The 69512-nt window shown below is 35.4% G+C and overlaps 7 protein-coding genes across 16 annotated transcripts in view; 3 read left to right on the forward strand and 4 right to left on the reverse strand.

Annotated features, from left to right (window-relative positions):
* Positions 1–4004: 4004 nt before the first annotated feature.
* LOC133305403 (DNA repair protein recA homolog 3, mitochondrial) lies at positions 4005–15797 on the reverse strand. Of its 3 annotated transcripts, XR_009750762.1 has the most exons (9): positions 15594–15797; positions 15171–15225; positions 13938–14155; positions 13444–13531; positions 12220–12392; positions 11343–11489; positions 9891–10025; positions 4236–4777; positions 4005–4142 (listed from the first exon to the last, which is right to left on the reverse strand). XR_009750762.1 is itself a non-coding variant. In XM_061505618.1 (8 exons), exons 1-8 carry the CDS (start codon positions 15651–15653, stop codon positions 4391–4393), a joined length of 1263 nt encoding a protein of 420 aa, XP_061361602.1. In that variant the 5' UTR covers positions 15654–15797; the 3' UTR covers positions 4005–4390. The 3 variants fall into 3 exon arrangements, 2 of the variants coding, with proteins under 2 accessions (XP_061361602.1, XP_061361603.1); XM_061505618.1 differs by having other exon boundaries at positions 4005–4777; XM_061505619.1 differs by lacking the exons at positions 4005–4142; positions 4236–4777 and adding an exon at positions 7696–8257.
* Positions 15798–17593: 1796 nt separating this feature from the next.
* LOC133305315 (nucleosome assembly protein 1;3) lies at positions 17594–20729 on the reverse strand. 3 transcript variants are annotated; one of them, XM_061505487.1, is made up of 12 exons: positions 20526–20726; positions 20403–20446; positions 20158–20253; positions 19774–19866; positions 19557–19635; positions 19414–19475; positions 19124–19308; positions 18828–19005; positions 18665–18708; positions 18280–18490; positions 18139–18153; positions 17599–17992 (listed from the first exon to the last, which is right to left on the reverse strand). In XM_061505487.1, the coding sequence occupies exons 1-12, from the start codon at positions 20569–20571 to the stop codon at positions 17924–17926; spliced, it is 1122 nt and encodes a 373-aa protein (XP_061361471.1). In that variant the 5' UTR covers positions 20572–20726; the 3' UTR covers positions 17599–17923. The 3 variants fall into 3 exon arrangements, with proteins under 3 accessions (XP_061361473.1, XP_061361472.1, XP_061361471.1); XM_061505489.1 differs by lacking the exon at positions 18139–18153 and having other exon boundaries at positions 17594–17989; positions 20526–20729; XM_061505488.1 differs by lacking the exon at positions 18139–18153 and having other exon boundaries at positions 17594–17992; positions 20526–20729.
* A 6161-nt stretch (positions 20730–26890) lies between these two features.
* LOC133305314 (heat shock factor protein HSF30-like) lies at positions 26891–28901 on the forward strand. The gene is made up of 3 exons (XM_061505486.1): positions 26891–27472; positions 27657–28491; positions 28586–28901. The coding sequence occupies exons 1-2, from the start codon at positions 26984–26986 to the stop codon at positions 28467–28469; spliced, it is 1302 nt and encodes a 433-aa protein (XP_061361470.1). The 5' UTR covers positions 26891–26983; the 3' UTR covers positions 28470–28491; positions 28586–28901.
* A 7009-nt stretch (positions 28902–35910) lies between these two features.
* LOC133305388 (IQ domain-containing protein IQM1-like) lies at positions 35911–39049 on the forward strand. Its single transcript, XM_061505599.1, has 9 exons — positions 35911–36091; positions 36291–36799; positions 36895–37009; positions 37146–37211; positions 37315–37403; positions 37511–37598; positions 37695–37925; positions 38060–38161; positions 38276–39049. The coding sequence occupies exons 2-9, from the start codon at positions 36330–36332 to the stop codon at positions 38717–38719; spliced, it is 1605 nt and encodes a 534-aa protein (XP_061361583.1). The 5' UTR covers positions 35911–36091; positions 36291–36329; the 3' UTR covers positions 38720–39049.
* A 1931-nt stretch (positions 39050–40980) lies between these two features.
* On the forward strand, positions 40981–48774 carry LOC133305389 (casein kinase 1-like protein 12). 2 transcript variants are annotated; one of them, XM_061505600.1, is made up of 14 exons: positions 40981–41478; positions 41555–41595; positions 42641–42710; positions 42834–42982; positions 43071–43166; positions 43250–43320; positions 46211–46272; positions 46380–46443; positions 46520–46604; positions 46691–46817; positions 46959–47041; positions 47132–47195; positions 47613–47689; positions 47928–48774. In XM_061505600.1, exons 1-14 carry the CDS (start codon positions 41403–41405, stop codon positions 48210–48212), a joined length of 1350 nt encoding a protein of 449 aa, XP_061361584.1. In that variant the 5' UTR covers positions 40981–41402; the 3' UTR covers positions 48213–48774. The 2 variants fall into 2 exon arrangements, with proteins under 2 accessions (XP_061361584.1, XP_061361585.1); XM_061505601.1 differs by having other exon boundaries at positions 47616–47689.
* Positions 48775–50795: 2021 nt separating this feature from the next.
* LOC133305472 (uncharacterized) lies at positions 50796–51649 on the reverse strand. Of its 2 annotated transcripts, XM_061505702.1 has the most exons (2): positions 51376–51649; positions 50796–51336 (listed from the first exon to the last, which is right to left on the reverse strand). In XM_061505702.1, exons 1-2 carry the CDS (start codon positions 51484–51486, stop codon positions 51130–51132), a joined length of 318 nt encoding a protein of 105 aa, XP_061361686.1. In that variant the 5' UTR covers positions 51487–51649; the 3' UTR covers positions 50796–51129. The 2 variants fall into 2 exon arrangements, with proteins under 2 accessions (XP_061361686.1, XP_061361685.1); XM_061505701.1 differs by having other exon boundaries at positions 50801–51649.
* Positions 51650–54122: 2473 nt separating this feature from the next.
* The window catches only part of LOC133305329 (diacylglycerol O-acyltransferase 1A), a 16318-nt gene continuing 928 nt past the window's right edge, over positions 54123–69512 (reverse strand). Inside the window, exons 2-16 of one of the 4 annotated variants that reach the window (XM_061505510.1) lie at positions 69399–69479; positions 69208–69281; positions 69021–69096; positions 68834–68901; positions 68207–68330; positions 67764–67862; positions 66260–66361; positions 65988–66124; positions 64561–64642; positions 64421–64441; positions 64021–64083; positions 63334–63381; positions 55012–55074; positions 54643–54696; positions 54123–54536 (exon numbers count right to left, since the gene is read on the reverse strand). In XM_061505510.1, the coding sequence (XP_061361494.1) occupies positions 54426–54536; positions 54643–54696; positions 55012–55074; positions 63334–63381; positions 64021–64083; positions 64421–64441; positions 64561–64642; positions 65988–66124; positions 66260–66361; positions 67764–67862; positions 68207–68330; positions 68834–68901; positions 69021–69096; positions 69208–69281; positions 69399–69479 (1203 nt within the window). In that variant the 3' untranslated portion in view covers positions 54123–54425. Of the gene's footprint in view, positions 54537–54617; positions 54697–55011; positions 55075–63333; positions 63382–63591; positions 63661–64020; positions 64084–64420; positions 64442–64560; positions 64643–65987; positions 66125–66259; positions 66362–67763; positions 67863–68206; positions 68331–68833; positions 68902–69020; positions 69097–69207; positions 69282–69398; positions 69486–69512 lie in introns of those variants that run through there. The other 3 variants (XM_061505509.1, XM_061505511.1, XM_061505512.1) reach the window with 3 other exon arrangements.

Raw genomic sequence — 69512 nt, forward strand, 5'->3', positions numbered from 1 at the left:
TTTTCCCTTTATATATGCAAGAAAAAATGAGGATCAGAACTATCCACTAGTTGCAAAGAAAAAAAAAAAGTAAAATGAGTTAAGATATATCTACTTTTAATTTAATTTAAAAATATCATAATATTAATTTAATAAAATTAAAGAATAAGTGCACTCTTACATAATTATTTTTAAAAGCATATCCATTTTAAAGATAAATACACTCTTCCTAAGACAAAAGTAAACGTTTAAAGATAAATGTGTAATATGAGGTGAAATGAATTTCAAAAATGTATTATAAATTAATGAACGGCAAATGATTTTTGCAGCGCAGAAATCATTTATGCTGCCTCAGACACAAAATATTTGTATCTTGAGGTAGACAAATGGTTTCTACCTCAACAGAAATCATTTGTCTATATGAATGAACTAGTCATGTAGACAATTTTTCACCTTGTATCATAACTTTTTGATATGTATTTTGAACTTTTAGTATGGTAGATTAGCTCTCTTTCCCTCAAGAAGTTTAATATGTCAATATAACAGTGAGATATGAATATAAGCTCAACGGACAAAGTAACAACAAAGAGAATGAGGATACAAAATATGCCTTTTTAATGGAGAAGATGAGACTTTATAGATAGATATGATTTCCAAATGATGAGAGATGGTCATAACCATGGTAGTTAAATTAAAATTTTACCTAAAATCGGAAGAAGGATAAAAAATCATAAAACGTAAAATCTTAACGTAAAAAAAATCGTAAAATCATAAAAACGTTTGGAATTTTGATAAAATCGTTTTGATTGAAAAAAAAAAATCATAAAATCATAAAATCGTAGATTTAAATCGAAATTTTAACTACCATGGTCATAACTATTTTTGCCCTTGTAAGCTTCATTAAGGGTGAAACAAATATATTCATCTGATTCATAAGGTGTGTGTAGAAAAGTGAAACTAGATATAATAAAATAATATTTGTTTCACTTTAGGAATATAATAACAATAAATAAACCTATGTGGCTGGTTTATATTATATTATATATATATATATATATATATATATATATATATATATATAGGAAAAACATTTTCTACTAGTGTAGAAAAAAAATGTTTCCCTTCCTGTTGATAGATCGAAACTTGTGTCATCTTATTTTATTTTATTTTTGAAAAAAATGGTGGGACTCGTTTATTTTTGTATCTGCAGGGACCATGACTTACTATCAGCAACATAAAAAAAATAATGACGATATATATTGAATTTGATTATTTTAATCTAGGAGATATTTTTTTAGTTTCCCAAAATATCCTCCACTTGATACACATTCTTAACAGATCTGAATCCCATATATTCAATTAACACACGTTAATTGCACCTTTCATTTTAGAGGAGTCAAATACATAACTTATTAAAAGTTATAATTCTTGTATTATTAAATTTATTCTAAAATTTGCATGGGATTATCCCACATAATTTCGCATAAAAGAATATTAGTATTGAAGAATAAGGTTTCTTAAAGGGGCCCGATATGCTAAGTTTCAATAAACAAATAAAAAACACAATGCAGTTCCCTTTGAACACCTCTCTAAATTTATACTATGTATCTTATACAAAAAAAATGCTGATACACACATATATACAAGGATTGTTCGTGACCAATTATATAGGAATTGAAGTGAAAAAAATCAGGTCCCAAAACGGAAAGGTGACAGGCGAGGGCAGGGCATTGTGTCTCAGCAAAATATTTTCAGTATTTTGGACATATTGACCATTCAGTAGATCCTTTATTAAATATAAAAAATAATAATATATTAATACTACTCTTACCTTTATAATTATTATTTTTTATATGCTTTGCTTTTTGGTAAGGAACTACTACTCCTGTTACATTCGCAACGTGGTAGTGTCTCGGGCTCCCAGCTTCATTTGTCATTGCATAATTTTTCAAAGTTTATCTTCGACAGGTAAGATCAGAAGGTGACGTGACCAAGACTTAAAACAACCCTCTTAGAGGCAATTATTTGGACATTACCTATAACGGATTAACTAAACTGACAAGCAAAATCTGATTTTGTCATTAATTCTATTCTTTAATTTTTTTTTTATTATTAATTTATATAACAATTTTTGTAAAGAAAAAAAAAATTTAATGTATATAAATTTATTCATCAAATAAAAAGCAGAGAGAGAGAAAGAAAGAAATGAACTTATTAGAGACTGGTTTTTATTATATTTATAAGGGAAAAGTGTTTGTCATTTTAAGTGACAGAAAGTTATGTCATTTTAAGAGAGATATAGACACAGAAAATTTAAATTTTAAATTAAAAAAAATCACCTACTTTCTCTCTCCCATGATTTTCATTTTTTCATGTTTATCTCTCTCTTAAAATGACAACTTATGTCATTTAAAATGACAAACACCACCAAATGGTGGTAGCTCAGTTGGCGCATAGGAGCTGAGCAGGTGGGGATGAGGGCATGTGTTCGAACCTCCCCAATACCACCTTTGGAAGGGATTTAAAGTCTTAATCCTAGACCCGCCCCGAATCGGACTAATCGCGAAGCGATGAACCGATGGAATATTTCCAAAAAAAATGACAAACACCAAACCCTATTTATAATTACCTAAATAAATTATTTTTTATATGTCATAAATTTTCTGATAAATTTTTGCGTAAGAAAAAACCATAAACTTTTTTATGTACTTGTAATTTTTAAATTTATAAAATAATTTTTTTTTTATATTCTTATTTAACGAGAATAGTCAAATTCTTTCTTATTATTTTATTTGAATCAGACTTTCAAAAGGTTCCGGTATCACGGTTGATAAAGTGCCAATATAACGAAGTCAGCACATGGCTTGCTATCAAGGAAAAACCTTCGTCTCTTCCCTGTAATTAAATGCACAAAGTCCATGCTATATATTAAAGTCGTGCTTCATAAATAACTTTCGTATGTGGGTTGAATATTAGAAACATTGGCTGGGTTTCGTAACGAAGAATATTCTTTTGAATAAAAATAAGAATACAATGTGATTGAAGCGTCAAGACATTTAGGGGGCGTTTGGTTGAAGATAAATTTTAAGAATACTAGAGAAATATAATTATTAGGTATCCATAAAAAAAGTTGAATAGATAGGGAAGTTAAAAAAAAGTAGTTTGGTTTGACAAAATTTTCCCAGGGAAATATATGACAAAAAATGTGTCAACAGTGCTTTACCCAGGTTTTCTCAAAAAACCACCCTCAAATCCGGTTTCTAAACAATGCAAATTCCTATCTTTCTCAAAAAGCTATGCATTTTACATGAATAAGTTTTGGTCAAAAGCTGTTGAAACAAACATTGGTTTTCTAAAAACCAAACTTCATTTGCCTAAAAAACTATTGAAAAGAATGGAACCAAACACCAAACTGTCGAAGTAATGAATAGATATTTGGCAAGAACCATCTTAGTAATAAATAAGCAAACTGAAGCAAATTAAGCCATAACGGGATAATGCCTATTCGTTCGATATGTGTAGCTATAAATCAAATCAACTCCTTTTGGCGATAGCAACAGGTACTATTTTTAAGAAGACTCTAGTATAGGTGAAGTTTCTGGTCTCTAAGAATGGAAGTTTCAAGTTTGACTATCTGACGCTCCGATTACAAGCTTCACTCACTCAAAATGCCAGAGCTGAAACCTTGATATTTAACGGTGAACACGAACCAAATATGCCATAACTAAGGGGAATTTTTTATATGCCAAAAGTTATTATGGAAATTTTATTTTTCTCAGATGTTTAAATAAAAAGAGTATAAAAGAAATATGAAAAAAATGTTTGACCTTTTAAATGATAAAATTTGTATCATTTCACTTTCACAAAAAGGTGAGACCCACGCATTTATTTTTTTTGTCCACTTTTTCTTTCCCATAATTTATCTCCTTCTCTGATTTAATATAACACAACTTTATATCCTTTTTAAAATGACACACACTTCTCCCAAAAAATATATATAGAAACAAAGATATCAAATGAGAAACATATGCACCATTATACAAATTGCATAGCAAAATCCTTACAAATAATTGGTGATGACTCAACTCTGGAGTAATGATGACCTTGATTCCTAACCAGTTAGTCCTGTCCTTTCTTACCTTACATGTCCCATATGACTCGGCCTGTATAAAATGACCAAAAAAAAAAAACTCAATTTACAGGTGGTAAAGTAACTTGAACATTTGACCGCAAGCAAGAATGATGAGATTCCAAACCAGAAGTATTCGAGGCATCTTTCGCTTTTTAGGACCTTCTTCATTTGAGTGGACCATTTTATGGCCAATTCATCAGGCCATAGGCCATAGCATACATAAATCACATGGGTCCATATTGAGCCAGGGAAAATAGAGTTAGCCATGCATTCACAAAATCATGCTTCTACAACAGCTGCGGCTTCTTCGTCAGTAGAATCAAGGGTGGCAATTTCTTCCGTAACATCTCCATTAATTACATCTGACTCTGGCACCTTTTCTGTCTCAGCATTGAGAAGCTTCTCCCTGAGCTTCATTTCTAGTTCTTCTAATGCACTAAAATTCTCAGCCAGGAAATTCTTAAGGGCATCCTTACCGCGGAAATTTTGTTCGTTATAGTAATACATTGCACCAGCCTTTGTGATCAGTTTGTGTTTTACGCTCAACTCTATAATCTCTGCTTCTCTACATATACCCTTTCCAAATTCAAGCTCGAATGTAGCAGTTCTAAATGGAGGGGCAAGCTTGTTCTTCACAACCTTGACAAGAACTTGGCTTCCTAAAATCTGTATAAATAAAAATCCATAAACGATAAATATTCATATCAGAAATTAGACCTAATGAATTCAATGAAATCTTAAGACCCCAAATATTGCACAAGGAGAGATCAAATATAAAAGATCAAGAGCAGGGGGAAAAGAGAGAGAGAGAGAGATCCAAGATGGAAAGGGAAAAGCTTAACCCCTAACAGATATCCATCACAATCCAAAGTAGGGACTGCATGGATAGTACTAAAAAGATGTTCAATGCATTTAGTATTTTACAGTTGACAACTTCTTCCACAATAGAAAGGGTATATGTCACCCAACTAGTTTAGCCAAAAGAATTGATGACAAAGAGTTGAAAAAAGAGATAGTCTTATTGATAAAATTGTTTGTTACATCTGTACAATTGCTCTCTATTTAAAGAGACTAAATAACCTAATGGGCTAAGCCCAAAGAAGATTCTAGAATGAAAATAAATAAACAAATACTATTATTTACAACACTCCCCCCTCAAGCTGAGGAATAGATATTTATCATTCCCAGCTTGCAAGTAAGCTCTTGAAACCTTTCTGAGGGAAGTCCTTTTGTTAGAATATCAGCTAATTGACGTCCAGAAGAGATGTATGGAGTGGTGATCAACTCACTATCAAGCTTCTCTTTGATAAAATGGCGGTCGACCTCAATGTGCTTAGTCCGATCATGTTGAACTGGATTATGAGCTATACAAATAGCGGACTTATTATCACAAAACAACTTCATAGGTCCTTCACATCTTATTTTAAGATCACAAAGTATAATTTTCATCCACAATAATTCACAAACGCCTTGAGCCATAGCTCGAAATTCAGCCTCAGCACTCGATCTAGCAACCACGTCCTGCTTCTTACTCCTCCATGTCACCAGGTTACCACAAAGAAACATACAATAACCAGTGGTAGATCGACGATCAGTTACGGATCCAACATAATCAGCATCGTGTTTATCAACTGCCTACATGTGTTTAAGATATTGAAGAATTCTCTCCACTGCCTGCATGTGTTTTTCTTTTGGATTATGCATAAACTGACTTACAATACTGACAACATAAGCAATATCTAGTCTAGTATGAGCCAAATATATCAGTCTCCCAACTAACCGTTGATATTGTCCTTTATCAACTGGAGAACTCTCCTCTTCATAACCTATCGTGATTCTGCTCAATAGGAGTACTAGCGAGTTTACACCCAAATTTTCCCGCTTCTTTAAGAAGATCAAGGACATATTTTCTCTGGCTGATAAAAATTCCTTCCTTTGAATGAGCTACCTCTATCCCTAGGAAATATTTCAATCTCCCAAGATCTTTAATTTCAAACTCAGAGGCTAGCCGTGCTTGTAGAAAATGTTTCTCCGCAATATCATCACCTGTTATAATAATATCATCAACATATACAAGGAGTACAGTTAGCTTCCCATTTTGGGAGTGCTTGAAGAATAATGTGTGATCTCCTTGACTCTGTTTATATCCTAAGGCCAGCATAACCTCAGTAAATCTCTCAAACCAGGCACGAGGAGACTGTTTCAATCCATACAAGGCCTTTTTTAACCTGCAAACTTTATTTCCTCCATCCATAGAGCCAAAGCCAGGTGGGATTTCCATGTAGACTTCTTCTTCTAACTCACCATTAAGGAAAGCATTCTTCACATCAAATTGATTCATATCCCAGTTGTAATGGGCAGCAAGGGACAACAAAGCTCTCACAGTATTCATCTTTGCAACTGGGGCAAAAGTTTCTTCATAATCAATGTCATAGGTCTGAGTGTAACCCTTGGCAACTAATTGAGCCTTATATCTCTCAAGAGTACAATCAGAATTCTATTTCAAGGCGTAAACCCATCTGCACCCTACTGTTTTCTTTCTATCAGGTCTATCAATAACCTCTCATGTTTTATTTTTCTCCAAAGCATTCATCTCATCTTGCATGGCTCGAGCCCAATTCTCATCTTTTAATGCTTCATGTACTGATTTTGGGATTGAGATAGAATCTAGTGCTGAAATAAAGCTTTTGTGCTGCACAGAAAGGTTAGTAGAAGAGACAAAATGAGAGATAGGGTGTTAGGTACAAAATCTTTTCCTTTTTCTTAGGGCAATAAGTAAGTCATCAGAGGTATTGGGTAAGCTATCAGAAGCAACAGGCAAATCATTAGATGAAACAATATTAGGTTCAGAAACAGGAGAAGTAATAATATTAGAATCAGAAACAAGAGATTCAAGACTTACCAGTGGTTCAGACGATTGAGATTGCTGGTGAAGTAGTGTGGGCTGCTTTCTCCTGTGATATACCAACTCAGGTGTCACAATCCTCCGTATTTTCGGTGTATCAGATGGGTCAGACACAAAAGAATCAGAAACAGGAGGAAGAGGTGTAGGAGAAGGCATGGAAAGTTCAGACTCAAAGATAGAAGGTGATGAATCTACTGAAGAACTGTTCTCACCCTGAAGATGAGGACTTGGGAAAAAAGACTCAGATTCATGAAATGTGACATCTATTGAGACAAAGAATTTTCGACTAGCAAGATGATAACACTTGTAGCCTTTCTTATCAGAGGCATAACCAAGGAAGATACATTTGAGAGCCCTAGGATCCAACTTACTGCGAAGATGTTTATGAACGTGGACAAAGACAACACACCCAAACACTCGTGGCTGAAGACTCTGCATAGAGGGAACAGAGGGAAAAAATGAAGTCATTGAGTGAATAGGATTTACATTGTCAAGGACCCGAGAGGGCAAGCGGTTGATTAAGAAAGCTGCAGTAAGAATGGCATCTCCCCAGTAGCATTTGGGTACATGATTCTAAAAAGTAAAGCACGAGCAACTTCAAGAAGATGACGATTCTTTCTCTCACCAACTCCATTTTGTTGAGGTGTCCACACAAGTAAGTTCATGAATCATCCCTGATCTTGGATGAATTTGGAAAGACACTGATTCACATATTCGGTACCATTGTCAGACCTTAGTCTTTTAATTCTTTTTCCAAATTGGGTCTCAATCATTTTATAAAATCGAAAGAATAACTGTGGTATCTCAGATTTTTCATGCATTAAATAAACCCAAGTTACACGAGTGCAATCATCAATGAAAGAAACAAACCATTTATTACCAGAAGCACGAGGAACTTTAGAAGGACCCCAAACATTAGAATGAACAAGATCAAAAGGCTCAACACTTTTAATGGTACAAGAAGGAAAAGAGACACGATGGTGTTTAACAAACTCACAAACATCACAATGAAAACACTCAATAGACTTAGACAAAAATAATGATGGAAATAAAGACTTAAGCAAACGAAATGGAGGATGCCCCAAGCGTTTATGATGGAGTCAAATCAAAGAGTCGGCAGTAGACTGAGACTGAGTCAACAAGGTGTGATCTTTAGCATACTTTGCAGAAGATTCTGGCACCAGATAGTACAGCCCACCTTGCTCTTTAGCACCCCCAATCGTCTTCCCCGTGACGAGATCCTGAAAAACGCAACGAGTAGGGAAGAAAGTTACAGTGCAATTCAAATCTTTGGTAATTTTATGGATAGAAAGAAGATTAGTGGAGAGTTTGGGAACATAAAGAACATTTTGGAGATGTAAGGAAGGCTGTAAATATATGTTACCGGAACCCGCAACTGATGTATGTGAGCCATCAGCTACAGCTATTGTATGAGTGCCAATAGTAGGGTTATAAGAATGAAAGGAGTCAGCACGACAAGCCATATGATCAGTAGCGCCAGAATCAATAATCCAAGAATGTTTAAAATCAGTACAAGAAGAAAGAAAAGAATGAACAGTGGAGCTCATACCAGTCATGGCCAAAGCCCTAGTATTAGATGGCTTACTCAGAAAATCAAGCATAGTACGAATCTGCTCCAACTCATCTCGGCGAATAGAAATAAATTCCGAAGATGCACCATTTGAACCAGCCATAATATTGAGGTGAAAATCACACAAACGCAAATCCAAATGATGTCTGACCGAAGAGAAAAACACAGATCTGGAAAGAGGAGACAAAACCAAGTAGGAAAAGTTTTTTTTTTTGCGTGAACAGTTACCGGTGAACAGTAGCGATGAACAGTGCGCGTGAACAATTTTTTTTTTTTGGAGCTGTTCCGGTCGTCTGATTAAAAAGAAACCTCCGTAGAATGATAGATCTAAGAAAACAGAGTAAAACAGGGGTCCTCACGGTCCAAAAGGTCCCCGGAAATTTTTTTCCAGTGGCGGCGAGAGGCAAATAGGGTTTGGTTTTTAAAGGCGGTGATTTGCAGAAGTAGAGCCCTCAGAATCGAGAGCTCTGATACCAAGTTGAAAAAAGAGATAGTCTTATTGATAAAATTGTTTGTTACATCTGTACAATTGCTCTCTATTTAAAGAGACTAAATAACCTACTGGGCTAAGCCCAAAGAAGATTCTAGAATGAAAATAAATAAACAAATACTATTATTTACAACACAAAGGCCTTCCCCAAAAATTTACAACATTGATCTCAAATGAATAATTTTGGTATCTTTTCTCTTTTTATAGTCTATATACTCCATACTAAACACCAAAAGCTATTTTACTGCAGGACATGGAATACATTGATTATGAAAGATTATAGATATATTCTTTTTATACAATGATAACACTGGAGTTTGAACCTATAACCTCATGCAAATAATCCAAACCTCTCACCACTAGCTTACTCCTAGTGGCTTAAAAATTAGAGAGATTTTAAACAAGGAGCAAGCAAGCAAATTCAATTAATTTATGCTCTCCTGTTTCATAATGCATGGATCAGAACAGTTAGTAAATTATTAGGATTGCAGTAAGTTCATTTGTGGTTATATTCTTACTTATTCATGCAAATTTTTTGAGAAGTCTAGGTACCATAAGAGGATATCACTGAGTTCAAAAGGTTGACATCCAAACCACTCATTTGTCCAAAACATATCAACCAGATGAAGCAACTTGGAGTATAGATTAAAATAGAAAGCCTAGTTCAGAACAGAACATTGCTGATTCCAGCAGACTGAGTTCACATATTATGCTTTTTTTAAACAATAACATTTGAACAGGCTTGCCAATACAGGCAGGAAGCATGGCAGCAGAAGAATTAATAAATGATTACCTCTTCACCCTTCTTGACAAACCCTATTCTCTTGATATTTAGCCGCACAGAAGCATAGAATTTCAATGCATTACCACCACAAGTGACTTCAGTGGGCCCACCGAAACCCCCAAAAGTAGTAAGCTTTGATCTCACCTGAAGAAACATACAAAAGAACTCTCATTAAAAGACAAGCACATCCCTCTGGTAAATTGAATAAAAGTACTCATACCCAAACAAGAATATATATAGGGGATATAGTTTCTCATGTTGCATGCGACAATTTGTCCCATGCAACACACAAAAAAGTGGGTGGAACCCACCTAGGAGAAGAGAGAGAAAGAAAATAAGTGGGTGTCATCTACTTTTTAGTGTGTTGTATAAGATAAATTGTCTCATACAACATGAGAAACTATATTCCCACATATATATCCCCATGAAATCCCAACTTTATATGCAGCCTTACTCTGCATTTTTTGCAAAGAGGTTGCTTCCTATATTCAAGCTAGTGACGTTGGAGCAACTTTACCACTGCTCCAGGCTTGCCTTCTTGGCAAGTCATTAAATATAAAAAAAACAGTAAAAGATAATATCATCCAACTCATTAACATTCCTTAGGATCAAACAACTAGTTCAAAAGCACATACAATCAAATCTAGGCCTGGCAGGGCAAGCACAACTTGCCATAAGTTTACAAAATAGGTTCACTGGTACATGGCAGACTAATGCATGGGCATGGCCAATAGATAATTACAATATCTAATCAAATTAGATAATCTGAAAAGCAAAAGTACATCAACACATATTCTGATATTTACACCAACAATGAACCCCAACTATTTTGTTCCTTAATATTCATAAAACATTTTTTTTTAATTTAAAAGAAGAAATAGAATGAAGAAGTTCCTGCAATCTATAACTTTTGGTATCAAAGGTTTACACAAAAGTCATGCCCTAAATTTTGCATGCATGCAGCTTACCTGCATAAAAAAGAAAGATGATTAATTGTAGCTTGTTGAAACTTAAGGGTTTAGACAAGGAAAGTGAAAAAAGATAGAAACACGGCTAACAATGTATTATAAGATTGATATTTAATAATAAGTTACTCAAATACAATAACAATCATGTATATATACTACTAATTAGATCACATGAGAATACTACTAGTACAAGCCCAAGCAAAAGCCTAATAGGCTAATACTAATAAGACTAACAACCTCAAACAATTATGATAATGGAACCGGTCTAAATGAATATAATATTGGCTCAACCAATGACTGGAAAGTGAAACAGCCTTGCTCAGCATAAGTCAATAAAACATAGTCATAGACCTAGACGAAAATGGTAGAGGGCAGACTAAGGTAAACAAAAATATCCTACACATGCTAAATTGCTCGAGTTAAAATTAAATAATATTCACAATCTGACCAAAGGAAAATTAACAACAGTGCAATGAACAACTTTTACTGATACCTGGTTTATAAAAATCAATATACTTTGAGAAAGTGACAAGGAGTGGCTCAATTTTCGAAGAGCCTGGCTCATCAACCTAGCCTGCATTGCCATGTGAGCATCACCCATCTCCCCATCAAGCTCACCTTTAGGAACAAGAGCTGCCACCTATCAATGAAAAGACAGCAAAAAGTTAGTAGACATATACCCAAACTTCTGAGATATTCAAATCAATGCAACAAGATTTAAATGACATAATATAAACATATAGAAGTAAATATTTAATAAAAGGGAGAAGTACAGGAAAAGGTCAAAGAGGAAGTCTAAAAATTATGCTCATTTTTTCCACTGTTAAATCAAACTCACAAGTCTACAAAAGAGGGTTTAAGATGAAAAAATGCAAAACATTAAAAATAATAACAATTTTATTTAAGAAATTTTAAAATTAGACCCTATGTCTAGGTTAAAAAAATATATCCCCTTTAGAACAATTTTCTAGTTTCCACATCACATATCTCATCCTCCCTTATAATCAAACAGGAACAATATAGGAAGCCAGAAATATCTCCAGCTGATAAGCATCAATAAAAACAGAATTTGATATAGGGATCCACCAACACGCATAAATCAATATATTTCTTACAACAATGAAAATCCTTTTATAGGACGAGTATTTTACAATAAATAGGTATATTTCAATGGTTATTGGCTAAAATCACGTTCTACAATAAGATATTGGATGATGAAAGTATGTCAATTCATGCACCAATTTAATAGATCCTATAAGTCTATATCGGATAAGGATATTTGTACAGCTACCAGTGTAATAATTAACAAGTTACAAAAACAACCAAGGAAAGTATTAACAGAAACAAAAGAAAAAGAGCTCCATACTTACACTGTCAACAACAATTACATCAACTGAACCACTACGTATTAAGGTATCCACAAGACTAAGTGCTTGTTCACCACAATCTGGTTGTGAGAGAAGCAAGTTCTCAGTATTCACACCAATAGACTCTGCAAGTGTCCTATCAAGAGCATGCTCAGCATCAACAAATGCACAATAGCCTGCATGAAACAAAAATATCAATGTCTGCATAGACCAACTAACTAAATCATAGTACTAAATATACAGGTCTCCTTATCTTCATTAATAATTTATTATGATTAAACTAACGGCAAATAAGCTTGAAGGATTAACATAACCTCCAAATATACTTATTTCACAAAATTTAAACCAGACACAATATACCTCTTCCTCCTCTATCAAAATAATAAGGGAAGTAAAGAACAGAACATATCCCAGTTAACAACTTGAAATCTGCTAGAAGCCTAGCACCTACAAATTGTTGGCACAGTATTGTAGCAGGAATAGAGAAAATGAGAAACCTTGAATAGAATTAAACCACCAATTTTTCACTTACAAATAATGTTAGTAAAAAGTGCATTCTAAGAAACTGAGTAATACATTCATTAAGAAGTCATAAGGGGGGAAAAATACAACCACAATATTACCTCAACCAAGCATGAGAGAGAGAGAGAGAGAGAGGGGCGGGGGGGATTAAATCAACTGATAGAGACCCACCCAAGATTAAGGGTACCGTAGAATGCGGGATTACATATGAATATTCCACAATTCGCTAAAAAGAATTCAGTTGGGGGAATTTGATTTGGCAGGAGAAATGAAGGAAAGTAGAGAGAGCATGGAAAGGGATTGGGATCTGGAATCTAGTTTGGGTCATTGGACTTGGGAGAGAGTAGAGCCTCTCCAATTGCTCTACACTGTCATATTTCCTTTCTTTCTTTCTTTCTTTCTTTCTTGTAATTTCCTTGTTTTTCCATTGTGCTGATCAGCTTTTGGCAAAAAAATTCGTTCTACCTGTATGGTTATTCAATATATCAATAATAAAAGCTTTCTGTTTCCCATCACATTTCCTTCTTTGCGAGATTATTCTGTTATTCGGTTGGGTCCTATCATAAACTGTGAGTCAGTGACTACTGTAAGAATGACAATTACTAAGGTTATGGTCACATCTATTATAGTTAAGTCCTAATACAATACATCCAAAATGCAATAGACTTTATAATTATCACTGCAAAAGTAGCATATAAAGATAACCTCCATGCTTCTGTGCCTCTGCAATCACATGTAAACCAAGAGTTGTTTTTCCAGAAGCCTCTGGACCATATATTTCCACAACACGACCCTACAACATCAAACAGTTACATCCAATAATCAGCATATTTCTATTTCCCGATGAAACATACAGTTGAGTCTCCCCTCCCTCTTATTGCAGATACATACATATATACATACGACAGAGAAAAACATTTCTGGATAATGAGGCATTGCTTGCTTTTCAGTTTCCACATGAATAATTGTAGGTATCAGCCAAAAAAAACAGGCAGAGACAATTTTTTTCATCATATCAGATGAAATTGTAGAGTGTAAATGACATAGACTTGCCCAAAGGAAATAGGCAAAATCAATGTAGAAGGAAAACAGACAAATCGGGGGACAACAAAATCTCTGTCATCAATAAAAAAAGTTCAAAGTTCATTCATATATAACAAATGAGCAAAAAACTTCTTTATGCAATGATCTAAGAATACCTTTGGAAGTCCACCAACTCCTAGTGCTATATCAAGAGCAAAAGAACCAGTAGACACAACAGGTACATGTTTAGGTGAGACAGTGCGACCAAGCCACATGATAGATCCCTTTCCAAATGCAGAAGTGATCTGATCAAGGGCTTGTTGAAGGGCCAACTCTTTCTTAGACATGTTCTCTTCACCAGAGTCACTCGCATCAGATTTAGAGCGCCTTCTACCTTCAGGTATGTAGAAATGGAAAACGTTGTCAACTTCAAATCAGTACAAACTCCAAGAAAAATTAAAAGGTGATAAGAAACTACAGCAGAATGATCTGAACCACGCATTATTTACTACAAATATGTTATTGAAATCAGTATGACATCAATAACAGAGGTAAACATGTACAGAAACTGGTATAACTCTCTCTGAACAAGAAAATACAAATACAGCAGGCAATTCAAGTCCTTGTTCTCTCCCCCCCTTTCCAAACTCACTTCTTTCCTCCTTTTCTCTTCCCACTCTTCCTATTTTCAGTCCTCGCTTTCCTTCCTAACCATCTAACCAGTTCCCTTCCTGATTTCTCTCCTATCCTGCCACATGAGCACAAGGCTACATAGCTGTCCCATGTTATTTTCCCATCCTCTCTTGCTACTTCCCACGTGATCCTCCCCAATCCCGTTACTCATCCCGTTCCTACTTATTTGCACCTTAGCCAACATTAGGGTTCCTAACAAAAGGGGAGACTGAGAAAACTGTTGCAGAAAGAAAAAACAGAGACCCCGAGTTCATTTGTGCTTACTATAATTCAAATACACAAAAATATGCAAAAAAAACATTTTTAATTTTTTGTTCTGGTTTGGTTCAACACATGAATACATCAATTCAGATGTCAAAATTAAGGAGAATAATTCATGCCCTAGGACATTATATCTTTACAAATTTCCAGTATCCCGTATCATGTAGAGAAAAATCACTGTTAGGACTCACCAAAAGCACCTTGGGCTAAACTGGACAGTGAGCCAAACCCCAACTCCTGATTATCATAATTTCTTTCCGATATAAATTAACCCAAAGGTGGAAACTTGTTTTCAAATTTCAACTCCTACCACGTGATGAAAGATATAATAATCTTTTTTGCATGCTGATTTGCATACATAACCTTTCAATATAAACTAATTCCTTCAAATTATTATCTTTTGGCTTCAGATAAAGGGGAGGGAAGAAAGCAAGAAAGTTTCCAAAAAAAAATACCTTTAGATGAAAAGCTCAAAATCTGAGAAGTGCCGAATATTCCTAGTTTAAAGCCCTGTAAATGAAAGCAAGAAATAGGTAAATAAATTACTGATTATGCACCAATATCAGTATCGGAAACTAAAAGAAAAAGAAGAAGCAAAAAGAGAGTGGAAAATGGTTATATATTTATCCATATTCCATGACCATCAGGCCCATGCTTAACTCAAATGTGACAGAGAACTGCATAGAATCCATCAAATGAGAAGAATACATAAACCGAAGAAGAGAGAGGAAAGAGGGGATGGTGGGGGGAACTTAAACATGTCTTTGATAACAAAATATGATCATAAATAACCGATCACTGTGTATGAACATAATCAACTGACTGATTAAAAAGGGATGGTGGGTAAATGCAAACAAAGAGGGCATGTAAGAACGAACCTGAGGGACGAACAGAGAGCGTGTGAGAAGGGAAGTGTTGCGAAGCAGCCTCGTCGCCATAGAAGCAGCTTTGCGGGTTCAAAGTTCCCCCCTTAAAAGGAAGAAGCTTTGTTCAACAATGAAGGCAAACGGAATGGTTTTTATGTTGATGCATGTCATCAGGTGAAGTGACTCGCACCCTTTCGCACTGCGCTTGCTGGGTGTTTTTGCTTTGTTTTTTTTTTTTTTTTTTTTTTAGGGTTTAATGGGGCGTTTTATTTCCCTCCCTTTTCAATTCCTATTTATTTCCACCACAGTCAAGTTAGTGTTGTGATATGTCGATGTCGGGTGAAGGAGAACACAAGAGCGAGCCTATTCGTTGCTCCTATGCCTCTGTCTGGAGTCAACCAAATAACGTAAAAATCTTCATTGGGCCGGGCCTATCATTTCAAAGTTGTAAATGGCCTTCCAGAAATTCCCCACATTCCACACCGTTTTAAGAAGTTTTTATTTTTATTTTATTTTTTTAAATAAAGAGGGGCTAAGCCCCAGAAGTTTTTATTTTAAATGATATAAAATTATGTCATTTTAAGAGAGACACACACAAAATAATGATTTTTTATTTAAAATTTAAATTAAAAAAAACACTCACTTTCTCGTCCATGATTTTCATTCCTTATGTCTATCTCTCTTCTAAAATGACATAACGTATGTTCTTTAAAAGGACAAACATCAAACCCAAAGAAAATTCATATCCATTTTTTTTTGGCTAAATAAATCAAGGGTTTCATGAATATAAATATATAATTTTGCATTGTACTTATTGTGTCATGTCGTATACATATAAATATTGTGGATTCCACTGCGTAGAAAAAAAACATTTCATGTGGCAGTTCTATTTCGCATGGCACTTCTATTTCGCATGAAGCAATTGCAAAAACATTTCATGTTATTCAAAAAGTATTAAGCCCACATCAATATGTACACTTTTCTTTGTTCGGGTACACTGGTGAAAAGAAGAAGCAAAAAACAGAAGAAAACAAAACTATGACCTTGGTAGTTATTAGGGCTACATCCATAAAATCAACGAGGGATCTAGTAAAGAGTAAGACTAGTGTCGATATTGACTCACAGTTTTGCTAGAAAAATCAGCTATGCTGTTATGTTCCCTTAAGAGTATGGTGTAAGTAGATTTCCCACCTTGGCAAGTAGCTCAAGAACATTGCATAAGATCGTTGCATACTTGTGGTATGAAGAGGGAAAGCGCATATCTTGAGTCAGTGCTGCAAACGACTTTGAGAGTTTAGCTTGGAGATTATCAGAGAATCCAGCAACCCGGGATCCATCATGTTGTCTTTTCGATGCTCCACTTTGAGTACAGTAAAACAGAGCTTTCTAAAATTGACTAATAATTAATAGGGTCGGTTGACGAATATCAAACAAGTGTTCAAGGGCATTGATGTTCCTTAGGGAGTACGGATTCAAACCCAATTGCGCTTCTTCATTAATATCCAATCCCCCTTCCCACACAGGACACGTTATTACGTTCCCCGCCCCCGAGAGTCGGAGAATAACCTCGCAAGTGGAGGGCAATAGCCCCTTGCATATGAATCTACATCCTTAGTACCTTTCCCTTGCTGAAAAGAACGATTCCTTGATAAAACTAAACCACCCAACTTGTTTTTCGCCCGCCATTAATTATTAATTAAATGTATCAATATTATGGGAAATACAACAATAATGTTGTACGATAAACTATAAAGTAAAAGTTTCCAATATCATACACTTTTACCAGTTATCGGTATCTCTTCAGCGTGCATAAATAACGCGATCCACTTATCAACAAACAATACCTTATTTTCAGCTAACATTATTAAGCAGAATACCTAAAGAAAACAATTACAGATATTACTCGTGTATAAATAGTCTTGAACCTTTTAAATTTAAGGAAATACTGATCCAATTTGTTATTATTAAAATACTTCAAAAATTTAATATTCAAAACAACGTAGACATGTAAAAAAAGGACGACGAGAGCTATGAAAAAGTTGTTAAATGCAAGGAAAAAATACTAAATAGTTGACGAAGCACAAACTATATATTTCAAGTATACGACACCGACGTCCAAATCCAGCAATAACAAATCACAGTATCCTAACTAGGTAAACCACATTCTCTCGAAACGGGCGGAAAATAGGAGAAAGGAACTCAACAAAATCAGACAACCAAGATTTACGGAGGAAGATGAATTAGGCATGATTTAAAACCACATGAAATCCTCTTTTGCATCAGACATCATCGTACACCAATGAAACTCAACTGCATAAATAACCCTCCGTAGAAATTAAATTCTACTGTTGCTTGCACTCTGGAGGACGCTCACCCTGCTGACCATCACCAAGCTGTGCTCTTCCGCTCTTCTGAGGATTTGCGGTCAACATGAAAATCAGGCATGTAAGTTTCAGTTGCCAGCGGAAAAAAAGAGAGAGAATAATAATGCATGACTCCAACATATGTATCATTGATCATTCCACTTCAGTTAGATCACAAGATCAAAACATCTTACCTTGCGTGCTGATGACTGCAGCAACATTCCAAACAAATTGTCGACACAGGAGAGATCAAAAAACAAAAAAAAAATCATTCAGATTCAAACCACAAATACAAAACAATTACGGGTTTCAGAAAAGTATTTTAAGTATTATACCTTCTTTTTAGTCTTGCTTTCTTCCTCATCTTCGTCGTCGTCATCATCTTCTTCTTCATCGTCATCTTCCTCCTCCTCTTCATCATCATCCTCTTCAACATCTTCATCATCATCGTCGTCATCCTCCAAGTCAAATTCTCCCTCTCCCTGAATGGCCTCCCCAGTAAACCATGATACAGCATGGGGGATAATCTTGTCTCTTATTGTTGACCTAAACAAGTATAACAATTTGTCAAGGATAGATTCAAAAATCACGATTACAAAATACAAAAGGGGTTGAGGAATACAAATGTCAGCAATTACAGTTAAAAAGCAGAAACGTAACATATTGGAAACTCAAAAACATGCCACGGCTAATACAGAGTAAAAGGTAATTAAAGCTCACCCAATGTCATAGTCTTGTTCCATCTGATTCTGAAGCTCCTCAGCCTGCATAAAAATGAATTGGTTATAGCCAAAAAAAGTTGTCCTGTCTATAGCAACAGTATAAAAGTTAAAATTTACTGAATATTATTTCTAGTTGAGTTTAACTAAATGGAAATCAATACCATATCTTCATCAATGTCCTCATCATCTTCAGGAACTTGTGGTGGATTGAAGAAATTGAAGAAGCTCTCACAGTTCTCAGTTTTGGTAATTGGTTTAGCATTCTTTGAACCCTTCTTAGGCTTTTTCTTAAGAAGCTTCTGGGTCAAGCATTTTCCTGGGAGCCACTGAATTTCAGTCCTACAAGAAAAAGCAGCAAAAAATTTATTCAAGAGAAAGCCAACCCCTTATGACATGATTGTAAACTAGTATGGACAACAAACAGTGTGATTGCGCAAAAGGAAAAAGAACAATTTACCCAATTGCTTTCTCCAATATTGGTTCATCCTCATCAATCATATGATATGTTTTTGTCAAAACAGAATTTGTAAAATAAGGATTGGAATCAAAGAAAAAATCAAGCTTGAATCCTTTAGGGTTTTCAATCCTGCTCCACTTGATATCTTTGAGAAACTTGAGAGCACCTTCATCGCGCTCCGAAATCTGTTTTTCATAAGGAAGCAATGAAAGGATACCTAACATGAGACTTGATGCAAAACATATATAAGATCAATAAAAAAAGTTAACTGTCGAACACAACCAACTAACCTCCTCAGCTAACACTTCATTATTCTTCATTGCAGTGAGCCAAAATGCAGGCACTCCATTCTCTACAAAAAAAAAAAAACAGTTGTATCAACTATTAAGGAATCAAAACACCGTCAAAAAAAGTGTGTATGTCTAATTATCACCTTTATCCTCTTCAGTATCAGGTGTTGTTTCATTTGCTATCCCTTCAACATCAGTAACACCATTAACTATATCATAGCGCTGCATTCATTCATAATAAGTTAAGAGATAAACATATCAATACATCTATTGTCCCAATACGGCTCAGAAACATGATTTTTAAATTCTAAAACTGATTAAAAGAAAATAACATAGCTTATAACATCATATGCAACTGACCTTTGTGTACAGCGGTTGATACAAATTTTGGTATTTGGCCTCAAGAGCTGCTCTCTCCTCAAAAAATTTTGCCTCCATTTCATCGAGCTGACCCTGTAAGGTCAGGAAAAAAAATCAAAAGCTAATAAAAAGCAACCATACAACAATACGAGGGAAGCTCCAAAACATAAAACGCCATCTTGATGCACAAGTCACCCATTAACATCTAGTATTTACAAGTAAGGCCATAACACAACATCTTACATATATTCCCGACCAATTTAAAATGAAAAGACAAACCAATACCAATTAATAAATTGTATGATACACAAACATGAAGAATAAATATAAACAACCCACGTAAATTAGGATTACAACTGCAAATTTCAGGAAGCGATTATATACCTGTAACTCTCTGAGAAACTCAACACGCTTCCTCACATTAGGAGTAAGGGACTCTAGAACATCGGAGTGCTGCCCAGCCAGACTCTGTATCTTGCTCTGCGCACAGAGTAAACATTCAAAAAAAACATAAAAAATCCAAATAGAATAATTAATATATAAAAATGAAAAAACCCAAATCTTAATCTAAAATTTCGTAGAACAAAATACTCAAAGTAAAGGGCAAATTGAATAAAAGGAATACAGACCTTAAGAGCATTGACAAGGTCTGCTCTGTTCTCCTCATTGAGAGCTTCACCGAAAATTCAAAATCAATGGATAGCTAAAAAAAATGCAGTAAAAAAAAATTAAAAAGAAGAAAAGTGCAGCACCAGAAGTGAGATCGGTGACATTGAAGGTAGCCTTGTCGTTACTCATTGCAGGGATGCGAAGAGAAAGAAGTGAAGAAATGTTAAACCCTAGAGGAGAAGAAAAAGAGTAAAGAGGGTTTCTTTGTTGCTAAACGAGGCCACCCTCGAATCCTCTTTCTCTCCCTCCTTTTCCAACCCTTGATACCTCCTCTCTCTATTTATTGCCTAGGGCTTCCCTTCTTTCTTCTTTTCTTTCTTTGTTTAGTTTTGATGAAGACCTGTCCATTAAATGCTATGGGGGCCCAACCCAACTTAGCATGCTTCGGAAAGCCCTATCTCATATGGCCCAGTCCTAGAAAACCAAACCAATATTATTTATATTTTAAATAACTAGAAAAAAAATTACACAATACAATGGATTTTCAATGTTTTGTTTTCTAATTGGGAAATAAAATTTATTGCAATCAATGTTATTAAATCTGGATTGAATCGACCAATTCGACATAGAAATTGGCAAACCCTGCATGTGATTTGACTCGAAAATTGGCAAATCAGACATATAATCGGTCTAGTATTGGATCAGCTGTGTAATTAGTGAAATTCGGTTGACTCAACTGATTTTCAATAAAACTAATGGTTTTACCTAATTGAAAAATCAACACGCATAATAAGACAAGGCTACAACTTTAAAGATGGAAAGTTCACAATAGATAACTCGCTTGTAAGTGATAGCTTAAAGGCTTTAACTTCTCATTTTGTGGGTATTTTGGGACAAACCTTGATCAAGCACCACATCTTTCTAACTTTCAAAGAAGATATAGAATGGTTTCCAAAGGTTAGCACTTTGATAAATGGACAATATAAAGAGCTATTACACTCCATGGCAGCCAGTTTGTACTACCTAGCCCTTATCCCGTTCTTTATACATCATAAACTTATATTTTGAATATGAGCTTTTACCAAATGATGTTTAATGTAAGTTATTCTATGTTATGTCTTTCCCAAAGGCAGGTTCGAAAATTGATAAAATTGGTTCATGTTTTCTTCCCATTAAATGTTTAGGCTTGTGTGATAATTGATAAGGATTATTAATGGTGTTGGTTTGAGTTTGAAGTGAGAAAGGGGATATACGTGGAAGGGGTTGCTCTGTTTGTATATGAAGCATGGCCATCACTTTCTTTGATAAATTCAAGTTTTTGCCAAAGTATTTTGTTTGTTTATTTACAAATACATCCGGCTTATTAAAACACTTTACACTTCAATTGAAATTGTTACAATAAATATTGGTTGAAATAGTGATTTACTTGTTGAACCCGTGATTCATTGATCTAATATCCTCGTTGAGTCAATGAGTGGTATTTCGAATAATTGTCTTTTTCAATGTATGGTTTGTATCAAACCAAAAACCAATTTTTATGTATGTGTATAGGTCAATATTCATGGTATGATAGTAATAAAACTAATTTTAGGGTTCCTTTTGAGCATTTACAAACTTTTGAATTTGTTTTACTATTTTTCATAATTTTCTATGATCATACGACATTACTACACAAATTGAAAAAATAAAATTTTTGATTTTAAGACGCACTGATAAAATCCACAAAATTTTAATTACGTAAGTGGTGCCTTTATTATGGAGGGATTAAACAAGTCAATAGATAAAAGCAAATAAAGAGGATTAAAAAATAATATATTTCTTATGTTGTATGAGATAATTTTGTGTCATAAAATACACATAAAAATGGTGGGATAAAAAAAAATAAAAGAAAAAATAATAATGTTTATATGTGTATGAGAAAAAATTATTTGGTACAACATGAAAAATATATTTTTCTTAAAAAAAAAGATAGGATGGATGTTTGTCCTATTTACGTGTGTCGTGTGTATATTTCTCCCTTCCTAAATTTTGGATTTAAATAAAAAGTAAGATGAATGTTTATACAATTCAATAAGTGAATCAAAGGTGAATATGATTTATACAATTCAACAACTATTTATAGGACCCCGATTGATTTTCTGCTGATCCTGCCAACAAAAATTCTAATCTGAATACAAAATATCAGTCATACACAACAATTTATACCACCTATTTCACCTGTACTTAATCCACATACTCGCAACTTATCTTGCAGCCTGATTTTGATTATTAAATTGATATAATTTAAGTAAACGGTCTTCATTTGAATTATAGATCTAAATTTTAGCTTTTTATAATCCTTGTTTTCAGGTTCAGGTTCGTGTAAATTCATATATGAACCAAACAGGGGGTTGAGTCATGTCTTCCAACACGAGCAAAATTCCATTTGTAAATGAAGTTGTCAGGTGAGTTATAGGTAGTGTTTGGTTACGGAGAAATGAATATTTTCGAAGTGTATGTGGAATTGTGATGAACCGACGTTTGGTGGAAACATTTCGGTAGTTCTGTCCGTCAATTGGTTTTGCCTAGCAATCGAGGAAAACAAGTAAAAAACTGGTTAAAATACTATTTAGGAAGCCGTCTGAGAAGGTGGTATTGCTGTGAAAAGCGGATAAATGAAAAAAGGGGATGAAAACCATGACAACTTTACCCCTCCTTCTGTCAAAAAAGCGGATAAGTAAAAAAAAGGTGGTATTGCAGGCCGCTCGGAGATAGGACAATTTAATGGAGACCTCACTGCACAAGTCCAAGAAAAAGAATTGAGAATACATGTTGGAAAATCATAATTTTATAAAAAGGTTAATTTCATAATTTTCATTATTTTTCCCATCAAAAATTTATTTTCAACCAAACACACATCAAGATATTTAACCCAATTTTCCTTGTAATATTTTGTGCTACCAAACAACTTTTTTTAAACTTTCTTACCAAACTAACTTTCCAACGTCGTTCCTTGTAATTACATTTATCCACTTTAAAAAAATTTCTTTCGAACCAAACACTATCATAGAGTTTTCTTTTAACTTTCCTACAAGTCCGAGATTATATCAATTAAATATTTAAACCACTTTCATTAAACATAGACTAACGAGAGAATAGGGATATACCAATTAAATATCTATGACCCAAATTATGTTTTGAATACATGATAGTTTTGGAAATTTTGAAGTTTACTAAATTAAACATGACATCATTTAATTAAGCACGTCAGAAAGTCTAAATTAGGAGCACATCTTTTGTACTACATGCACATCAATCATTGGGTGCGACAGTGTATTTACATTATGTATTATCGGTAATACATATTATAAAATACAAAAAAAAAAAAAAATCTCCAATATAATAACAGCTGATATGACACGCTTCTATGGGTCCGTTGTAACTACTCCTGTAATATATTAGATTTTTTGCTAAGTTAGGTGCAAGACCGAGTATAAAAATTGGTCTACTAATTAGTTTAAATGAGATATAATGTAGTTGCATTTCATATATATATTGATATGATTCAAAAGTTAGGATTAAACTACACGAGTCATTGGTTTCAAAGATTTTTTTACGATAAAAGCAAATGTCTTTTGTTGCATGAATGCCAACCCCTATCTATCTCTATGGATTTAACAGGAAGTATTGGCTTTTTATTGGAGCTCCACCTTGTGAGCCTGTAGAGTGGAGAGTGTCTAATATGTCGAGTTGGTTTTCTGCCTCCATCCCCAATGGTGACCATTTGATACATGCCTTGTTGATGCTTTAAGTGAACATACCCTGAACCTAGAGCTGCTAGCTAGTGAGCTTGATGGATACTCCTCCTCCTCCAAACTCTTTAGGTGCTGTTTTTCGGGTGTCTTCCCCCCCCCCCCTATTTCATTGACCATTTATTTTAGGTATATCTCCAGAAGCTATATTTTCTATTAGCTTACAAGTTAACTGAAAAGAAGAGCTTTGATTTGTTTGGAGAAAATGGGCAGTGTTGTGAGTGTATCATCCAAAGCAAGGACAAGGCTTTGATCAAATTTTGCCCCTTGTTAAATACTACATATAAATTAACTGATAGGTTTATCATTCTATTGAAACACCTGTTAATTTTTGTTTTCTGGAACTTTTGCGTTGGAAAGATACTAGGACAATTGCAAAAGTAGTTCATTTGATTTTGGATTTATTCCTCTACCCCATCATAGATGATGCATGTCTGGCATTGCTGTATACTCTCTAATTGATGTCATTGTTTCTGCATTAATTTTGAAATATTATATCCTGCTATAAATTGAGTCACTTAATTTTAGCATATATTGGAAAATGGAAACTCTAATCATCAGCCATTATTGCTACCTCACTCTGGGTATCTTTGTAATGCTTGCATCTTTTATTCTGTGTTTCCTTTTGGCATGACACGTTAAGGTTACTCCTTTATAATTGTATTAAATGATGAGATTGAGATCCAATCACCCGTATCCAAGTGTATAGCTATTGCCCTCTACGGGGATCAATGAAACTAGCCGCTAGCCTTATGTATTAGAGTAATTTGAAACGTAATTAAGTTATGGTAATTTGAAATTAAGAGCTAATGCATCACAAGTTTTATGTTGTGAGCCAGGGTTGCTACTACTAAGACATCAGCATAAAACATTAAAACATCAATGTGCAAGAGTCTTGCCCTTTTTATTTTACCGTTCACTGTTGGCAGGTTTTAGACTTAAAAATTGTAAATTCAGTCCAAATTGTTAGCGTTGGCATGAAAGGCATGAATCATGCTAGTTCTTGCCAAATCCAACGCCAAAATTGAAACACGTGGCACTCATGTCCTACACGATTTATATATAACTGAATGAAGACGTGGGTTTTAAAGTTTCGAAATTCCATCCTTGCTAGTTATGTTTTATGATCGAATTGTTAATATTGGATCTCGGTTTGGCGAACCTAATGGGAATTAGGAAAAGAACACATTCATCTTCTGTCATGATGCGATTACAATGATGAGGTTCAGCAGCACATATTGAGTGGTTAATTTTGAGCCACGTTTTTCATCTTCTGTCATGATGCGAAAAGGCAAATTCAAATGTGTGCCACGTTAATCCCTAATCAAGCCCAGCCCAGCTCACAATTATTAAGGCAACAAGGTTAGGTGGCTATCATATCCCCCCCATTCAGCGAAACGACATGGCACTAACGTCGTTGCAAGAGCCCACGGTTTTTGGCTCTCCAACTTTTTGGAGCGATCGGCACCGAGCTTTTCCGTATTCCCCGAGCCACGATTACATTAGGGGACTGTTTGGTACATGGAACTTAAAGGGATACCTAGGAATTTGATAGTGCAAATTTTGTATACCCATATTTGGTACAAGGAAAATATAAATTTTGCCTTGGTATATTTTATCACCAGGTTTTAATTTTACACTACCAACAAGCCAAAATAAATGCCTAATTGGACATGGTAACTTTTTATACCTACCTATTGGGTATCCATTTACATATTTTAAAGACAAAAATACCTTTGTATACATCTTTTGGCACTGCTGTTTTATGATTTCTGTTTCTATTAGTTTTTTTGTTCTGGTTTCTTGTTCGACGATCCGGCTGCCGCTGCAATTTAGATCACTTGGGAAGTAGCGAGTTTAGAAACTTCTTTCAGTGAGGAGGGGAATTCGTTAATTGATATTCTATGATTTCTGTTTCTAAATCATGTTTAAAGTTATCTATTACGAGAGATGGTAGTTTCGTAAAAGTAACTTATTTTTCCAGTAATATTTTAATATCAACTAAACATTAGTTTAGTAAAATTAATAAATATTTTCGGTAATATTTTGACTTATCAAACACTTTTTTCGTATTATTTCCGGTCACATTTTTTTTTAACTATATTTTCAATAATCGTAATAATCAGATATTAAAAAATTACTCCTAATCAGATATTAAAAAATTACTCCTATACCAAACGCCCCTGTGCGTTGTCCTTAATCCTTATCCATGTGTTCAGGCGGTGGCAATAGCTCGTAAACACTGAGGTCAACACTTAACATCATTTTCATGTAAACCTAACTATGATACCACGGAATATTTTCATAATAAGGGATTTGACAAACTCGATAAAGCTGGTGTTACAACATTACACAGATGGAATCGGTTGTAACACTTGGCACTCATGCACATGGCTGCCGACAACAATGATTCCAATAACCGCATGGACCGTAACCGTTAAAATTTTCCACAACAATTTTATCTATTCGCCGTTAATTAAAAGACGATTCTATCCATCGAAGCATGAAAACGTGGCTGTTGGTTTGAGTTTCCGAAAATAGACAGGCACGGAGATACGCTGTTTTCGTGCGTGTCACAGTGTCAGTCCCTTAAGTGTCCTTTTTTTTTCTTTATTATAAAGAAAATTTCATTTTTAATTTCCACATTTATTTATCATCTATAAATCTATAAATGGAAAGTGAAGAGATTGCGTGTTAAAACACTTTAGGCAAAGACATTCGCATCTTTTCAAGACTGACACGAGGACACTCTATCAAGCGGCAAAGCACATAGACACCGAAATCTCCGGTAAAGCAAAATAAGAAAGAAAATGGTGGTTGCTCCCGGCGGCGGCGACGGTGGCTCCTTCTCTGCGATGGAAGCCTTGGGAGAGGAAATAGCGAGAGTGAAATCAGAGCTATTCGATGACAGTTCTCGTTCTAATAATTCTGGTGGCTCTTCCTGTGAAGGCGATCGATACGACGACGGTTTGAGTGAAAGGATGGAGTCAGGAGTGACGGGAGAAGAGGTTCATATCAAAGAAGAGGTTGATGACGGCGGCGTTAATGGATCTTCGACGTCTTCTTCGTCGATCGAATTGCCGAAACCAATGGAAGGGTTGAACGATGTGGGTCCACCACCCTTCCTTAGAAAAACCTTCGAAATGGTGGAGGACCACGACACCGACCCCATCGTGTCATGGAGCGAAGCTCGTGATAGCTTCATCGTTTGGGACTCTCACGAATTCTCCAAAATCCTTCTCCCCAAGTACTTCAAGCACAGCAATTTCTCCAGCTTCATTCGCCAGCTCAACACCTATGTCAGTTAAAAATTTCCTTATAGCAATCGTTCATAGTTAAATGATGATCTTATGAAAAGAAATTGAACTACTTTCATGTTTTTCTATGGAGGATTATTGCTGTATATTTATAATCTCACTCTGTTGATGCAATTAAATATTTGATTTTATAATAACACCTTTGTTTTCCTTGGTATGGGAACAGGGGTTTAGGAAGGTTGATTCAGATCGTTGGGAGTTTGCAAATGAAGGATTCCGGGGAGGGAAGAAGCATTTGCTGAAGAACATTAGGAGGAGAAGTAAGTATAACAAATTTCATCAGGGAGCATTCAATTCGATGAATCCTGGCCTGGAGGCTGAGGTGGAGAAATTGAAGAAGGACCAGAACATATTGAAAGTGGAGATTCTGAAGCTTAGGCAGCAGCAGGAGAATTCGCATGTTCAAGTCACGAATGTTCAGGAGCGAATTCGGTGTGCAGAGTTGAAGCAGTATCAGATGATCTTTTTCCTCACCAGAATGGCTAGAAGGCCAGCCTTTTTTGAGCAGTTCATTCAAAAGATTAAGCGAAAGAGAGAGATTGATGGTGCTGACATGGTTAAGAGGCGTAGATTGCTTGGAACCGAGGGCCCTTTAAGCTTCCCTAAGGTAATGGAAACAAAACCTGATGTTGATTATAGATGCCAAGGTTATGAACAGTTCAATACATTGCAATCAGAACTCAATGGACTATTGTCTGAAACCGTGAACACCAGTAGAATGGAGACCCCATCTCCCTCTCCCAATGAATTATGCAGCTCTGTACAAGGCTTGAGGCCGGGCTATGGTTCTAGACCAAGTGCGCAAGATGTATCTTCTGCTTATGATGTTATGTCAGAAAAACTACTGGAGGAAAATTCTGTTGTTGATGAAGAACTAGATGTGAATGACTCAAATATCTATCTTGAATTAGAGGATTTGATAAGTAAGCCAGCAGATTGGGTTGGATCTGCAAGTGGATTGGTGGGGCAAACTAGTTGAATCCCAGCAATTCCTTGTAATGGTAAAGTTTCTCTCCAACTTTATGAACCATCTAGTTTTCAATAACCTGCCCCCAGTTTTTTGGATTTGACATTGTATGCATTGTGCATTTGCAGGTTGAAAGAGCGTGTATTTGTGTAGATGCTCATGCTGCGACACAAGATGAAGAGCTAAATATTATAAGACTCTTCAATTACCAGCTTCTAAAAGTTTAGGACCCAGATGTTGGCACCAGTTCCATATGATATGATCAAGCGAGATTTTCATATTTCTGTTCGGCTGGGTCCTTATTGTGAATACTTGTCTTCCTTTTTTAGTCTTTTTTTTTTTTAACCTTAAATTCTGGTTTACTCTGCTTGTATCAAGTCCTATATCAGTATGTTCATATCTAAGCCTCTTATGATGCAGTAATTGCTACGTACTTGTAAATATAAAAAATACTTACAATTCCCTGCTTCCTATTGCCTTTCCAGTATCAGTATGTTGATAAATTTAATGATCCTGGTAATTTACTTAAAAAGAGATACTTGTTAGTTTGTTACTGACAGACTGTAACTAGAAAAACAATAGCTTTACCCATACTGACCAATGGCCGAGTTCATATTTTATATGACTATGTTAAGCGACCTGGGTATGGACTAGTATGCCATATTGTGAGTTCAACTGACCCGAGTTACATCAGAAACTAGCATTTTCATCGTAATACAACAATCGGAACATACAATTGGGACTTTTTCTCATTTTGATTATTTGGGTTTAATATAGAATAATTAACTGAAGCCATGAGCGTCAAGGAACACAAGCAAGGGACCCCAACAATATAATGAACATCAACTTGGAATAATGTATATATAGCTTATGCTTTTAATTACTCTGTTCCCCAACATGAAACATCCAAAAGATTGGCCTGTTCCCACATATGTAATAATACAATATATTATCATATATTAATATGTTCACGGATCGCTTTGTGTGTTCTTGGACTCGCCACGTCTCTTCTCTGTGTTGAGCTTGATTGCCGTGCGTTATCATGTAGCGAAGTTGTTCATAGAGTTTTTGTTATTCCAGATGATAATGAGTTAAAAAGGAATAATAGATATATAATAAAGTTTATTAATATTTTATAGTATAGATTCAAGATAAAAGTAATTATAACAAAAATTTATATTTGAGTATAATATAAATCATCAAAGAGACTATTATTTAGAGGTCGTTTGGTTCACCTTTTTTTTAAAAGTAACTTTTACTACTTCCTTATTTTAAAAGTATTTTTTACAAAAGTTAAAGCTATTTATATTTTTATAAAAATATTTAGTTTTTGAAAAAAATATTTGGTTTTTGACTTCTACTTTTTTGAGAAGTTAAAAATTTTAGCTTATGAGAAAAGTAGGTTTTTGGCTTTTTTTGTGACTTCTCCTTTCTTTAAAAGAGACATCTAAACGAACTAAAAATGAAAAGTGTTTTTTTTTCTTTAAAAAAAGCAATTTTTGAAGAAGAAAAAACTCATCCAAACGGACCCTTAATAGCTTCTTGATATCTCAAGTTAGACCATTGCCATTTCCTTTTTTTGGTGTGGAACTTTTTGACATAGGTAGATTGAACCTAATGCATCATCCTCTTCAAAAGGTATAATATAAATAATATAAAATATTAAAGAGGCCGTCAGCCCATCACCCAATAACCTAATCTTTTGTGTTGAAGTGATTTTTACAATTTATAAGAAAAGTAATAATAAACAAAGTATTGAATTTAATATGTATTTGTTAAATAATGATATACCTTGTTCAAAAAGACAAATAAATAAGAAAAAAAATAAAAAACTTGACAAAAGACTCTACCATCAAAGCTTGAAGAAGTCTTGAACATGAGTCCCATCAAAGAGATCGGAAAATGTGATTTGGGATGTTACTACTACCAGAGAGTTCTGTCCAACCCGTGGGATTTAGACAGAGAGATCCTTTATCCGTCTATCTTTTTGTGTTGTGTATTGAAAGAGATGGAGACCTATCCTTTATTCCATGCTTCCTATTGCCTTTCCAATATGTTGTCAACTTTAATGGTCCTGGTTTACTAGAAAGAGATACTTGTCAGTATGTTACTGACATCCTGTAACTAGTATGCCATATTTATTAACTGACCTGAGTTAGATCAGATACCAGCATTTTCATCGTAATACAACAATCGAAACATGTAATTAGGACTTTTTGTCATTTTGATTATTCTGGTTTAGTATAGAATAATTAACAGAAGCCATTGTGCATCAAGGTACACAAGCAATGAACCCCAACAATATAATGAACGTCAACTTGTAATATAATAATTTATATATAGCTTTTGCTTTTAATTACTGTGTTCCCCAACATGAAAATCCAAAAGATTGGTGGATGATCTGATTCTATTGCGTCCCTGTTCCCACACATGTATGTAATAATATAATATATATTAGTATATTCGCGGATTGCTTTGTGTGTTCTGAGACTCGCCACGTCTATTCTCTTTGTGTTGAGCTTGATTGCCGTGCGTTAACACGCAGCTAAGTTGTTGATAAAAGTTTTTGTGTGACTTCGTGTTACATGTAAAATTCACAAAAAAAAATTAAGCTCTTCAGATAATTAGTTCATAATATATATATCACCCTTTTTTCCACATCCTCCAATCTGCGTGAAATCCCCGTTGACTAGTTGAAGATTAGCCATAAGCTGGTTCTGTTTTGGGTTATCGGGCTATAAGAAATTGAGACAAGTACTCCTCACTCCTCAAAAGGCATTTGGATTTCTGCTTGTCAATTATGATTGAGAAGTCTGGACTCATGGTTTAGACACGATTAACAATCTCTTGGACCCAAGCTCAAAGTGAATTCAGTAGAATACTTAGCACATACATTGGTCCATTTTTTTCTTAGGTTAAGTATATTGGGCCATAGCCCATAGCCCATAGATATACGCATAGGCCGATATCCGCTGACTGTGTAAAAGTTTCTGACGTCTGATTCTGATTCTGATTCTGATTCCTAATCACTTCTTTGATTATAGGTGTTGACTTGGTTTTTTTTTGGGTCTAATATTTGAATTTTAAAATCAGAGGGGGGATATTTTGACTATCAAAAATGTCCACTACTATCTTACTACCTATCAAATTACCATTGGATCAAAGAGAGAGAATGTTAAAAAGTTTTTGAAGAGAGAGAAAATGTTAATTCAATAGTGATTAGATAGGTAGTAAGGTAGTAGTAAAAATTTTTGGTAGTGAAAATATCCTCCCTCTTAAAACCAATGGATATACACAGAGAAACGAAGAATTTTCATCTGAAACAAGCAATTCCTACAATTCGTGGTTGCTTTCTTGAGTAACAAGCAAAATATGTGCGCTGATGATCCTCCATCAAAGCCTAATTATTAGTTTTCTTATTCCCCTGATTTTATTATTCTAAGAACTGACACTATCATTGTTCACAAAAGTTAGCATAATAAAATAATTAGCATGGTCCATGCATTATGCATACATGAAGCCTGTGCTACCACTTTATAGTAATAATTGAGCGATGTTTAATTTGTACGTGAAGTATTTGTTGGATTTTGTGTCTAAATTTTATGAGTTATAAATAAGAAGTGAGTTAAAAAAATAAAAAAATAAAGTGAAAGGGGTGTGTGGGTAAAAGTCTCACATTGGATAAGCCTTCATTATTCACCAAAGTTAGCATCTCTCTCATAGTTATAAAACCCGGTCGAACCTGGCCTGACCTGGCCGGGTCGACCCGGAACCCAGCGAACCGGTCATCGGATCGGTTCAGGTTAAGCATTGGACCGGTCACACATCGATCCGGTCAAATCCGGTCAAAATCTGGATAAAACCGGCAAAATCCGGTGACCCGGTCAGGTCATGTATTTAAAAAAAAAAATCAAAATTGTTTCATCTTGTCAAAAAAATGTAGAACTCATTTTAAAACTTTTTGTAATTTTATTTGCTAGTATACTCTTCTATAATGACCTTAAATTTTAACTTCTAATACTGAAGCAATTTGCAGAATAATAAATTAAGAGAATGTGATACATGTCATTTTAATGTAGTTGAATTTAAAAAAAATGAGCTCAATGTCATTGAGAGGTATGTTTATGGGAATTTTGAGTTGCAATTTAAATTGACATAGTAATAGCATTTATTTTTATTTATTTATGCTTCTTATTCTTGAGTTTATTTAATGAACATTGTTTAATTCATTTTAGATATGGAGAATATAATTGAATTTATATGTTCGTATTTTTATATATCTATATATATCCGGGTCAACCGGTCCGACCAGTGACCCAGTATCCCGACCGGGTCGATGCCCGGGTCAGGTTTAATAACATTGATCTCTCTAGTTTGCCTCTTGTGGCACATGACTTTTGTGAAGAAGAGAGATGCATATGAGCCTTGTTCCACCACACGCGCACTGTCGGCCAGCTCGGTTCGATCCGGTACTGAGAAAAAATAAAAATAAATTTTTGGTCCAAAATACTATGTTATATTCGTTGCTCCCTGCCAATTTTGAACTCCCTTTTAAAACCATAAACAATGCTTCAATTCCTTCCATCCATTTTGAACCTAGATGGTACGTTCAGTTATTTTAATTTGTTCATTGTCGTCGGTCATAATGGCTCGCCGACGGCAATTCATCGTACCTGATCGGTGTTTATATATACATATAGCTCGATTCTATCTATCTTAAAAGATAATTGTTCATCAACCTTCAACATCATTAGACAGAACAAATTGTCTTAACGAGACTAGGCTCAGATTTTCTACATTTTCTTATATAATATGACCCTCTTGAATGCACTGGTGGATAAGCCAGGCTGTTATATTCTTAGCTTGGTCGATCTCCTAGCATTGCAATTTGCAACCGCAATTATTGTATCCTATACATCTTATTTTATTTGGTGATATATATGGCCCATTTCTTCTGTCGGCATGGCTCCATATCAAACTGCAATTACGTATGCCTATTCTCGTAATTTTCTTTCGCTTTTTGTCCTAAGCATGGTTTGAAGATGATTTTCTAGGCACAAAAACTACAGAAAAACAGCGAATTGGAAAACCATTGCCAAAATATCTTTGAATGAAGCTATCTTTATTGTATTAATAAAAAGCGTTGACAAAAAGATTGTATAGAGGGATACAATACAAGTTGCAGAAAAAACTGCTATGCTCCAAATCTGATGACCAAACACACGTTTGCATCGCACTGACGACGACGGGTCAACTACCTTGATATCTGAGTTGTGGTGGGAACAAACAATCACACTAAATGCCATTTACTACGGTTTAACCACAATATGACTGCAATTAGTTAGTTAAAGGTATTTAATATATTTCATCTTTAATATATAATTTACTATCGGAAATGCCTTCTTGATTAATATTAAAGATGGCTCTAGTATATATATATATATATATATATATATATATATATATATATATATATTTTACAATCAGGGGCAAAGAAAGAAAGCAACAGAAACAAAAACAAATCTATAATTCAAATTACTAAAGAAAAAAGAATAATGCATTTGAATGGAATAATTTTAAAATTTACCCTTTTGCAATGCTATAATCTTTTAAAATTTACAATTTCGATGAAGTTGAAGATAATCTACTATATCATATTCGCTATTATGGTCAACACGAGTTAAACTATATTGCCTCATAAGTTAAAATAATATAAATTAAGTTGGAAACCAAAATAAAAAATAATATATTTCACAAGTTAAACTATATTGCCTCATTAGTTTCCAACTTTATATTATTTTCTATAGAGTAAAGATACAATGAATTGAAAGTATTTTTTTTGAAATAAGAGAAAACTAATCTAATATACAAGGAAAAATTGTATGTCATTTTAAAAGATGAAAAATTATGTCATTTTAAATGAGAAAAAGAGATAGTTCATGAAAAAAAGAATGGATAAAAAAAATAAAAGTGTGAATCTTACTTCTTTGCGAGAGTAAAATGATATAAGTTATATTATTTAAAAAGTTAAATAATTTTTCCATAAATAAAAGGAATATTAGTATTATTTAGGCGGTTTCTATCCGAAGGTAAGCAATAACCAAGTTGCCAAATAGAAAAACATATTCAGGTTCCAGGTTGTGTACGGTCGAGAATATTGATGATCTTAATTTCCTTTCAAAATAGGAGGCATTGACTTCAAGAATCAAGATATCTCCCAACATAAAGAATATGAGTTATGATCGTAGACTACCATCTTATTTATTCTAAACTAAGATTATAATGTCCTCCTCATTAGTCATGCCAATATTCTTATTTCTTAAGCATTAACCATTTAATTTCCTAACATTTCTGATTTTTTTTGGTCTCCCACGAATTCTGAATCTACATGTAAACTGGGTGAATATCACGAGGGAAGAGATGAACGATAAACCATTCAAAACGTGGGTTGAAAAAATGGGTGCTAAAGTTCCAAGAGAGAAGAGACACACGATTGAATGGTATTAATTTTTGACCATATTGACTTGAACAACATGCTACGCATCCCTAAAATAAAATTGGTAACGTTATCATCTATTATTTATCTTGTGGCTGTTGTCAACGTGAGAATGTGTTTTCAACATGGCCCACATGATAATGTGATTCTTGCCATGTCTTTTCCATTCCCATCTTCTACTTTTATAAAAGGGTACTTCTATTTATCCGAGTGAAAATGTAGGATAGTACTTTTTTTTCTTCTTGATTCTGACATATATCTCGTATTTTGTGACAATAGGCAAAAGTATTTTTGCTTGGATCTATATGCGGATCCTAAAATTATTTAAAAAAGAAATAAATGAGTGAGGTCCAATTGTATGTCATCACGAAATAATTTAATTCCGGTGGGACAAATCTAAAGGCTTGGAAATCTTCCTCCCATGAGAGTGCAAGCTGGGCTAACTAATCAGCACATTGAAACGGATCAGCTAATCTTTTTCGCGAAATAAGCGACAGCTGGAAAAAGTGCATAAAAATTTATGTGAAAATTATCGCAGTAATAATTTTCTTTTTTATAAAAAAAATACAAAGTGTAAGAGATAGGTGTACAAATTTGAGTATGGATATAATATGAGGATGAAAGCAAATGGTGTTTCTTCATGGAACCTCGCAAAAGCTTACTTACTTTTTTATTTTTTATTTTTAGTATAGTAAGCTTACTTTCTTTGACCGCCAGCTTTCCGTGGTTGTTGTTCTTATTTATGTTCGCCCAAGGACGAGGACGAGTAAGAAATTTTTTTGCAAACACACCCCTTAGAAGGGACTTTCCCACAAATCTAAAAAGGAGAATTCAAACCACTCTGCTTTGAATTCATCGAAAAAGTAACCTTTGAACCTTACAGTCAGCTACCTTTATTTTCCAATTAGAAAATGTGCTGGTAGATTCGTATTGGAATTCAAACCCTGCTCCTTTCTCTCGTTTTCGAGTTTTTGACACGTATTTGAAGGCACCCTATCTATATATATATATAAGCAAAGGGGAGCCACTGTGATAGACCCATCTTCCTTTCTTTGTTCTTTTACTCGGACTTCAATTATATTCAGCTACATAACACACCAGAGATATATCTAATATCTTGATACATCATTAAAAAACGGTAAATCATTCTTCGTGGATTTTCATACTTGTTTCTTTCTTTTAGTTGTATGCATTATCTGTTTCATTTCTTGGTTAAACTTTTCTATAGCAGATTATACTGAGAATTTAATGTAATTCTTAGGCCTTGAACCATTCGAATATATATATTCTACTTATGGCTTGGCTGATATATATGTATGTTAATATCATTTGTGTAGACTTCAAAAAAATTGTAGTGGGCGAGTATCTGCAGCTCTATGGGATTATCACTTTCGATACTTCAATCTGCTTGGGAAGAAATTGTTACACATTCACTCTTTGGTCTGTCTCTCAACATCAGTTTTGCTTCTAAAGATGGGGCTTTGATTTTAAGGGCAACAAGCTTCAAGAAAAGAGAACCAGAAACTCCTAATGTTTTGTCAAATGGGTTCAATAAGATGAGCGGTTCAAGCCGGTTGATGGATAATAGACCCGAACATGTGATCCTTAAAAGAAATCTTTCATTTGTTCAATACGAGGAGACCACAGATTCGGATGCTCTTGGAAGCAAAAGTGAAATGAAATATAAACCAGTGCCCGTGCTTTCTCTCCCTGAAGCAGTGGTTTTCTCTTCCCCCAGACCTGTCTGTGAGCTTGATGCTGCTGCAACTAAACTTCAAAAAGTCTACAAGAGTTACCGTACGAGAAGAAATCTTGCAGATTGTGCTGTGGTGGTGGAAGAACTATGGTAAGTCTCAATTAAAATCAATATTTTTCAGTAGTATATTTGCTTAAACTTTTAGCTATGTATGTTATTTAACTGGTGAGTTTTAAATGATGTAGGTGGAAAGCATTAGACTTTGCTGCTCTCAAACGGAGCTCTATTTCATTCTTTGATGTCCAGAAACCAGAAACCGCCGTGTCACGGTGGGCAAGGGCACGGACAAGGGCAGCTAAGGTATTCAATATTTTAATGATTTCACGTTTCTCCAAATTGAAGTAACTTCAGTCATTGTTTTATTTATGTTATTTTATTTGGACAGATTTTTTTAGAGTCTACTAGTTGGTGCTAACTGTTATTGTTTTCTCCACAGGTTGGCAAAGGTTTATCCAAGGATGACAAGGCACAAAAACTAGCACTGCAACATTGGCTTGAAGCTGTAAGTCCTTGAACCCGAGCCTTTAACCGTGAAATTGAATTACACTTTTTTAATTTCTGGTCTTGTATTAACAGAATCAATTCCTTTCGTGTTTTTTGTACAGATTGACCCACGTCATCGCTATGGACACAATCTGCACATGTATTATGATATTTGGTTTGAAAGCCAAAGCACCCAACCTTTTTTCTACTGGTAAACTCTTGTTCCGTGCTATCTTTTTCCTCTTGACCAGTAATTATAATGAAGATGGTAAGCTAAGGTTCTAGATGGTGATTAACTTTGTGCTTTATAATATGTAGGTTGGATATTGGAGATGGCAAAGAAATAAATCTTGAGAAATGCCCAAGAAGCACACTACAACGCCAATGTATCAAATATCTTGGACCAGTAAGTTATCTCTGAACAATACCACGTTTGGATTCACAAGAACACATAAGCCTGTCTCATGTCTAATGTTGAGTATCTTTGTTGTTACCATCGCAGAAAGAAAGGGATGAATATGAAGTAATTGTTGAAAACGGAAAGCTGGTCTTTAGACAAGATGGGAGGCTTGTGGATACTGATGAGAAATCCAAATGGATATTTGTTCTAAGCACCACAAGGTCCTTGTATGTGGGGCAAAAGAAAAAGGGTACATTTCAACACTCAAGCTTTTTAGCTGGGGGTGCAACCACAGCAGCTGGTAGATTAGTGGCCCATCAAGGTGTCCTAGAGGTGTGGATTTAAGAACTGCATTTCACAATTCATACATAATGATAACCAAACTTTGTTATTATTATATTTATCTTACACAACTTTGTTCTCAGAAGCAAATTTGCTTATGAAGTGTTGTTATATCCACAATGCAGGCTATTTGGCCATATAGTGGTCACTACCACCCAACAGAAGAGAACTTCAAAGAATTTATATGCTTTCTTGAGGAGCACAATGTAGACCTTTCCAATGTCAAGGTAAAAGGTTTAGTCCTCATAAAATTACATGACACTTAATGAAGCAAAATTATACTTACCTGATTGATTTCTAATATAAAATTACCTGATGGTTGTTTTGCTTGTTTCTTGCAGAGATGTGCTATAGATGATGATACTTCTTCACTTATTGGGACTAATTCATTTACTGCCATTAATGAAACACAACAAACTATTGGTCCTACTCTAACTTCCCAATCAGGCCCTGCAACTGCAATTAATGTCAATGATAGCAACGTGCCAACAACTGTTCATAAAAAGGATGATTCAGCAGCAGCAGCATTTAACCTGTCCAAGAGGTTGTCTTGCAAGTGGTCAACTGGGGCTGGACCTCGTATTGGGTGTGTCCGTGACTATCCTGAACACCTGCAATCAAGAGCATTGGAGCAAGTCAATTTGTCTCCAAGGCCCACTTCTTCACGCCTCGTTAACTATGGCCCAATTCCTTCTCCCAGGCCCAGCCCTAAAGTTAGGGTGTCCCCCAGGCTTGTATGCATGGGATTACCCAGTCCAAGAAACCCAATTCCAGCTGCAAGTTAAAGGAAGCATCACAGGATTTGGGCCATTATTCAGCCCAAAAATGGGTCAGCTCAGGATTAACCAGAACTGTTTTCTCTCTCTCTTTTTTTTTAACCCATAATTCGTTTATTTCTTCATTATTTTAGGAATTTGGTGTGGCACATTGGATCCTTCACCCATTTCTGCCTCTTTGTTTTTTGGGAAGGCATAAAGATTCAATTAACATTTTTTATATATGGAGTAGTACAGATTATAAAGCATGATAATCTGGAAACTCCTCTTTTACTTTTCCATCCCCCCCACTTTTCTTTGTTACAAGTTACAACTCTTGTATTTTTCTTTTACATTATGTTACTTCTCCGAATGAATATACCAATTTTTTCTAATGACCATTCCATTTTTGGAACTTGAAAAGAAATGCTGTGTGTTTTGGACATTAACGTCTCGGTTGGTACGAAATAAGTGATGATAAAGTGAGTCTCGTGGTGGACTGGGATTCCATGTTATATTTTCAAAAGTTGGGATACATTAGTGTCGCGCAACTCAGGCTCTTTATCATACCCAAAATAAAAATATAAGCTTTTTGACCGTTATAATTTTTTTTTAATAATTAATTATCAAATTGACCTTGATTATAAACTATTTCAAAAATGTAACCTCCCCAACAAACATAATATCAATCTGTCCCTGTTTGACCGTTGACCACCAAGCCTACTCGGGTACATCTCTCCCTATCCGGGTATTTTTTGAAATTTTTTGCCTACCCGGGTAAGGAGGGTTGTACCCGGGTATAGTTCTTGAATCTGAAAAAATAGTTCAATTATTTACCCGGGTAAGGAGGGGTGTACCCGGGTAAATCTCTGAAATTTCAGTCTTTAACACAGGATTTCTGCATTACGATAGATCATGTTTGATGCTTTGATGTTCTGTTAGGGTATAAGTCTTTAACACATGATTTTTATTTTCCTCTGTAATATCCCATGTAACAAAGATGGTGTAAAAATTCAAAAACAACCCAAAAAAAAAAACATTACGCACTAAGAATAAAATCCGCGACGTAAGGCCAATGACAAATCACACAAAAAGAACAAAGTAGCAAAGTATATATGCGATATGAGTGGATGAAATAATAAAGAAATAGTTCCATTGAAATCAGAATTTTTTTGATGGGATATCACATTTTCTATGTCGCGGAAGAAGAATGCTATTATTGTTCAATGAAGATGCATTATGAATAGAGAATGAGTCCTCCTCTTTTTTTTTTTTTTTTACATAAATTTACAGAAGTTGTCCTCATTTATTATGTGAACCCAGTTACGCACAAAGAAAGATCACATGGGAAACACTCTTAGCGCTGTTTCTTCCAAGTCCTTCGAATTGAGTAGAGCTCCGGGGTATACAGAAAGTAATGAAGAGTATTATGCTTTTGAGGAGCAGAGTGTGTTTTATTACGCTGATGATAGAACCTCCAAAGCTTCAATCAAGAAGATGAGACGATTCGGCAGCAACCGCGTGGAAAAATCCATCATCTCTGTCACAGATGGTGATAACGTAAATGCGCTTTCTTCACAGACGGGGTTTATGGTAAAGATTTACCCGGGTACACCCTTCTCTATCCGGGTAAATAATTCAATTATTTTTCCAGATTCAAGAACTATACCCGGGTAGACAAAAATTTCAAAAAATATTCGGGTATGGAGGGGTGTACCCGGGTAGGCTTGGTGGTCAACGGTCAAACATAGGAGATTAAATTTTTGAAATAATTTATAATTAAGGTCAATTTGATAATTAATTATTAAAAAAAAAGTTATAAGGGTCAAAAAGTCAAAAATATACGTTGTATCAATTATGGAAACAAATTGATAATTTCCTCCAAAATGGAATGACTATTATCTAAGTAAAACATAAGTTCAATATTATCATAAAATGTATTTTAATTTTAAAATAATTTCATTTAATATCTCGGTTAACATAAGATTAATAACAGCACAAAAAATAAATATATATGACACCTAGTTCTGAATAAAGAAGAGCAAAATGATCGAGTTACGCGCAATTAGGTCACGTGTTTATTACGCAGAAAGTTGATAGTGGATAGATAAAGTCACGTGTTCGGGGCCCCACTATTGAGAGTGGCCCGAAAAGCTTGTGTGTCCCACCTAAAGGAGAGGGAGTTGCGCCACGCGTAAACAGCACGCGTGGACATGCCAAAGAAGCAAGAAAAAAACACACCAAAATAACCAACGGTTGCAAGCAAGAATGGTGTTGCTGCTTCGAACGGATCAAAGACAAACCCATTTCATCTCATCTCATCATGCAAGAGAGAGAAACACCATATCCATCAATATCGTCACTGCTCCTCCTTACGCTTTCCTTTTCTTCCTTATTCTCTCTACCCACCCCCTTTTTTGTTAACCTAACCCTACAATTATCACACCCAAATACCACAATTACAATCACAATTTTACCTAATTCCTCACCCTAGATCTCACACCAAAATCTTCTTTCTTTTTCACCATCTCATTTCTTTTTCATTTTCTTCCGTTATACCTTTTTTTTTCCTTTCTTTTTATCTATTCATGGATTCCAGTTCTGGGTGCCGACAATTTGTGGCATTTAATATTTACTCAATTTGGAATTAGGGGTTGTGGTTTGCTTAGGGTTCCAAAGATTATCGCTCCCCCCCCCCCCCCCCCCCCCCTGAATGGAACCTCGTGTAGGGAATAAGTTTCGGCTCGGCCGGAAGATCGGTGGCGGCTCGTTTGGCGAGATCTATTTAGGTTGATTTGTTTTCTTACATTATTTTCCCATATATATATAATTTGGCTCTTTTTGCTGAGTTGTTTTCTTGTGCAGGTACTAATATTCAAACTAACGAAGAGGTTGCAATTAAGCTTGTAAGTCTTGTTCATCAATTGGGTTTCGGATTTTATTCCAATTTCAGCACTATTTTTTTTTATCCAAATTTTTTCTTTTTTGGCGTCGTTTGTTTCTTTGAAGCATGAAAAACAATTTACGAGCTTTATTTGTGTACTTTAATTTCTGCTATGAATGAGTTGTGGGAAGGATGATTTCCTGTGAAATTAGTTTCTGCTCTGAATTATGTGCGAGGGGTTGTGGAATTGGTTATGAGCTGTTGTTTTATCCGGCATTCTTAATGACATTGGTGTAAGCTTGTATTCTATATGTCAAGTGCCTTCACTGAGCTTATTCCTGCTTCCTATTTCTTTGGAAGGTGACTAAGTGCTCTCTTAAGAGGGTGCCTGTGAAAGATATTTGATCGTTTAGAAACCACTTTTTGTATTTGAAAGCTTTGAAGAGACCCCAGGCAGGAAGTGAAAGTGTAAATACAATGAAAGAGTAGGGTTGTGTTAGGCAATTGTTACCCAGCTCAAGACTTTGTGAATCTTTATCACATGGTCTGACGATATAATTGTGATAAGGGTAGCTTGTTACCCATAAGCGTATTATCCAGTACAGTGTTAGATGAGCTAGAGCTGCTACTTGATACTCGGATGTAGTGCAAAAATAAGCAAGGTTCTCACATTTTCTTGGATGGATGCTGGTAAACAAGTAAGTTCCAAAGATTGGAAGTAGGGTGATATGAATGAAACATGCCTTGTTTACTCAGTCAAATTCCCTCACTTCTCAGCAAAATATTGGCATTTCCCTGCTTATTTAAGATGGTGATTCATTATTTCTAAAATCATTGGCTGGGGATTGAATTGGAAGCAATGAAATACTAATATGGCTTAACATTCTGTGTAATTGAAATTTTCTTTTAGTAACTTTGTTAAGCTGGTTCCTCAAATTGAACTTTGCTTCTAATTTTGGAATTTGTTTTTTTAAGTAGTCACTGGATTCTTGATATCTTCAAGTGGACTAGCGCTGATTTTCTTGTTCTTTCTTTCTGTTACTTGCTGTGCTTTGCTTTTAAATTAGGAAAATGTCAAGACAAAGCATCCTCAGTTGCTGTACGAGTCCAAGTTGTACAGAATTCTCCAGGGAGGAAGTAATGACAATCCTCATATTAATTTTTTAACTTTCTTTTGCTTGCATTTTCTGCAATCATCCCCCGTAAATTTATCTCATTTATAATTATTAATTAGTTCTAACTCAAGGTTGATTTTGGCAGCTGGAATTCCAAATGTTAGATGGTTTGGGGTGGAAGGAGATTACAATGTTCTAGTGATGGATCTGCTTGGACCTAGTCTTGAAGATCTATTTAACTTCTGTAGTAGAAAACTATCACTAAAGACAGTTCTCATGCTTGCTGATCAAATGGTAGGCTCTGGTTGACTGTATTACCTTTCTGTATACATACACACACAACTTTTGGCCTAGCCTTTTTTTAAACTTTTTTTTCCCCCAGATCAACCGTGTTGAGTTTATTCATTCTAAATCATTTCTACACCGGGATATCAAACCGGATAATTTTCTGATGGGATTAGGAAGGCGTGCAAACCAGGTGGCTGATCTTGTTGATGTGTACTTTGGATTTATTATATGTTACTATCTGGAGATATTTAATGCATATTGGTGCACATGTAGGTTTATGCTATTGATTTTGGTTTGGCTAAGAAATACAGAGATAGTTCAACCCATCAACACATTCCTTACAGGTACGAAGATTCAGTTGGTGTGCATTAAATGAGGTACTTATCTAGGTTATTGCTGTTGTTAGCCCTTGTTGGCATTGTAAAACTATTATAACCTAATTTGAACTACACTTATCCAATGGCAGTTGTAACTTTGCAAGTTATCATATGCTGTACAGCTGCCATATGCAAAAAGAATAAAGATTAAAAAGATAAGGGGGGGGGTGTTATTATGGTTTTTCTGAGAATAATAACATCACTTGAATATAAAATAATATGTTGTGTATTGATCTAATTCAGAGAGTTACAATATATAGAGACTCTAATGGGCTTAAGTGAAAAGCCCAGACCTAATACAATCAGCATAATTACAGACTAATCAGCATAATTACAGACTAATCATATCTAATCATATTTAATATATTCTAACACTTCCCTCAAGATGGTGCGTATATATTGTGAGCACCAAGCTTGTTACAAATGTATTCAACCCGAGGACCTCTAAGAGCTTTAGTGAAGACATCCGCTAGTTGATCAGAGGAGTTGACGAAAGCAGTCTTGATTTCTCCTGACTGAATCTTTTCTCGAATGAAGTGACAATCAATCTATATATGTTTGGTCCTCTCATGAAAGACATGATTAGAGGATATATGTAGCGCAACTTGATTATCACAAATGAGTGTCATGGATTGTTTTTGTTCAGAAAGATGAAGCTCCTGAATCAACTGCTTTAACCAGATTAACTCACAGGTAGTATTTCATTGCACGATACTCAGCTTCTGCACTAGATTGAGCAACTACAGGTTGTTTCTTGCTCTTCCACGAAATTAAGTTTCCTCCAAAGAAGACACAATAGCCGGAAGTAGAGCGCCTGTCCGAGGGTGATCCTGCCTAATCAGCATCTGAATAACCACAAATTTCTGTATTTCTCTGATCTGAATACAACAAACCTTTTCCTGGTGCTCCTTTGATGTATCGGAGGATCCTCACAGCAGCATCCCAATGTGAATCACAAGGGAAATCAAGGAACTGACTAGCCGTACTAACAGCGAAAGAAATATCTGGCCTAGTCACAGTAAGATAATTAAGATTCCCAAATAGCCTCCGATAACGTCCAGGATCAGATAACGGCTCCCCCTGTCCGGGCAATAACTTGACATTAGGATCCATGGGTGTGTCAACTGGTTTACTCCCCAACATACCAGTTTCTTCTAGGATATCCAAGGCATACTTCCTTTGACAAATAGAAATGCCATGTCTAGAATGCGCCACCTCAATTCCCAAGAAGTAACGTAGCTTCCCAAGGTCCTTTGTTTGAAATGTACTGAATAAATGCTGTTTTAACTGACGAATTCCGTCTTGATCACTTCCGGTGAGAATGATGTCGTCAACATAGACTAACAAATAGATGCACTTGTCAGGAGATGTAATCTTATAAAATACAGAATGATCAACTTTACTGCGGATTAAGCCAAACGCCTGAACAGCAGAACTGAAGCGACTGAACCATGCTCGAGGATATTGCTTGAGACCATTTCGAATTTGGTATCAGAGCCTCGCCGTCCCCCACTTTCTCTTGTGGTGTTTCTTAGCATAGGTAGGCTTTGCATTGTCCACTCTTCAAGTCGAATGGGCTCTCGTGTGAGGGGGCGTGTTGAGATGTATAGTCCCACATTGGTTGTATGTGCAACTAATGTGGAGTTTATAAGGTCTTGGGCACTCCCACTCTTTGAGCTAGCTTTTGGGGTGGTGTATCCCAAGATTCTTAACAACGTCAAATAAACTTGCTTTAGCTCACCTTTTGGTGGTTGTCATAACACAATGTAGATATACTAATAATCTAATTGTTGCTACTATTTTTCTGGACATTCACTCTAGTGTGACGAAGCTCTGAATGCCACTCCATATACTGTATTGTAGCTGGAATATGCAACTTCTGGGCAGTAGCTAAACTGGGAATTAGAGAAGGACGAGGGTTTTATGTGGCATACTTGGAAACAAGTTCAGAGCTTTTTGAATTTAAATTTATTTTCATAAATCTATCTAAGCATGAATTGATTTCGATAATTCCTAGTTTGTCTATAATTTGCTATTTAACTGGCTAAATGCCACATATTGTTTGGTTGGTGTTGTTTAATGCTTCAAAAAGAGCTAAAAGATCAACTGTATGGCTGTAAACAGTAATTAAGAAATTAGAATGAAGGAAAAGCTGAGGGATGACAGGAGATTAAATGAGACAGAATATTGACTTGTAAGTTGTCTTACATAAAAGTATTGTTAACCGATCTCAGAAGACTCAACTCTGAAGCTTGTTAATTTGATTGCGAATTCATATATTACTTGGAAGGTTCCTATCTTTGGCATGTAGATTAATGCCATTCTTTCTACTAAGACTAGAACTCGTTAGTCATAATAAGTGAGGAAACACTTAAATATTAAAGTTGTTGCACAAAAGAATGCTTTGTTATCTCCTCGTCATAGAATATCCTTATGCATTCCCGAAAACAGAAATTCAATTCATGGCATTTCCTGGTAAGTATGGTTCTTCCCTTGCATCCAAATCCTCCCAGTTTCCCAAAATCTTGAATTTATATGTACAATATGACCCTATTCTTCCGGCGACATTCATAATTTGTAGACAATTTTCATTTTGCATTGATTCCATTGTTTGATTCTTTTCGTAAGTAATTTATTTACTTGATGGATTGGTGGTGTGAAGTGTACAAATTCTGCATGCTGTTTTAATATTTCTGTTTATTCTAGGTTCTGATTTCTAGGATCTGGTTGTGATTCGTATCAGTAATATCACATTAATATTTCAGCCAGTATTTTAAAAGCATAGACTTGGATGCTACTGTTTGGATATCAATTTATTTTGTGATGTGTGTAATCGATTCAATCATTAATGCTGCAGGGAAAATAAGAATTTGACTGGAACCGCAAGATATGCTAGCATGAATACTCATCTTGGCATCGGTATGCGTTATTTCATGATTTTTCACTGATATTTGTATAACGAATGGTTAAGTTTTGTTATCTAATAGATACATGTTCCTTCTACTTCTCTGGTGATTGATACATAGAGCAAAGCCGAAGAGATGATTTGGAGTCTCTTGGTTATGTTTTGATGTACTTCCTGAGAGGAAGGTAATTATTTCTGTCTACCCTACTTTGGTGTCTTCCTGTACTGTGTACTTTAGTCTCATTTACGTTTTCTTTGTAGTCTTCCTTGGCAGGGACTTAAAGCAGGAACCAAGAAACAGAAGTACGAGAGAATCAGTGAAAAGAAGGTTTCTACCTCGATTGAAGTAAGTTAAATTATAATTAGTCTTTTTTAAAGAATATATTATGTACATTTTCATGAATCACTCTGAGAATTTATTGCTTATTCCAGGCCTTGTGTCGAGGTTATCCAACAGAATTTGCATCATACTTCCATTACTGCCGCTCATTGAGGTTTGATGATAAGCCAGATTATGCTTACCTCAAAAGGATATTTCGTGACCTATTTATTCGTGAAGGTTTGAAATTATTCTCATGTAGAAAGGATCCCTTTTGCCTCACTCCTCGAGTTTATCATTTGTGTACTTCCTCATATATTTTAGCTTTTAATCTATGTAGGACCATGGTTTGAATTTGCTTTTTTACATGTGTTTGAACAGGATTCCAGTTTGACTATGTTTTTGATTGGACCATTTTGAAGTATCAGCAATCACAGCTGGCCACTCCTCCAGCACGAGCCATTGTAAGTGTTTGCCCTCCCTTCCCCCTTTAGGATTATCTTTTTCATCTGTAATGGATGGAACTCAACTCCAAGATGCTTGCTTTTATTTAGGGTCCTAGTGCTGCAACCAGTTCTGGAATGCCACCGGCTGTTACTAATGCTGATAGACATACAGGTACTTTATTTAAGTTTTCCTCTAGAGTGATAGGCCTTTCATATTTTTATCTGCATGTTCCTTTATCACATTCTAGTTCAGTAAATTTACTTACGTGTATGATTTTTTTTTTTTTTTTTTTCGAATTCATATAACCATGCGATGTCTAGCTTACTATCACTTGTCAGATGGGATTAATCTTTCCTTTCTGCTATTTTCTTAATTTAAATATTATTTCTTTTTATTCATTCTGCAGAAATTATTGGTTTTTATTTGTCTCCTATTCCTCACTTGCTTTAATACTGTCAGTTTTTGTTTTTTTCCAACTACCCATTGATGTAGGTTTTGTATTAGCATTTGTCTTGGACTTTTTCACCCAAGTTTAAATGGTATATAGCTAGCTTTTGATCTTTCTGGTTTTTTTCATGTCTCTATCAGGAGGGGAAGAAGGGCGACCTCCTGGTTTGATTTCTGTGGATTCGAGACGAAGAATGTCAGGGCCCATTTTAAATTCTGTAAGTTTCTCAAAGCTGAAAAATTCAGTCACCAATAGTTCTGCTGTTATTACTTATTAAGGATGTTATGCTGAGATTTTTTGGAGTGTATAATTTGCATGTGGTTCCTTTTTCCAAAATCAGATCATTGTTACAGATCTGTAACTTAAATGATTCTGAATGTGATGTGTGGCGCCTGAGTATGTGCAACTATGGTACTGTTGTAAACTTAATAATTGCCTAATCTGTGATTATGCAGTTATCAACTGCCAATATCTTGGGTCAGTCAAGTGGATCTTCAAGGCGAGTTGCTGCTTCTAGTAGCCGTGATGCATTTGCAGGTGCCGAGTCAGATGTTCGTACTCGTACTGCTGAGGCTAGCTCCAGAATTTTGAGCGGGCAAAGAAGTTCACCAATTGGATCTTCTGATCCTCCCAAGAGAGTATCATCTGGGAGAAATGCTTCTCATGTAAAAAATTATGACTCTGCCCTTAAGGGCATGGAGGGTTTGCAGTTAGAGAATGATGAGAGGGTCCATTATTGATCTCACCTGCTGATCTAGTGAAGTCTATGAGTTGATAGGCACTGCAAAAGTTGCTTATGTTGCTAAGTTGAGCTGTGAGGAAATTTGGATCTGAAATTGAAATTCTGGGTTTGTTTTGTTAACTCATCTGCTCAAACCGATGAAGCTGAGAAGCTGAAATAATTTGAGCTAAGCCAGGGATTGTGCTTGCTGTAAAGCTCAGGTTTAATTGGCACTTCGCTTCTGGTGGCATGAACTTCTAATTTTTATAACATTTTCTGTGAGTTATTATATTGGTTTATCAGATGTTTACAGTGTCACGTGGACCACAAAGGTCAAAACTATCAAATACCAGCAAAAATGTAATTAGCCATTGTACTCTTGTTGGATAAGATTCCCATGGTTTCCACGATGTAAGTATCTGGAAATTATTCGGGCATTAGGAACTTGGAATGTCCTACCTTTTGAGGTTCATATTTAAGCTTAAATCATAGTATCTCTCTAGTTTTTCCCAGTTATCTGTCCCAATAAACTTGTATGGAATTTTATTTCAATCTGTGAAAAAGGTTTTCATTAAACTGGATTGATTGGTGTACTCATCATGTCGGGGAATTCCTGTAATCCTTTTAGTTGGTCTTTTTGATGGAACAAGACTTGCCTAGTCAATTTCCTTATTTGTGCAGTTGGGCATTCCTGTATGTTTAAATATAATACCTGATTTTAAGCTCGATCGTCCTAAATTATTAATTAATATGATACTCATTTGCAGTGGGACTGTGTTAGCTAGCAATTCTTTGAAGATTGTGGTAAAGAATTTCATGTGCGTAGTGTTTATTTGACTTGTAGCAACGTCTTGTTTGTTACTTGGTAACTCAGGTGCAAATGTTTGTTTATGAATTCATGGCTTTAGCTGTAGTTTCAGTATCGTTTGACGCAATTGCGTATATTTGACCCATAACTTGAGATCCATCTACCAACGTGTAATTAAAATTTGATGCATTATGTAAAAGTAAGGGATATAGATTTTTGAAATATATAACCTGATATTGAAAGACCTCATGTTTGTTATAGTATCTGGCTTTTATAAGCACGTGAATCACAACGTAAAAAGTGAATTAAACTGAATTAAGCTTGTCCTCTTCTTGAATTTGAGAAACAAAGGCTTATTGGTCAAGAGCATGGGAACCATTCTAGCTTTGAATAATAATAGCAGAGTTCAGATATTGATAGCGAAGAGAACAAGCTGGCAGTGAGCAACTCGTGTAATTTCTACATGATGTGTCTATGGAAAAATTGATTTGAGAGTACCATATATCTGCTGTATTGTTTGTTCATGAATTAAGCTACCAATTTCGCTGCTGAGACTGATATGATATGATTTTAGTAGGGAACAGTAAGCTAACAAGACCAAGTGCCCGTTTGTTTGCACTTTTAACAAAAAAGTAACTTTTATCTCTTTCTTATTTTAGAAGTCTTTTTTATAAAAGTTACAGCTATTTATATTTTTATAAAAATATTTAGATTTTGAAAAAAATATTTGATTTTTGATTTCTGCTTTTTTTAAAAGTTAAAATTTTTAGCTTCAGAAAAAATTAAGTTTTTGACTTTTTTTGTGACTTATGCTTTTTTTAAAACATACATTCGAACGAACCAAAAATGAAAAGTGCTTTTTTTTAAAAAAAAAAGCAACTTCTAAAAAGAAAAAAACCTATCCAAACGGACCTTAAATCATTTGGTCTCATTGGAGAAAATCCTAACCACCCAAGGCAACATATAATAGTATTTGCCATGTATCGCATAAGTCCTATAACTAGGTTAGTGAACTAGTTACTTAGCAAATCACGATATGAAATACTAACATATAATAGGATTTGCCATGTATCGCATAATCCCTCAGAAAAAGTATACATATGAAATACTTTTTTGCTTGAATTATGCAAATTATGGAAGAATCATTCAAGAATTTGGTTGAATCTGTCATATAAGACTCCAATATATATTATATATATCAAACACTGTTTTTGATAAATACTAATCTGTATTCGAAGTCGTAATAGATCTGATAAATCAAATCAATCAAATTGCAACTCTCGTGAATCAAATTCCCAATTTGTCATGTCCAAATTCCTAGTTATCTACAGGGTTATGAGCAAGTGCTATTCCAAATCCAATTACTTCACCAGTATCCGTTGTTTCAACCAACAGTGTGACTTACATTTCTTTCCCTGTATACTGAAAGACTTCTTGGAGAAGTCTATAGAAAATGTCACCTCTAAACGTGGCATATAGCATCCAAAATGTTTCTTCCCGAGCCGTATCATTATTATCATACAGAAAAAAAAAAAAAAAAAAAAAAAAAAGTCCTTGTGAACCTCAAAACTCGAGCAATTCAAACAGAAAATTACATCAAAGAAGAAGGCTCCTCCTAGCAGAGTCTAGAGTTCATCAATTTACGAATGAGGAAAAATAGAAGAATATTAGCTGGGAAAACGAGTGAGCCATAAAGATTTATTCGATACATGATCATACATGACAAATGGAATAAAAACACACCGATTGGCATTAGTTTCATGCATGCACTGATCTTGTTCAAATAATAAATGAATAACAGTCTAGAAGGAAATGAAACTTCACAACCACCAGAGTTAGAAAAAGAAGTCGCAGCAGCAACATAATTACACTCTTTACAGAAACCAAAATGAACACTTGAATCACAATTTCAATTTCTTTTTCCATATTACATTTCTTAAGTGTACTTCCAGCCATGGAAATAAACACTAACCATTAAATCAACAAAGGCAAACAATTATTCATTCATATATAAGAAACCCAGCCGAAAGATGCTCATTTTGATAAGAGATTTAAGGACAGTACCGAAATTAGACACCCTTAAGAAATAAGGGTTAAAATTTCAAAGAGCACCGACCAACCAAAGAAGCTACCAGCCATAGACAACTCTGTTGCACCTGTCCTTGAGCCATTTAAAACTCTTCCTAAGAGACCCTTTAAGTTTACCTTCAACAGCATAAACCTTGTAACTAGCCACCCTCTTTTTCCTCTGCAACTCAGGATCACTAAAGCTCCAACTTTTTGAAGTGGACCCATTTGTGGACTTGCCTTTCTTGAACTTGGCATCGTTTCCCATCTGGGTTTGGGTTTGGGTTTGGGTTTGGGTTGGGTACACAGAGGAGGCATAGGAGGCACTGTGACAACGGAGATCTTGCATGCCACCTCCAGAGTAAGTCTCAATCTGCATCCTTCCATCACCGTACGATTTGGATCTGAAATCTTCCATTTTTTATTTTTTGCAAAGGAAAACACAGAACAAGCAAGTTGGAACACTCCACTCTCCCCTTCACTGTTTAAAGATTCAACCTTTTTTTCCCCAAATGGGAATGGGGATGGGGTTGTGTTTTGTTTTTGTTTTTGTTATTCTGCTGTAGCTAATAGCAACCTTTGATTTTGGTTCTCATTTTCTATAATTATCGACAATAATATATATAACTGTGGTGTCTTCGAGGGGCGCTGACTACAATGGTTTTGAGTCGGTGGAATTTAATTACAAATAAAATAAAATGGTTGGATGAAGATACCAATCAAAACGTGCCACGTAACAAGTATCACGTGAGAAGCACGCCATTATCAAGTTGGATGCTTGGGTGTCCGAATTGGATCATGTGCCTCCAGCTACTTCATTGGATATCCCTTTTTTTAACAATTTGAATAACCTTTGCTTAATGATCAGTTTTTCTTTTTCACTCACCCTGTTTAAAACCTGATACCTGATCAGGTTATCTGCTTTTTTTTCTTTTTCTTTTCTTTTCTGATTTAATTTTTTTTTTTTTTTTTTTATAAAAACTAGTTATTATTGAGTTATTTTTCACGCATGCAAAAATGCTATTTTGACTAAAGCCAAGTAGAATAGCGTCATCAGTAAAAATAAGGATATATTTTTCTTATGTTATAGAAAAAAAATTATCTTATATTGTAGAAATAAAAGTATAAGTGGAACTCACAGATAATAGGAGAGAAAAAAAAGAGTGACGGGACCCGACCCCTTTTTGTGTATGTAGAAAAGTTGTTTATCTCTTGTAAAATGAGATAAATATAACCCATAAAAATAAAGGTAAGCTGCAAAATGTCATGGTGGTAAATGTCTTTCTCATGGCAGTTGTCCCTTCCTAACTTATCTCCTTTTTCCGATAAATAGTGCATTATTATTAGAATGTAAATAGATTAGACTTTGACTTAAATAGGTCAGACTTGTATAAAAACACTTAGGTATGACCTGACCTATTCATCTTGTGTAAGCATAAATTACAAGTCTTACCTGACCTATATTTAAAAAATAAAATTTTTGGCCTATTTAAGCAATTAAACATTTAATTATTAAAAAAATAACTAAAATAATATTACATTATTATTTAAAATTATTAAAATAATAATTTATTTATTTTATTTAAAATAAATAATATGATATAGGCCGGCCTGTAGGCCTATAGGTTTGACATGTATTAAAAATATTTGACTATTTGTAATAGGTCAAGACAGGTCTAATATAGGTTAAGCCATAAGCCACTGTAGGCCCGCCTAGCCTATTTATACCCCTACTTACCATCCCGACACATGGAAAAATCTAATATCTTCTTGAAGTAGATACATCCGACGAAAAAAAATGTGTTACATCAGCTGCAATTGTCTTAAAGAGAAAAAAAAAATAACTTTTATATTTTACACTATGTATTTCTGATAATACATGATACAAAATATCCAAGTCGCACCCAAATTTGATACGCCAATTGTACCCAAGATACACTCCTCACACACATACACATTTGAGACTGTAAATGTAAATAAAATTTTAAAAGGTACAGTACCCATATTAATCTAAACGTACATATGGTAGACTAATAGAATAAATTGTTCAAATAGGTGCATCGATGAAGCCTGAATTAAATGCTGACAATAGGTACTGCTTGATGCCATCACACAACAAAGTGAGGACGGAGGATAGAGTCTATGAGACATGGGGGAAGTAGAGACAACTGCCACGTGATAGCTGATAATGAAATGTACAAAATAACTCCTATTGTCATTTAATTTTTTTAGATATTTTTTGATAAATGCTTTTTTCAATATTAAATTGAAAAAAATGCCTATATTATCATTTACCCTTGCATTAAAACTTCTTCACATCTTTTTTTATTTTCACCAGGAAAGGGATGACTGAACATGTCGCGTCATAATAATGAAGTCAATAATGCTACATCTACCCATAAACCTACAATTGTGTTCTACCTAATTATTTGTGAGTTAATTATTCATTAACAACATTTATTATTTATTGTTAAAAAATGTTGTTAGTCTGTTAACCATACACTGAATATAACCAATCATTAATTAATTCATCAATAACCAAGTACAAACAAGGTGTAAACTTTTAAGAGATTTATTATTCTTATGTCACATAAGGTAGAATTTATCTCCTACACACACAAATTCAAGATGGGTCCCACTTTATTCTTTTTCTCTCTCCTCCTGAAAGTAGACCCCACCTGCACATATGAGTCTGTAGGAGATAATATTTATCTCCTACTACATGAGAAAACTATTACCCAACTTTTAATGAAAAGAGATGAAAACCGTAACCTTCAACAAGTGCCACTTTTTCAATTGAAAAATTTAGAGCTGCATAAAACTATTAAACCGATTTTCGTCAATGGAAATTGGCCAAAGAACTCTTGCAGTTAGTAAAGTTTTCTACTACACAGGCATTACGCAAGCATGGTATTCCTTTTCAACTCTTCAGGCATCCCTCATTTATTAACATGCTTGTGCATTAATAGACATCATCATTCATATGTGCAACTTCCAGACTAGGAAGAAATAAATATATTGTACACAAACCATTTATAATTATCCTTAATACTAATTAACATTTAAAAGAAACTAGTACCACTGTTCCTTGGCAGTTATCAATGCCAGTGCATTGCTTGTTTGCTTTCAAAATTTTTATATTGATACAATAGCCAGAGGAATTGAGTTAATAAGTACATAGATCAAGATGAATTAGCCTGGCGAAGTGGCAAATCACGTGGAAATCCTTAAACCAGAGCAACCACTGTCATGGGAGATGACCGTACCCGTAGAAAACAATATCGACCGACATATCCACATAATTCTACCCTCTGAAAACTGAAAAGCTTATCCACATTCCCGGTTAATGATGTATTGCTAACTTTGGTCAAGTTTGCCTTTCCTATTCATCAAGTCATGGTAGTATAGTAGTACGCACATAGGTTGACCAAGAATACTGAATATGAACCAAAAAATCATATTTCCGACCTGGGATGAAGTAAATAACAATTTTAAAAACCAATGAATCAACCTGAAGATAACGAAGTAATAAGATACATTATGTTATACCAATACGCCTAAATAGCACATGTACCGTTGAGTTTCTGAATTTATTTTGCAGGTAATTGGTGATCAAGACCAAAGGAACCTAGAAAAAAAGACATTCATTATCATTTCAAGTGAACCAAAAAATGGATGACATCATAATCATCAACTATTTCAAAGACAAGACAAATTCATTAGTCTAGAGATTAGAGAACATTTTGTTTGGTCATAGAAGAACAGAAACAAAAACATCTACATCTTCTTTTCTTTTTCTGGCCTGGCCCTCACCACCTTCTTGGGGGCAAGAGGTGTGAGATTTTGGTTTCTTGGAAAGCTTGTTAACTTTAAACTAAAAGAATACTTAGGCTTAATAATAGCAGATGGGCAAACAGAAGTCAAAACGGTAATTTGACTTTACCTGAAACATAATTCCACCAAAAGCCCACAACTTGAATATGTGGCAAGGAACAGCAATGCACAGCTACACTCAGATGAAAGATAAATAATGAGAAAAAATTGTGAATCTCCGTTGTCTTTGGCAATAAAATTACCAAGTTATTCATATTTGCATATGTACTTTTATTAGGATGAACAAATGACAGGATTCATTGAAAACATAATTACAACATGCACATGAAAATTATTCAAGGCTAAAGAAAGCATCCACGAGGTAATCTAGGGAAGTCTTGGCGCCAAAATTAATATTATGAGAACACCGATAGAAACTAGAAAATAACACTGCATTAGAATTGCCATGTCAGAATCCATCTTTAAGATATGTAAGCTGTATCATCTACACAAGCAAAGCTACAGGTCGTAAGGTACTTGAGCTTTTGGTTGCCAGCCACCCATCTTTAGGTTACCGAGGCCCTCGTGACGTTGTATATAGTTCAAAGAAAAAGTAATGATTTGCAGTCATTTCGAACAGTGAGAACTTCGTATCTAATTTTCAATCCTCTAGCACTTCGTGAGGTACTTGAGCCTTTGGTAGCTAGCCACCCATCTTTAGGTTCCCGAGGCCCTCGTGAGGTTGTAGATAGTTCAAAGAAAAAGTAATGTTGTGTAGTCATTTCTGTTAGAAAATTATATTTCAGGCAAGTATTTGCAGTCTGATAGAAAATTATATTTCAAGGCAAGTACTTGCATCTGTGTGGCTTCTTCAATTTGATATTTTCAGTTTCATTAGCAGGACTTTAAAATAATTGCAGGAGAGATATTTTTTTTGTGTTAATTAAGTTGGAAGGTGTTAGATGTTTTTTGTTAGTATCAAGATTGAATAAAACAAGCGCGATCAGAAAGTTGAAGAAAAGCAGAAGCAACACGAAGAAAGAAAGAAGCATTTAAGTTTACGGGGGAGTTTTGTTGGGATAAATTTAAATGTCCGTTTTTTATTTAATGGGTTTAGAAGTTTTGTTTTTTAGGAATGAATGATGGTTAAGAGTTAGCCGTTTTTTAGAATATTAATGAGTCAGTTAGAATATTAATGAGTCAGTTATGTCAGTTATGAAGTAATGAGGGTGTTATGTGTGGAGTTATGTTGTCAGTTTTATAGCTTATAAATAGCCTTTGATAGTTTGTATGAAATGTAGATCAAGAGAGAAAGAGAAAGAGCAAGAATAGAAAAGAAAAGTTTTTTTTGTAGATACACAAGTTTGGTTGTCTCTTGCATCTGTGTGGATATTCAATTCTAACAAATTGGTATCAGAGCTATGGAGAAAAAGAGCGAGTTGGTGGTGCCACTCTTCCATGGAGATAAGGATGAAGCATTAGATTGGCTTCTCTGTTTGAAGGAACATTTTCGGAAACAAAAAATTGGACGGAGAACAAATGGCAGGTAGCCATGAGAAGACTTAGAGGAAGCGCAATCAAATGGTTCCGTACATGGAACTGCCGCGACTTTAATAATATGTGGAAGGATTTTCTAATGGCCTTCGTAACAAAATACTTGCCTGGACGTTTTGATCTAATTAATGAAGAAGATAAAATCTTCAATGATGATGATGAAGATGAGGAAAATGATGCGGATGAAGAAGAGACCGAGATGGCGGAATCCGAGGTTGCCAACGGCAATGCATCCGCGGAGGAGATTGACGTGTCGGAGCGCGTAAGAGACGACTCGGATAAGAAGACGATGGAGATGACTGCGGCCAAGGGAGCCGAGATAGAAGAGGAGGAGAACGAAGGAGCCGAGATCGAAGACGCTGAGAGCGGCGAGTCAATTCAGAAGCCGGATAGAGAGGACAAGGAAGAAGACGAGATGTCGAAGGAGCTTGAGAAGCCAGCAAAGGAACGAGAAGCATGGAATCCGAGATGCTTGATGGAGACCGGTTTGGAGGAGACTGCGAATCCGAGTCTCATGTTGATAAACGGGATGAGGGAGATCCCGGCTAAATCACCGAGTTCATGTTTTGGAAGAGACTTCGTCCCCGGCGTGACGAGGTCGACGTCGGCGACCGGCATAGGTCGCTGGTCCGAGATGCCATTGAGGAGGTGCGAGGAAGACGACAATGAAGGAGCCGAGAACGGCGAAAAAATGGAAGGTGCATTTGAAGAAAAGGATGTAGTCTTGAAGAGAAAAAGAGGTTTTGTTGACAATACCAATGATGCAGAAATTGGGATTGGACGAGGAAATAAAATTGTGAAAGTAACTGATGAAGTGGCGAATGAAACTGAGAAGAATTTGGGCGACGAGAAACTTGCAGGTGAAGAAGATACAGCGAATGGAAACAAGGAAAGTCCTGCTAATGAAACTGAAAATATCAAATTGAAGAAGCCACCGGATAAAATAAAATATGTTCAGAAAAATAATTGCAGGGGAGATATTTTTTTTTTTTTTTTTTACGCGTTCTGACACGTTAATCTCCTCCGCGGATGCATTGCCGTTGGCAACCTCGGATTCCGCCATCTCGGTCTCTTCTTCATCCGCATCATTTTCCTCATCTTCATCATCATCATTGAAGATTTCATCTTCTTCATTAATCAGATCAAAACGTCCAGGCAAGTATTTTGTTACGAAGGCCATTAGAAAATCCTTCCACATATTATTAAAGTCGCGGCAGTTCCATGTACAGAACCATTTGATTGCGCTTCCTCTGAGTCTTCTCATGGCTACCTGCCATTTGTTCTCCGTCCAGATTTTTTCTTTCCGAAAATGTTCCTTCAAACAGAGAAGCCAATCTAATGCTTCATCCTTATCTCCATGGAAGAGTGGCACCACCAACTCGCTCTTTTTCTCCATAGCTCTGATACCAATTTGTAGGATCGCTCAAATACAAAATCAACAAATAAAACAACTATTCAAGAATGTCGTGAGGACTTGTGGAGAAAGAGAACAAACTTCTGTGAAATATTTTACTAAACTTCGTTGCTTCTCAATTCTGTATTCCTCAAACAATATACTAGACTATTTATAGGCTATAGTTTGCCTTTCTAAAACTGCAACACTAAATAACCATAAACCACAATTAAAACCAAACTTAATAACAAAACATAACGACTGACTCTTAACCTTTCAAAACTCCTAAACTTAATGCTAACCCTCATGACTCATAAACTCCATAACCGACAAATTCAAACCAAAACTCATAAGATAAATGTTAACCTTATGACTCATAAACTATCCATAACTGACAACTTTAAACACATTAAAGTAACATTTAACGTTTACTTAACACTAATGTGTTTGTGGGCTACATATTGTATAAATAATTATATTATGCTATTTAATATATATTGGGTAAATTAAAGTGATCAAATAAAAATGTCCAAATAGATTCTTAAGTGTGAGACAAATAGGTGGATACCAGTGTTGGACCAATTAGGTATAATGGGAGCTTACTTGCCCAACAATAAAGAAAAACACTATAAATGGTTATGGACTTATGGTCCCCAATATGTCAAATAACAACCCTAGTTTCTCTTCCCCATTAAGATAGAGACAGCACACTAAAGAATAAGGATTAGGGCTATTTGACTGAGGAAGATCGCATATCCTATAAAGAGATACTTGAAAAAGGGTATTCTAATATATTATAGAATTGTAAATAATCTGTACAAAGGGTTCTCTATTTATAGAGAATACTTGACCTAATTTTGACCTAATGGGCTTGGCCCAATACAACAAATAAACGACTAAATAATAACTAAATTATTATTATTTACAACAGTCCCCCTCAAGCTGAGGAATAGATATTTATCATTCCCAGCTTGCTAGTAAGTTCTTGAAATCTGTCTGAAGGAAGCCCCTTTGTTAATAGATCAGCTAATTGACGCCCAGTGGGAATGTATGGAGTGGTAATCAACCCGCTATCAAGTTTCTCTTTGATGAAATGGCGGTCAACCTCAATATGTTTAGTCCGATCATGTTGGACTGGATTATGAGCTATACAAATAGCGGACTTATTATCACATAGCAGCTTCATAGGTCCCTCACATTTTATTTTGAGATCATCAAGTACAATTTTCAGCCACAGTAACTCACAAATGCCTTGAGCCATAGCTCGAAATTCAGCTTCTGCACTTGATCTGGCAACCACATCTTGTTTCTTACTTCTCCATGTCTCCAAGTTACCGCAAAGAAACATGCAATAACCAGTGGTAGAACGACGGTCAGTCACGGATCCAGCATAATCAGCATCTGTGTAGACTTCTAAAGATAGATTGCCATCACGTCGGAATAACAATCCTTTACCAGGAGTACCTTTAAGATACTGAAGAATTCTCTCTACTGCCTGCATGTGTTTTTCTTTTGGATCGTGCATAAACTGACTGACAACACTAACAGCATAAGCTAGGTCTGGTCTATATGGGCCAGATATATCAATTTCCCAACTAGCCGTTGATATTGTCCTTTATCAACTGGAGGACTCTCTTCTTCATAGCCCATCTTGTGATTCTGCTCAATAGGAGTATTAGAGGGTTTACACCCGAGCTTTCCTGCTTCTTTGAGAAGATCCAAAACATATTTCCTCTGGCTGATAAAAATTCCTTTGCTTGAATGAGCTACTTCTATCCCTAGGAAATATTTCAGTTTCCCAAAGTCTTTGATTTCAAACTCAGAGGCAAGCCGTATTTGCAGAATCTGTCTCTCCACAAAATCATCACCTGTGATAATAATATCATCAACATATACAAGGAGCACAGTAAGCTTCCCATTTTGGGAGTGCTTGAAGAAAATAGTGTGATCTCCTTGACTCTGTCTGTATCCTAAGGTCATCATAACCTTAGTAAATCTTCCAAACCAAGCACGAGGTGACTGCTTCAATCCATACAAGGCCTTTTTTAATCTACAAACTTTATTTTCCCCCTTCACAGAATCAAAACCAGGCGGGATTTCCATGTAGACTTCTTCTTCTAACTCACCATTGAGGAAAACATTTTTCACATCAAATTGATTTATATCCCAATTGTAATGGGCAGCAAGGGATAACAAGATTCTCACTGTATTCATCTTTGCAACTGGAGCAAAGGTTTCTTCATAATCAATGCCATAGGTTTGAGTGTAACCTTTGGCCACTAATCGAGCTTTATATCTCTCAAGAGTGCCATCAGAATTATATTTCAGGGCATAAACCCATCTGCACCCTACTGCTTTCTTTCCGTTGGGTCTATCAATAACCTCCCATGTTTTATTTTTCTCCAAAGCATTCATCTCCTCGTGCATGGCTTGAGCCCAATTCCTATCTTTCAAGGCTTCATGTACTGATTTTGGGATTGCAATAGAATCTAGTGCTGAAACAAAGCTTTTGTTCTGCACAGAAAGATTAGCAGAGGAAACAAAGTGGGAGATAGGGTATTGAGTACAAGAGGGACAGGAGGAACAAGTTTTCTTGTGACAAGATCTTTTTCCTTTTCTAAGAGCAATAGGTAAGTCATCAGAAGTAGAAGCAATGGGTAAGTCATTAGAGATATCAGAAGAAATAGACAAATCATGAGAGGAAATAATATTAGAATCAGAAACAGGAGATTCAGGAGACTCAGAAGAAATAGGAGATTCAGGACTTATCAGTGGTTCAGACGATTGAGGTTGCTGGTGAGACAGTATGGGTTGTATCTCAGGTGTATTTGAAGGTTCTGACACACCAGGAGCAGACACACTAGGAAGAGAGAAGATTGATCCAGACTCAAAGAAGGAAGGGGACGAGTCTTCTGAAGAACTGTTCTCCCCCAGACGATGAGGACCCAGGAAATAAGATTCAGATTCTTGAAAGGTGACATCCATAGAAATAAAAAATTTCCGACTTGGTGGATGATAACACTTGTACCCTTTTTTATAAGGGTTATAACCAAGGAAGACACACTTAAGAGCCCTAGGATCCAACTTACTCCGATGTTGTTTATGAACATGGACAAAGGCAACACATCCAAACACTCTTGGTGGAAGGCTCTGCAATATGGGAACAGAAGGAAAGAAGGAAGTCATGAAATGAATAGGACTGATATTGTTAAGGACCCGTGAAGGTAAACGGTTGATCAAAAAAGTTGCAGCTAATACTGCTTCTCCCCAATAAGAACTAGGAACAGATGTCTGGAAAAGTAGTGCTCTAGCAACTTCAAGAAGGTGACGATTTTTCCTTTCAGCAACCCCGTTTTGTTGAGGGGTATCAACACATGTGAGCTCATGAATCATACCTCTGTCTGAAATGAATTGTGACAGGCGTTGATTGACGTACTCAGTACCATTATCAGATCTGAGTCTTTTAATACCCTTACCAAATTGAGTCTCAACCATGTGATGAAACCGAATAAATATCTCTGGTACTTCAGACTTGTCTTTCATCAAGTATATCCATGTTATCCGAGTACAATCGTCAATAAAAGAAACAAACCACCTTCCATCTGAAACACTGTGCACTTTAGAAGGGCCCCAAACATCAGAATGGATAAGAGAAAAAGGTTCCTTGCTTTTAATAGTGCTAGAAGGAAATGACACTCGATGGTGTTTTGCAAATTCACAAACATCACAATGAAAGGTCTCAACCGACTTATTGAGAAACAGAGAGGGGAACATAGACTTCAAAAGACTAAATGGTGGATGCCCCAGACGCTTGTGATGGAGCCAAATCATAGACTCTGCAGTAGAAGGATGACGTGTCATTAATAACTGATTTTTGCTAGCATGGTCTGGAAGGAGATGATACAACCCATCCTGTTCATTAGCAACTCCAATTGTCTTCTTCGTGGTAAGATCCTGAATAAGACAATAAGAAGGAAAAAATGTGATAGAACAATTCAAATCAGTTGTAAGTTTTTGAGTGGAGATAAGATTAGTAGAAAGCTGAGGAACATAAAGAACATTTTTAAGAAACAAGGAAGGTTGAATTTGAATTTTACCAGAACTAATAACTGATTTATGGGATCCATCAGCTACGGATATAGTATGACTACCAACAGTAGGATGATAAGAACAAAACAACTCAGTACGACAAGCCATATGATCAGTTGCACCAGAATCCAAAATCCACGAGGTTTTAAAATCAGTGCAAGAAGCAAGAAGAGATATAGAACGTGTGCTCTTACAAGATAAGATCGAAGAACTATCATGCTCGGCCATTCTTTAACAAAAAAAGTTAACAACTAGCGATAAAATCAACCAAACAGAATATCAAATGACCTCTGATCAAAAAAATAATTACAGATCCAGACAGAAGACAAGAAGACGAGAAGAATGGTGGTGGTCCGGTCCAAAAACACGGCCGCACGCGCTTCCACGCGCCAGAGAAAGGAGCTGCGCGTGGGATTCACTCGCCGGGAAAGGGGCGGCGTGTGAGAGCGCGTGGAGGGGCTTCGCCGGCTGAGATTTTTCTGGTGTGGTCGTCCGGTGAGCGCGCACCTGTCTGTGGGTGGTCGCGGTTGAAAAGTCGCCGGAAAGTGGTCCAAACGGTGAAGACAGATCTGATTGGAGGCGGTCGGAGGTGTTTCGGTCGTTTGTGGCGGAGGAACAGTGCGTAGAATGATAGATCGGAGGAAAAATAAGGTCAACAATGGTCCCCTTGGTCCAAAAAGTCCCCGGAAAAATTTTCCGGTGGCGGCTGATGGCGGCAAGAGGCAAAGAAATTAGGGTTTTGTTAAAAAAGAAGATAATATGTGCGGAAGCAAAGCCCTCAGATCGAGAGCTTTGATACCAACATGAAAAAGGGTATTCTAATATATTATAGAATTGTAAATAATCTGTACAAAGGGTTCTCTATTTATAGAGAATACTTGACCTAATTTTGACCTAATGGGCTTGGCCCAATACAACAAATAAATGACTAAATAATAACTAAATAATTATTATTTACAACAGAGATGATCATATTAAAGAATAAAGATTAAGGCTATTCGACAAAGGAATATCGCATACCCCAAAGGAGAAGATCGAAGTTATTCCGCTGCTATAGAGACAGGTATGCTTCCACCTTTATGTTAATATTCCTTTAAGATTTGGTATGATGGATCTTGGTTTGTTGGTGATGGTTATCACCATAAGGTCAAGAGGAATTATTATTCTAACAATTTCTAAGAGTGACAACTTCGCATCTAATTTTCAATCCTCTCCCTAGCACTTCCACAACTGCCGAAGGGAAATAATGAAAAAATAAAATAAAAAAATACTCTAAGTGTAAATCAATGCAACGCAAGCTTCTCCCCAACTTCGATCAGTGCAGCATGCAAACAAGCACTCAAGCAGAACATCCATTGGAACATCATACCAAAAGAGGAAGAGAGGATATTTTAGACAGAGAGATGAAAAACACACCTCATGGAACAAAGCAGAAACCAGGAAGGCAATTAAAATAGCAACACCCTGCACAATATGATGAAAATCACAATAATACATATATCGAGTAATCAAAAAAATAACATCAATAATTTTGACAGAAGAAGAGCCAATCCAAATATCTACCAATCAGAAACAAGTCAAACAACTATGCTGATTAGAAATTGCTGGTAACAAAGACCAAGGGAAAAAAATGACAAAAAGGTCTTAGAACATGAGAAAAAGAAATTAATGGAGTTCCTTTACTATTATTGTTCATGTGAATCTGCCTGCACATGCATGTTTGTGCATTCCAAAATCATTTATCTGAAACGACAGAACAGAATATGGCAACTTTGATTATAGTCTATCAGTTGAAAACATTTTACAGATAGTTTCCCAAGTGCATTAGACATATCGAACCATACAATTAGTACATAAAAAATATTTTGTTTTGAAACTTATATAACATAAATTTATTGATAAGTTATTACATAATTATTTGTTAATGAGGATAAAAGTTAGATGACCATTTCAATTCAAATTTGATATATTTTAAAGGCAACCTGAGATGGTAAACATAGACTGACAATATCCTAAAGACAAACTTTTCATCCACATGTAAAATGTGTTTTGGGCTGAGTAAATCCAGGTTCCGTTCAGTAACACAGGAGGATGTTTGATTACCTTGGGTATACCATTCCTTAAACATGGAAAATATAGGTGGCGGATCATCCATTTGTGAACAGGCTGCAATGTGAAAGAATTCATTCAGTTGTATACTAAATGGTTTGGAACTACACTTGAAAAGTAATAAAATCACTGATATGTTCTGATATATGGTTTTAGAAACATGGGAAACTAAGCCAGAAAGTAACAGTTGGAAAAAAGCTGCAACTTCTCTTTATTCCTTTCGTTAAAGTAGCCTACAAAGTTTTCATCCATCATCATATTCTGGTGGCATAGTTATATCAAATATATATGCTTACAAGAATTTCATGCTAACATGAGACCAGAAATTAGCAGAGACCAAAAAAATATATTATCCAACTTGATCATCAAAATTAAGTCTGAAAAAGAGACACACCATATTCCACATCCTCCAATACTGATGGCAGCAGCAGCACCACATATACATCCAACCAAGAAAAGTAAGTCACGAATTCTCTTCATGGAAGATTGGAAGTATTGTAAACAAACAACAATGTACCAGTACAAAGAATCTACCTCTTCAACAGTTTTGGCATTCCACCAATCTTTGTAGAATTCACGATCACCAAATTGAAGAAGCTCTGCGAGTATATTTAACCTACATTGCAACAGTGGCCCTTAAGATAAACAGCCCCAAATACTAATCAAACTTAAAAAAAAAAAAAAAAAAATCAAAGCTGAATTTTACTTCTAACATCCACAAATAAGACACCCAGATCAGCACTTGTGTGTGTACACATGGATCTGAACATTTTTATAAAGGAATAATTTTATTAAAAGGAAGAAAAAAGAGCATACATGAAGAGAAGAATACGATATCCTCCCGGGCCAGAGGAAACATATACAAACTCATCAACAAAATAAAGCTATCAAATCCTTTGTATATCTGTCAGAGACTGATTCAAATTAATCATGGGTGGCACACCAAAGCGAGGCTAATTTCTTTTTACATCTTAAGGTGCATATACTTCGGACAACAGCAATCTCCATACACACACCTTTAATCAGCTAGATCTTCCCAACAATAATGCAGTTACACTTGACGGTGTATAGGAAGGTGGATATCATTTTGATGATGGTTTGAAAGATTAATCAATACCAAACAGATGCATAACAGCACCATCATCAGACAATTTCCAGGGAATAGTAGTCAAGGCATTAGGCACAAGAAACTAGAACTACAGTTCTTCAATACTAGAACTACAATTCTTCCATTTATGGCAAGTGGAGATAATTTCATACTAATGTGATAAGAACCTTGGGATGCACCACCCCAAAAGCTAGCTTAAAGGGTGGGAGTGCCCAAGGCCTTATAAACCCCACATTAGTTGGCCATACAACCGAGGTGGGACTTCAAGTCCCATACCTTGCAAATGGGATCGTAACATTCCACCATGCTCCGCAACCCCGGCGCCCACGTGGGCTGGCTTTGCGCTAATCTTTTACTAGCCCCAGGCGAACACTACAATGCCCGCGTCATCACCCGCGCCGCTCGATTGTAACCGGGAGACATAGTGGAAGGCTCTGATACCATTTGATAAGAACCTTGGGATGCACCACCGCAAAAGCTAGCTCAAAGGATGGAAGTGCCCAAGGCCTTATAAACCCCACATTAGTTGCTCATACAACCAATGTGGGACTCAAGTCCCACACCTTGCAAATGGGTCTTAGGAGTCCGGGACTAGTAAAAGATTAGCGCAAAGTCAGCTCGCGTGGGCATTGGGGCTGCGGAGCGTGGTGGAGTGTTAGGACCCATTTGCAAGGTATGGGACTTGGAGTCCCACATTGATTATATGGGCAACTAATGTGGGGTTTACAAGGCCTTGGGCACTCTCATCCTTTGAGTTAGCTTTTGGGGTGGTGTATCCTGAGGTTCTTATCATAATGTTTTATCAGAAAACACTCAAACATATATATGTTGAATCAAATAAGAGATGGAATACCAAAGGTGGAAAAAGCAGTAGAACATGCAGAGCCACACATATAAATTTGGAACAGAAAGCTTCAGAACTCTCTCAATGGCATATAGAAGGTTTCCTTTCAAAGGATGCTGTGAATTTTGTACAATAGGATTAATATACTGCAAAATTACATGATCAAAACAATGTCAGAATACCTGTAGAATTGGAGGGAAACAAAATTCAAGAAAAAATGCACACATAAAAATAACAAAGTAGGTAGAAATGAACACAATTTATTAACAGGTACTGCTTACTTGTTCTATTATAAATCCCATAACTCCTGTAAATATTATCAGCTTAACAAGTTGACGAAACAGCCAACCCTTTCGAATCGAAGGCGTGCGAGGATAGCTTGGCTAAAACAGCAGTTCATAACACAGGAGATAAACAAGAGTAAAATACATGCAAGTAAAAATGTGAGAAATTTTGTTCTCAGACAAATCAATTAACAAATGTAATTCACTTGGAGATACATTAATGCTGGAAAATGCAAAAACAAATCAACTGCACAAACCTACTAAAAGAAACTCTCAAGTGAAATTTCTGCAAGTTTGAATAAACACTGAAATAACAGATGATGCCAAAGACAATCCAGTATTCTCAAAAAGTGCATTCTGCATTTATATTTCATGGTAGTGAGTCATGTAATACCCATTCCGTTAAAAGAACCTTAGCTCTGCTGCTAAATATATAATAGCAACTAGCAGATTGCAACGGGGAAGAATGTTGGGAATTTCATATGAATGGAAAGTACAAAGGAAGCTAGAGAACAAATTTTGGTGGTTCTGCTATAGATTTTCTTACACAATATTTGATGATATAAAATGTTGGGTTGTGGAAAATTATGCCAATAAAAACAAAGAGTATTGAATGTGAGATGAATGAGGTCAAACAGCCAAGATTCAAAGATGAAGAGGAAAGACAGGATAAGAGATGTAGACATTTGCTGAAAAATATAGCAAGCACTGAAGACAATGATTGAAGAGCTTTTTGGAGAAATCCTACAAATCAAGTAATTACACAGCAAACTTAAACACTCCCAATCAACTATGCTTGTTAGATGAGAATTCAATTCCTAGCAGCGTAATTATCTGTGCATGGCACATTCAGGCTAGACTCTAACTAAAGACCTCAGACATATTCCATGCCAAAGATGTACCGGTTGTAAGTCCATATGGTGGTGCCCTATGAAGCACCGACACTTCAAAAACCCTGACGTGTCGTGTCCGACACTTCCCAACACTCTCGGACACTCCGACACTCCCCAACACTCCAACACGCGTTATTGAAATTCAAAAAAAGGTTCAAAGGTTAAATTGCGTTGAGTTTTTAGTTCCAACTGTTAGATTCGTTAGATTACGATTACCATTTTATTGAGTTTAATATAAATATTTAGAATATCTTATGTTTCTTTGCAAAATTTATGAATATTATAAGTTTAGATACATTTATTTGTTAAATTATTGAATATTAAAGATAATATATACTACATAAATTAAATATATTATTCAATATCAAAACGTGTCCTAACGTGTCGAAATTTAACATTTTTTAAAATTAACGTGTCGGAGTGTTGTGTCGTATCGTGTCACATGTCCCGTGTCAGTGTCGGTGCTACATAGGTGGTGCCTATAAGCAATCTAATGAGAGAAAAATGGATCCGAATGTCAGTAAAATGGGTGAATCTAAATGAGGCAACAATCACATAAAAAGAAATTGCATCCAAAATTTAAATAAATCACTTGAAAGTGCTGCTACCTGGTAACATAATGTAGGAGCAACCATGAAGTATGCCAAGCTCTTGAAGCTCACATTGTAAGGATAGTCCATATTTAGAGTATTGGGCAGTTCTTCTCCCTATAGCACAGGAAACATGATTGATTAAGGGGGAAAGCAGAAGGTGTATCTATCACATATCTGAATAGATTATCATCCAGAAAAAGTAAAGAATGAAGGGGAAAACAGGATGGATGTATTTCGAATTAAGATGAAATAAAACTGAGCTTTAGCATATGATGAAGTTTTAACAGAACATGATCCCAAGGCTACAGCTTAGTCAAGCAGGTTTTCCTGTTTAAAAACTAATCATCACATAAATTGTACAGCATATCCTCATCTTTAAAGTATTAATTATACAAAGAAGTGGAAATGACATTCTGTGACAGTTATCTACCAACTTACAAGTGGAATTTAAATACTACCTTTTCAATTGATTTGGTAAGTTCTCTCATATCATAGTTTGTATGTGCATAAGAAACCAATTTTAACCACACAATGCAAGCTAATAGCATTAATGTGACACCTGATAGAAAAGCAGAATCACACCTGCAAAGAAATGCTATGTGTCAGCAAGTATTATATCCTTATCTATGAAATGAGTCGAATGACCAAGCATATACGATGTACAAATATTTTATCCCTTGAGTAGTCATCTTCACTGTCCCTCATAACGTAAATCACGTGACTACAAACAGGCTACATGTATCATATTAGAATGATAAGGAAGCCACATACTTGTTTTCAATTTTGTCCAATTTTCCTTATTGACTTATACTTTTATATTTTCATTTTCCAATAATAATTTGCAAAATAATTCAATTCCAACATCACAAGAACCAAACTTTAAACTAAGAATCGCTCGCTTCTGAAATAATTAAAAAATTAATGCTTTTAAATTTCCCGTGCAGTATAATAACAAAGTTTATTCATTATAACTCCATTATCAACTTAACTCATATTCTATTAGCAAATTATTTCAAAATGGACAGGTGATATAAATTGAAGCTCCAGAATCAATTTTGAAGTATACACAAAAGAACTAAACTGACCTGAGGATTACTAAAACTGGATAGAAAACTGCAGCTGTTGTAATGATTATATGAAGTACAACAACAACCTGCAATATTAAAATCAATATTCCCATGTATGTATATAACGAACAAGGATTTCATGCAGTTACAGAACACTTTTTTCACCATGAAATATAATAAAAGCTCACTAGGCCTGATCACTTACTGGTTCAGAAATACACTTTTGCTGTGCCAACTTTTCCACTACAAAGGCAGCAAAAGGAAATAAAGCAAGAGTAACACTGCAAGCAAAGCATAACCACCTACTGTCAAAATTATATTTTATGAAACAATCCTCAAAATAATTATACAAAAGATAGTTTATCCTTAAGGGAATTTATCTCACTCATTACCAACACATGAATAGGGGCCAATCTCTCAATGATTTTGAACTAAACCAAAAACCAGACTTAATCAACCAACCGTACTGCAGAACAAATAAAATGCACATTAAGACAGATAAAAATGAACTGTCAAAATTAAGGCCATAACAAAAAACGAAACTGTGCAGGTGAATGCACAATTATAAATGGAAGAGGAAAACCTTCATTAAATTCTCAATGATAAGTCGGCTATTAACGGCAACAAGCACTACTATACAGAGGTTGAAGAGGCCCGCGTGACTCTGCAGCTGATTGAATAATTAGTAAAGAAATAT

Source organism: Gastrolobium bilobum, unplaced genomic scaffold, assembly GCF_033153095.1.
Source record: "Gastrolobium bilobum isolate Gb01-03AN ecotype WA unplaced genomic scaffold, APGP_CSIRO_Gbil_v1 utg1221, whole genome shotgun sequence".
NCBI classification, from domain to species: domain Eukaryota; kingdom Viridiplantae; phylum Streptophyta; class Magnoliopsida; order Fabales; family Fabaceae; genus Gastrolobium; species Gastrolobium bilobum.

What these genes read in the sequence shown, in the direction of transcription:
- LOC133305403 (XM_061505618.1), bottom strand. Translation starts at nt 15,653, where the DNA reads ATGGCGACGAGGCTGCTTCGCAACACTTCCCTTCTCACACGCTCTCTG. An exon ending in GCTCTCTGTTCGTCCCTCAG is followed by an intron (nt 15,226 to 15,593) that starts GTTCGTTCTTAC and finishes TTTCATTTACAG; the next exon opens with GGCTTTAAACTAGGAATATT. An exon ending in GAGTTGGTGGACTTCCAAAG is followed by an intron (nt 13,532 to 13,937) that starts GTATTCTTAGAT and finishes TTGATGTTGTAG; the next exon opens with GGTCGTGTTGTGGAAATATA.
- LOC133305315 (XM_061505487.1), bottom strand. Translation starts at nt 20,571, where the DNA reads ATGAGTAACGACAAGGCTACCTTCAATGTCACCGATCTCACTTCTG. An exon ending in AGTTTCTCAGAGAGTTACAG is followed by an intron (nt 19,867 to 20,157) that starts GTATATAATCGC and finishes CTGACCTTACAG; the next exon opens with GGTCAGCTCGATGAAATGGA. An exon ending in TGATACTGAAGAGGATAAAG is followed by an intron (nt 19,476 to 19,556) that starts GTGATAATTAGA and finishes TTTTTTTTGTAG; the next exon opens with AGAATGGAGTGCCTGCATTT.
- LOC133305314 (XM_061505486.1), top strand. Translation starts at nt 26,984, where the DNA reads ATGGTGGTTGCTCCCGGCGGCGGCGACGGTGGCTCCTTCTCTGCGATG. An exon ending in TTCGCCAGCTCAACACCTAT is followed by an intron (nt 27,473 to 27,656) that starts GTCAGTTAAAAA and finishes GTATGGGAACAG; the next exon opens with GGGTTTAGGAAGGTTGATTC.
- LOC133305388 (XM_061505599.1), top strand. Translation starts at nt 36,330, where the DNA reads ATGGGATTATCACTTTCGATACTTCAATCTGCTTGGGAAGAAATTGTT. An exon ending in GTATCAAATATCTTGGACCA is followed by an intron (nt 37,599 to 37,694) that starts GTAAGTTATCTC and finishes TTACCATCGCAG; the next exon opens with AAAGAAAGGGATGAATATGA. An exon ending in TAGACCTTTCCAATGTCAAG is followed by an intron (nt 38,162 to 38,275) that starts GTAAAAGGTTTA and finishes TGTTTCTTGCAG; the next exon opens with AGATGTGCTATAGATGATGA.
- LOC133305389 (XM_061505600.1), top strand. Translation starts at nt 41,403, where the DNA reads ATGGAACCTCGTGTAGGGAATAAGTTTCGGCTCGGCCGGAAGATCGGT. An exon ending in GAATACTCATCTTGGCATCG is followed by an intron (nt 46,273 to 46,379) that starts GTATGCGTTATT and finishes ATTGATACATAG; the next exon opens with AGCAAAGCCGAAGAGATGAT. An exon ending in AGGTTTCTACCTCGATTGAA is followed by an intron (nt 46,605 to 46,690) that starts GTAAGTTAAATT and finishes TGCTTATTCCAG; the next exon opens with GCCTTGTGTCGAGGTTATCC.
- LOC133305472 (XM_061505701.1), bottom strand. Translation starts at nt 51,486, where the DNA reads ATGGAAGATTTCAGATCCAAATCGTACGGTGATGGAAGGATGCAGATT.